This window comes from Panthera uncia, chromosome B4 (assembly GCF_023721935.1).
Source record: "Panthera uncia isolate 11264 chromosome B4, Puncia_PCG_1.0, whole genome shotgun sequence".
NCBI lineage: Eukaryota > Metazoa > Chordata > Mammalia > Carnivora > Felidae > Panthera > Panthera uncia.
This window is the reverse complement of record NC_064809.1, coordinates 64,405,242-64,477,330: the sequence shown is the minus strand read 5'-3', so window position 1 is coordinate 64,477,330 and position 72,089 is coordinate 64,405,242.

Below are 72,089 nucleotides of genomic sequence, written 5' to 3'. Positions count from 1 at the left end.
GATGAGTGGACAGGTTCTAGGTGTATGTCGAAGACAGAGCCAATAGTATTTCTTTATGGATATGGATTTGGAAAGAAACACAACAATCAAAAATTAATCTAAGTTTTTGACCTAAGCAACTGGAGGAATAAAGTTGTTGTGTATACATGTGTGTGCACACATGCACATATCTACTCAAATATATGTTACATATGTATATACATTATATAATCTTTCTAGATATACGTACATATTTATATATGTGTGATCTACTCCCTACTCATAAGGTTATTGCAACAGCAATATTGGTACAGGTAAAATACTTAAAATAGTGCTTGACATATAGCAAGTATCCAATAAATATTAGCCATTTCTATTCATGTGTGCCTAACTATACATGTCTCTTTAGGGCCAAGTTAGTTATTTTCTTGTGGGACTTTGACTCATGAATAGCTTCTAGGTCAGACCAAAGTTACCATGTGACCTACAAATCCAACCTCATGAGTGGAAAAGAAAAAACTTTTCTTTAAGCTTTATTTCATAGCAAATATCCTGGAAAGAGCAAAAATCCACTTTCCGAGAGAAAATACAGGTGCCTTCCAGATAATAGCTCATAGGCTGCTTCATCTGCAGAACCAGAGTTTCACTGTCAACATCACAAAGGATTAGGAGAGAATATGGGGTTATTCCATTCAGAAAGGAGACCCTGACATGAACCACAAGATTAAACTGGAGCTGGAAGAAGTCTTGCAGCCTTTCACTTGAACAGCAGATTGAGAGAGTGACATGACATTAAGTCAAAACTCAAAATTTGAGGATCCAAATAAGGTGATAAAAATGTCAAATCCTAATCACAGACAGCTAACACGGTCATTTGGGGTCTCACCTGTATCTTTCAAATATGCATATTTGTGTTTAATGTATAATTCTATTATTTATTTCAAATGAAACCATATTTTTCCCATACCTAGATATAGGCAGCTGTTTTAAAATCACACGGGAATACTGTGAAATAACTTGACAAAGTGACATAATGCTTGGAAACTCCACACCATGGTGTTGGCTAGATAAACACTAACTCGAAGTTAGCAGAAAGGATAGGGACAGACTAGAACGCTTTTACAAGGAATAGCCAGAAACTGGTGTGTACTTTCTTTAAATTATTATTAAATCAGAAGTAAGAAATTGACCCCAATTTGAGCAATATGGAAAAAGAGTTTCAAATCAATAGCCAGCTAAAATTCATCCACAATAGAAATGGAACATTATTAAGTTGCAGGAGAAACCCCAAGCACTCTCTAGTTTTCCAGTGATAGATTTAGCCTACCTCCCGCCTAGGCAGCTTCTCCAGACTGTATATTATACCCTGAATAACATATTTTTCTCTTGACATTTTAGTATCATGACAGGGGGTAAATTAAAACTTGAACTACCTGCATAGTAGATTTTTGTTCAGGTAATTAAAGATAACAGCTGGAGTTTTGACTTCTATTGACATGCGTAGGAAGAGAAAGAAAAATGATCCTTGACCAACGTGCTGGAATCCCAGTGGAGGTAAAGTGGTTTCCACAGGTGTAATGATTAATCTGAGCTCAGAAGAGCTCTTGATTCTCTTACTTCTCTGCGGATTTGATAATTTCATGTTTCAAAGTATTTGACTATGACTGAGTTTACAAATACATGGTCTTGTAACAAGTTTGAACATCACAGTTTATTTTTCAAATTTTCTATGTGCAAAGGATTCAGAATATTGGCTTAAATAACCAACCTGGATGACCCTAAGCACAAATCAACACTACCCATCAATATCATAAATAGAACTAGGAATGTGTCTTTCTCTGCAGTCATAGAAAAGAAGAGAAATGCAAAGTCAACACAGGAATTTACTGTTCTTTTCCCTTCTTCCTCCCACCCTTTTTGACATCTAACATTTCAGTTTTATTTGTATAACCAATCAGGTGGGAAGAAAGAACACCAATCTAACCCAAATAGATGGTGAAATAGTGACACCAATGTGAGCGCTGCCTTTTGTGTTATCGCCTTGCTGTCATCAAAAGCAACCTATCAACCACTTCATTTTAATTACAGGTCTCTGGGTCTGTTTTGGTGCCAGGGAAGATACTGCACTTGCTTTATGAGAAGCATGATTAAAGTTGTCAGTCCTCAAACGTCCAAGTGCATGAGAGAAGAAAAGAATTGGTTGCATTAAGTTCCTATTTAATTGAAGCAAAAAAAAAAAAAAAAAAAAAGATTAAACATAAATGAGGTATATACAAATGTTTGATTTGCAAAATGCTAGGGATTCTTTCAGATGAAAAGGGTCGTATAAATGTTAAGTTATTATCATTGGTTCTCTGAACAAATGGAGAAAAATGGGGGAAAAATAGAAACGATGTAAAGGAGTGCATTTCGTTGTGCTTTTGGATTAATGCTCCCTTGACTCTCATGCTCCTCACACTTCAGCACTCCCACACAAAAGCCAGCTCATTGTCAGGCTAACATGTGTATCATTGATGGAAATTATTTATGCTACTTTTTGCAGCCATTATAATTCTTCTGCTCCAAGATCAGCTGTAATGATGGGAGTGTTGCATGCTTTTGTGGGGGGCTGTGAAAGTGAAAGCTTCTGGATTCCACAGTAGAGAGATATTTTGAAATACTTGTTTTATTGTGCTTATTTCAAAAAGCATCACAAAATTTAAATATCTCCAAATAAGAGAAAGATCATGGAAAATTTTAAATCGTATTTCCTAAGGATATCAATATTCAAACAAAATGACAAGCACAAGAAAATGGTAAAGTATCTTCATCCATTATATTTAAATTAAGCACTGACAAAATGTTATTTAATTTTTAGATGCAGCAAACACACTTGAGTTAGACCAGGTCCTGGCCCTTAAGAATATACTCTTTTGAAAGAAATGCATTTATGTTTTATAAAAAGAGAAAAAATTAAAATCTGAGTAGCTTGTGTATAAGGTTATTTGTTGTTTTGACTAAGGCAAAGCCCGTCACTCCAACTTTCCAATTATTGCTTTCCCACCAGGAGAGAAAAAGGCATGAAGAATGCATTTAAGAAAAATGACTCAGGAGATGAAAGAGCCAAAATAAGAAAACCCAGTCAAAAATTCCTTTTAATCATGGGATTTGGTATTTAATGGTAAATATGTCAAGGACTCTCAACAAACATTTTTTTTTTTTACAATAAACAATTTTAGAGTCAACAAAACACTTCTAGACCGTAGACTTTACTTATATTGATTCCTTATTATTGCTTTGTCAAAAAAAAAAAAGTGATACTACTTTCTGATTGAATAAAGGTATATACATAAGTTACTATTTCTCTTGGTACCAGCAGAAATGACATTGATAAATAGGGTAGGACCAATAAACACACTGCAGGGCAGAAAACATTTTGGAGGTGGTGCAGTTAAAGAAAGCTGATCTTTTTTTTTTTTTTAAATTATTAATCTTTATTTTTAATAGACTGTGCTTTGGTATCATGTCTAAGAATTCTTAGCTTAATCATAGGTCACAAGAATTTTCTCCGGTTTTCTTTTGAAAGTTTTATAGTTTTACTTTTTACACTGAGATATATGATCCATTTTTGAGTTAATCTTTTTAAATATAATTTATCGTCAAATTGGTTAACACAGAGTGTGTAAAGTGTCCTCTTAGTTTTTGGGGTAGATTCTCATAGTTCATCACTTACATACAACACCCAGTGCTCATTCCAACAAGTACCCTCCTCAAAAAATTAAAAATAGAACTACCCTATGAGCCACTAGGTAAGGGATACAGGAGTGCTGATTCATAGGGGCACATGTACCCCAATGTTTACAACAGAGCTTTCAACAATAGCCAAATTATGTAAAGAGACTAAATGTCCGTCAACTGCTGAATGGATAAAGATGTGGTTTGTATATACAATGGAATACTACTTAGCAATGAGAAAGAATGAAATCAGGCCATTTGCAGCAACACGGATGGAACTGGAAGGTATTATGCTTAGTGAAATAAGTCAGAGAAAGAAAGCTGATCTTAACAAAGTCCAGGTTGTTAGTCATTACTGTACCCTTGTGAGAGGTGTAGCCTGAAGTATCATGCTCCCTATCTTTCTAAGTTTTTCACTAAATCCAAGAGGAAGTCAAATTTGAACTTATAATGTCTATTTTTCATACTGTTGCAGCTGCTAAGGAATTCAGCTATGAATTTAGCAGTCCACATATTCGTGTAAGTCGAGATTTGAACACGTTGTGTATTTACCTGCTTAGTTATTTTCAAAAGCCCAGATTAAAAAGATTGTCAAATTCAGTTTCCTACTCACTTCCAACTGGCATTAAATGTAAGTCATTGAGTTCTCCATGTTCTCCATGCTTACTACCTACATATATAGTCAGTTGGCTTAAACAAATAAACTCCTTACTTATACATATAAATACATTTTAGTTATCTCCATGTACCCAGGTAATGCAAGATCTCTCCACTGGCCAGTTTGACAGATCCAATAGTTAGATGTGAGATCAGAATGCCTGCGTTGTCTGCCTAGTGTACCTAAAAGGCTATTGTCACATGATAAATGTTTTCTTATTGGTTGTGATGAAATGAAAGTTTCATCATTTAACTAAGTCTTTTGGAGATAGATCAGCATTTATGGCAAGTTTTTGAGGAGAAAGGCAGTTGAAAAGAAGGCCATGAATGAAAATTACTATTCTTACTACTACCACTATAACTACTACTAACTAAGAGTAATTGTTTCCTACCTTCTAAGTGTTATGCAAATATTATCCTATTTAATTCTTAAAATAACCTTAATGGTAGGTATTATCATTCACTTAACAAATGAGGTAACTAAGGCAGAGAGAAGCTAATCACCTTGTCCTAGATTATAACAGAGCCACTGAATGATGGAGCCAAGTTTTCACACATAGAAAGTCTGGCTCCACTCTTAACCTTGTTTTGCTTAAATCTTTTGCAGTCTCTTTTATTTTGGCACCAAATATTAATAAGTAGCCATAGACAATTGGCTTATGAAGAATAGAAAAAAATGGAAACCAAGTTTTTCTTCACGGTTTTTTCCCGTGACTAACCTGCATCCCATAGGGAAGGACATGTGTCGGGTGAGCACTGCAGATTGCTTATCTCTAGGCTTCTAGGATATTGCTCAGAACAAAACCAAGTCAATATTTGGGTTCCTTTTCTGGCGCCAGAATCAAGGCAGGGAAGCTACACTCTTTTCATCATTTCCCTATAAACACTACAAGCAGCTCCTTCCAAAGCACATAACATTGGGTAACTGATCATTAAGTAATTGTTGTAACCTCCTTCAGTATTAGGGTAGGGAGGCAAGACTCCATATGGTGAATCTGTGAGAATAAAATACTTTAAAAGAAGGAACTACTACATCTGAAGTTTTATTCTCCAATTTCCAAAGTCAGTGAAACCAGTGAAATGGCTTCTACATTTGTCAGATACTGAAAATGAGGTCTTGATGGACTGACTTGCCCAAATTCACCCAGCCAATCAGTGTTAAACCTATAATTAGGCCAATGTCACATTGGGCCAATGTCAAGTTGGGCTCTTTCATAAGATTGGGCCAATGTCAAATCAGTGCTCTTTCATAAAACAATTTAAAACATATATCTACTGATACCCTACTGGGCACTTGGGATTAAATATTGAACACACATAAGAAAGGGAAATACTCAAAGAGGAAATTATTGTGTAAGAAACCCTTTGTGGAGGAAGCAGCTTTTGAAGTGAGCATTGAAATGTAGAATAGTTATGAGTGAGCGGAAGGAACTGGAAGAACAACATAGGTGGTGAGGACCTACAAGTACTATTTACAAAGCATTATGACAATACAGCTGCAGCTGTCAATCAGGAGCTACAGCCAGCTGTAGTGTCATGCTGGGGAAATGAGAGGGAAGGTAAGATGCACACAACAGGTTCATGGGAAATTTTTTTGAAGAATGCTTACTCTGCGCCAGGATCCACCGAGTTTTTTTTTTATTTTGTTTTGTTTGTTTGTTTATTAGAGAAAGTGGGGAGGGGCAGAAACAGAGAGAGAATCTCAAGCAGTCTCCACATTCAGCATGGAACTGGATGCAGGGCTTGATCCCACAACTCTGGGATCATGACCTTAACTGATCAAGAGTCAAATGCTCAACCGACTGAGCCACACAGGTACCCCTTGTTTTTGTTTTTAAGATATGCATTATTGCATTTAATATTCCCAATTATCCAATGAAGTAGCTATGATTCTTGTATCCATTTCATAAAGAAGGAAACTAAAATACGTAGGTAGTTTATCCAAAATTGAAACCAAGATTAATTTCTTTTAACTGTCATAGTATGAAGACTTCTACACCAGGGTCTTGATAGGAAGAAGATCACTCTAACAGAATATTTGAAGGTTTCACTCTAAATATATGAACTACCTACAACTGGTTTACTCCTAACTAGTGGGTCAGAACATCTAATTACCACTGAAGAGGTTCTCTGTAAGAAATCTCTGAAGTTGAGCACTTTACCTTTACAGGTCACTTTACAAAGATTTTGCTTACTTAGCTGCAAGGGAATCACATCATAAGTTGATAAGAACTAATTCCAAGGAAACAAGATCATAAATGTGTAGAGAATGCTAAACCATGTATTAATAGTTGGGCTTTCCAAACTTACCTATTTGAGCAATGTCAACTAATCAGCACCTAGAAATGTGGCTGGAATCGGTCATATTAAATCCTGAGACATTAGTCCCAAAGACGTTTTTTGCAGCATGAGCTTATGGGAGAACTGCAATGTTTTTACAAAAGGAATATAGCCAAAGAATTAAGAGTGCCTGCTTCAGAGCCAAAGTGAGTTTGAATTTTGACTTTAACACTAGTAGCTATATAATATTGGACAGTTTTGTTCTCTGATATCAATGAGTTGATCAGTATATACATCATTTTGTAGGCACAAATTAAATGAAATAACATGCATGATTATGTATAACAGTTGGCAAATAGTAAGCCATGAATTATAACTATTATCATTAGACAAATCAAGTTAAAGCATAAAAGAAATTAGCACCGGGAATCTTCTTGAACATAGGCCCGTCTCTGGGTATATGTGCTACAGAAGCGTTTTTAGAAAGTTCCATCTCACTAGCCTAGGATATGAAACTCTTCATGAAAGTGTCAGTATAATGCAGGATAAAGAGCATGAGTTCTGGAGTCCTGCTTGGCTCAAATCCTGTCTGTATGGTCTTTGGCTAGGGGATTTACCATATGTGAGCCTCAGTTTTCTCATATGCAAAATGGAAGAGCAAGAATCTCTTTGTTGTTTGACAGTCATAAGGATTAAATGAAGTAATCAGTGCAAAGCCCTTGCCTCCATGCCTGGAATTCAGGAAGCACTGAATACCTTTATCTATACTGAAGCTAGCTACTCCTGTCTCCTTTTCATTTCGTCTCCTGCCACACCCTGAAGATGGCATTGGCCTGCCCAAACCAACCACTGAAGTTCCCCACATGTTCCTGTTCTTCTGGGCTTCCTTTCCTCCATTTATTTTGTTATCACTGTCTAGGATTCCCTCCGCTCTCCCTTTCCCTAACTCACTCTTATTGTCCTTCAAACCTTAGCTCAAATGTCCCTCCACTAGGCAGTCCCCCCCGAGGGATTTAGCTCTAGCTGTTCCTTCTTTGTTTCTCAGCATTTGCTGTATTTGTACAACCTGCCTGTAGCACTATAATCCTGGCTTGGCTTCTCAGCCTTTCTCACTAGAACCTGAACACCTTGAGAAAGGTCTCTGTGTTTACCCAGGGATGAGTGTGGTTCTGGCTCTCCAGACACTCCTAATAAATGATATGGAACACATGAATGAATAAATATGGCTGCCTTGCTAAAAAGTTACACTGGAAAACTACATCCAATATGAGTCTCCAGCATTTAGAAACTATAGCAGAGAAGTGAGGAATGTGAGTTTTAGGGGCTTGAGGGCCTGGATTCAAATCCCGACTTGCCATTCTGAGCTGTGTGGCTTTGGGGGAGTTATTTAAAGCCTCTGTGGCAATTTCCTCACCTGTAGAATGAAGATGCTAATGGTATGTATTTCGTGGGGTGGTTATAGGAGTTAGGGAAATAATCCCTGTAAAGTACTTGGAATGATGCCTGGTACATAAAAACTACTCTATAAATGTTACCTATTCAGTAGGGACTGCAAGCCCCAAATTGTGAAGCAAAATGTTGACTCTGCTGTCTCATAGGGATTGAGAGCAGTTTGGTGTTCAGTGTGAAAGTGACATCTGGCAGTTGCATGGGAATTAAATATAGTTCTCAATTTCCTGGCCGAGGGACTAAGGGATAATCTAGAGACAACTAAAATCACATTCAGATAAAGGATGGCATGAGCCTTCATATATGATATGAAACTGGTTTGAGAGATTTTCATTTAAACTAATTCTTTTTTACTAAATAATCAGTAATTGTTAGTGTCTTACTTTTTGCTCTCTTCATTTAACATCCTGATTACTTTTCATTGTTTCAGAAATCATACAGTTAATTCATTCACTTGTCTTGTCAAATGGAATAAGGGGAACTTCTAAGTACTGTGCTAACGTTTTAAAAAGTCCTTTGAGGGGCAACTGGATGGCTCAGTAACTTGAGCATCTGATTCTTGATTTTGGCTCAGGTCATGATCCCAGGGTTGTAGGATCAAGCCCTGCATCAGGATCTGTGCTGAGCAGAGCCTGCTTGAGATTCTCTCTCTCTCCCTCTGCTCCTCTGCCCTGCTCATGAATGTGCTCTCTCTAAAATACAAAAAAAAAAAAAATAAAATAAATAAAGCCTTTTGAAATAGATAAAACATTTAGTCTGTAGACTAGGGAGGGCAAATATTATAAACTGATTGAATTAAATGCTAGATTATTGCTTTGTATTCACCAGAAAGATTCCTCACTTGTCTAAGAGGTTAGGAAAGATGACCCCTATGATTCATTTCAAATTTAGAGAAGAAAAGCAACTATGATATCATCTTATGAATCTCAACATGTCTTCTCTTCTAGGAGAAAAAAAAACAATAAGAATAGAAAGTTCTCATGAAAATTTCACCCCAGATTATTTTAAAAGAGAGGATGGTAAACTTTATTACTATTATCTATTTTTCAAATTAAAAAATTTGTATCAATAAGACAGACAATATAAATTCATATAAACACCAGAAATCTTGACAAATGAACAAACAAATATAAAATTTAAACTAAGCAGAAAATTCATAGTAGGCAATATAGGCAATTATAGAAATAATTTCCTAGGGTATCATCTCAGACAATGAACCTCACTCACCTTCTCTGGACAGCAATTTCCCCATTAAAAGATGATAAAAATATCAGCCCTACTCAGCTTACAGAGTTGTCAGAGAAAAAAATATAATAGTTGCAAAGGTCTTTGTAATGTTACCCATGTGCAATCTGGTTTAGTGTGTCCAGCTTCGCAAACCAATGAAGAAAAAATTGTGTCAGATTTTATAGAACACAGCATATTTTGACTCCAAATTTCACTGCTCTGTGCACCTATTCCCTTTGATAAGTAGGAATGTATTATATACATATATAATAAAAATATATAGAATATATACAAATAAAAAATATATATAATAAAATAAAAATATAAATAAAAATTTAAAAATATATAAATATATATACATATATACATACATATATATATACATATATAATAAAAATAAAAATTTCTGGGGCACCTGGGTGGCTAAGTCACTTAAGCATCCAACTTTGATTTTGTCCCAGGTCATGATCTCATGGTTCCTGAGTTCGAGCTCCATGTCAGGCTTGGTGCTTACAGTAAGGAACCTGCTTGGGATTCTCTGTCTCCTTCTCTCTCCCCCCCCCCCCCGCTGATTTTCTCTCTCTCTCTCTCAAAAGTAAATAAATAAACTTTAATCCTGCTTTCCACGTTGAAAAACACATGTTCTCTATTCTCCATGTGCTCAGGAGTCTCAGGTAAGGACACAAGCACATGAGAAATCACTCATGTATGGCAAGGAGGTGCAAGGTGAGTGGGAGGCTGCTCTCACACATGATCAGAGCTGCAGCTCTTGTGTTGTCATCATCCTTCTCTTCTGTTGTCCTCAGGGGCTTGCTGCCTACCACTGCCCACTTCCTTTTATTAGCCCAGGATTGTGCCCTTTATCGCTCTCATTCTGTTCATTTTCTCGGGATCTTTGGATTCTTCTCCAGTCTAGGATTCCCTTCTGGTGAGTAGTTTTGATGGAGTTTCCCCAGGAGATTTCTTCGCTTCAGCCCATGGTGACCCCAACCTTTCTTCAATGTCAGCACCCTTCCCCATTCCTGAATCACTGAAGGCCCTCTGAGCAGGTTGTCTGTGGAATGGCAAGGAGCCGAGCTGACCTTCTAATCAAGAACAACCTTGCGGCATACTTAGAGATCATGATTTCTCTACATCTGGGTTGTGCTGCTCACTCTGGCCCGCTGCATCAGACTCTTGTTGATTCAGAGTAATTATTTTTTGTCTCATGGATCCAAATGCCCACATTCTGTACAACCCCAAGTCTCACAGGCCTGAATGAGATGTAAGCTCTTTCTTCCTTGGGCCTCTACATATCACAAGAGTTGTTCTCTGCATCCAAGCACATACTCTGGTACTGAAGACAAAATGTGTGACATGTTCTAAGAGAGAAGGATATTCTGCCCAGGGCATACAGAAGGCACCAGGGGAGGGTGGGGCCTATCAGAGTCTTATCCAGCCCAAAGGCCTTGTTTCTTGTTTTCTTTTTTCTTTCTTTCTTTCTTTCTTTCTTTCTTTCTTTCTTTCCTTCCTTCCTTCCTTCCTTCCATCATCATCTATCTACCCATCAATTATCTATCTATCTATCTATCTATCTATCTATCTATCTATCTATCTATTATCTATCATCTTTCTAGCTTTCTATCATCTAGCTTTCTATCTAACTATTGGTACCTGGGTGGCTTAGTCAGCTGAGCATCCAACTCTTGATTTCAGCTCAGTACATGATCCCGGGGTCATTGGATTGAGCCACATGTTGAGCTCTGTGCTGAGTTTGGAACCCACTTGGGACTCTCTCTCTCTCTCCCTCTGCCCCTCTCCCCCACTCACATGGTCCCTCTCTCTCTCAAACAAAATTTATTTTTTAAATGTTTCTTTATTATTCTTGAGAAAGAGAGAGTCAGAGAGCATGAGTGGGTGAGGGACAGAGAGAGAGGGAGACAGAGGATCTGAAGCGGGTTCTGTGCTAATAGGACAGAGACCAATGTAGGGCTCAAACTCATGAACCATGAGATCATGTCCTGAGCCCAAGTCAGATGCTTAACCAACTCAGCCACCCAGGCCCCTCTCTCTCAAATAAAAAAACAAAAAAGTTATCTATCTATCTATCTATCTATCTATCCATGATTAATAAGAGGTTAGGAGTGACTTTAAGGCCTTTAGTGGCACTGTGACACTTATGTCAGCGGTACAAACTCTCTCCTCTTACTCTCATACTGTGAAATTATTTGCTTTTGTTATGCAGCTCCTACCTATTGCCAAACACCAGAGTAACACACTGTCACACCCCAAAACCTTCCAGCCAGAAAACTGGAGCCCAAGTAAGCAAAACAAAAACAAAAACAAAAACAAAACAACAAACCATTCTCAGTTTTCAGTTACAAATAGAAGTTAGATTGTTGACTTAAAATTAAAAAGAAAAAGACATATCATAACAACTTGATTTCCACAGTGGCCTTAAGAATAAATGTTAGTACTACATTGAAGGATGCAAAGTGAAAGCTGGTCTCAGGGAGCTAAAAACCTAAAGCAATTTAGTTTTACAGTAATGATACCATCAAGATGGGAAATGAAATTACTTTGATTTGAAAAGTATGATGGGGATAGGCACTTATTACAAGTCATAAAAGACTGGAATATCTAATTCCAGTTCTGACAGTAAGATCCACTTAGATATGGCACTCCTTAACAATCTCATCACTTAAATGTGAAGAAGAGTTACTGCTTCTTCTGTACTTCAAACAATTTTAGATTCCTACAAGCATGGTGGTTTAATAATGGCAAGACACATTCAAAGAATAAGTCACTCTCTACCCAACTCATCTATATCTGGTGGCTCCGAAGAAACAGCTTCTAATAAAATGTAGAAGAGACAGTAGAACAATTTTCCTCTTAGTCACCATTGGTACTGGGGGAATTCTGGCTTCTTATTTTTAAAATATTTTGCCAAGGAATGAGAGTCATCAACATTGATTCACTTCTGAACTCTCAATAAATAGTTCTACTTGGGCTATTCATGACCTTCTATTCTTCCACACAGGAAAAGGGAACAAAAAAAAACACAGGTAATGTATACAGTTTTTAAATGGCGAAGATAGATGCGGGAGGTAGGAGATTGCTCTTCGAAGCATCAACAACTTGATTTTCTCCTTATCAATACTTCATTTAAAAGTTTATCTCTCTCATGCTCTCATTCTGAATCACAAGTCTGTAATTTACTGTCTTCAAAACTATCCGAAATTATAATGATTTGTTTATATGTTACCTTTTCTCTCTGCTCACTTGAAAATGTGATCCTTGAGAGTCATGAGTTTTTCATTTTTTTCACCATTGTTTTTTAATAATACCCAGAATGGAAGCTCAAAAAATGTATTGAGTGAAAAAAAAAAAACCACACATGAATATTTAATGCATCCAAGAGAAAAATTATGTCACAAATGAGGCTAATAGTTGCAAATAATCTCAGTCCTCAATTTTAAAGAAAAATGATGTTTTAGGATCATGTCGGGTTCTTACAAACTAATGCATTGATTTATCATGCATTGGCCAACTGTATATTTCAAATACAGTTAATTAAATTTATAGTATCAACTTGATTGAATGTTTTGATGCTTTTGAGGTGTTAAGATAAAGCCTTATATGGCTAAATGGAGATGTGTACATACTGTATTGTAAACAGAAACGACTATAATGAAAAATTTTCACCTAGCCTATAAAATCATAGGAATGGAAAGGAAGAATATTAAAATAAATGGTTATCTTTGTTTTAGATGGTGCTGCTCAGGATGATTTTCAATTTGTTTTTTGTTTTTTTTTAATTTGGTATTTTTGCGATAATGCTTATTTATGCTTTAAAATATTGGCATTCGGTAATTTTGGGACTGATTCAGCATTTCAGCTAGCCATATATCTAGGATTTTTTTTAATCTCCAAAATTGGCTACTTTCCTATATATTTCTCTAAGCAAGATAACTGTTGCCTACCATTTTGGTTGACTAACAACTGGCATTTACTTACTGCTCTCAGTGTATTTTTCACACAGTGATTAACTCCATTACTGCTTCTTTCCACTGATAACTCCCTCCCCATTCTTTCTTTCTTTCTTTTTTTTTTTTTATTCCAAGAATAGCTACCACAAACATTATCTCCTTAAGTCAGCATGGAAATTGTGTATGTGTGGGATTATGTGTGCGAATGTTGAATAACAAGGGAAAATGTGAAGAAACACCTGCCCACAGAAATAGAGCAACCCATATAATTCTTTCTCTGAGAACTGTTATCAACTTCAAAAAATATGCATTATTAAAAAAATCAAAGATTCACAAAAATGAAGACTTTTTTTCTAGTAATAATAAAAGTGTTACAAATACTGCACGTTTGGCATTATCATACCAAAAACAAATCTTTTTTCTCATGTTATCTCCTTTTACGTAATAGCCCCAGGAGAGAAGTAAAGTGAGCGTTAGTTTTTTAAAAATGATTTTAACAAATATATGCACATGTATATTTTTCCTGTTCTCTCTACGCTTTGCCACTGAATTTCTTTTTACTTGTAGCTATTGTATAATATTGTACTATAGTTATTGTACTGACCAATTATTTATTCTTTGAAAGATTAGTTATAGCATGCTGCATTTCCATGACATTTTGCACTGAGATTTTGAAATAAGTAGAGCTGAATGATTTTATGAAGCACTCAATTTATACTCTCAAGAAACCTTACTATAATTAATATCACTACAGATAATTTATCTTCAAGATGGTTTAGGTTGAAATATTAATGTTGTTGACTACAAAATCAAAGATTAACCACTTTGAGTGCAATTATTTCTCTGGGACCTCTGAAAAGACTCTCCGACCACTGATGTACTTCTGTAAAGGAGATCTTCAAATGAAGATGGGATGAATTTGAGCTCATAAGGCTGCCCACTATTTTAATTAATGTTTATAGTTTTCTGAGAGGGAAATACTTGACGTTCATACTTGCCAAAAGGAAAACCAAAACACAAAAGAATAAACTTGGAAGAAAGTCATTCTTTGAGTAAACTATGGCATTCTGAGCTTCTGTCCCTTAAGCTGTCAGCTTCTTGAGGGCAAGAATTATACTGACCTATGAAATGGCACCTAATATATGACCATGTAGGAGCACCTGGGTAGCTCAGTTGGTTAAGCATCCAACTTGATTTTGACTCGAGGCATGATCTCACAGTTAATGAGTTCGAGCCCCGCATTGGGTTCTGCACTGACAGCATGGAACCTGCTTGGAATTAAAGCTCCCTCTCTCTGCCCCTATCCTACTCTTCATTCTCTCTCTGTCTCTCTCAAAATAAATAAACTTAAAAAAATATGACTGTGTATATCCTAGATTCCCAATGACTTCCACTTGTGATCAGGATGATGCTTCCTTAGTGGAACTATGCTGCTTAATCAGTTTTGTCATGTTCTCCTTAAATTTCCTCAGCTTCCTTTTCTTTCCTCTGTACTTCTGTAGGTACTATTAAATATCTCCAGTCATTATACTATGTAGTGTGTTGAGTGGTGTCCCCCAAAAACGTATGTCCATGTCCTAATACCCAAACCTTGTGAATGTCACTTATTTGGAAAAAGAGTCATTGAAGATGTAAAATTAAGGATCTTTGGAAGAGATCATCCTTGATTATACAAGTTGGGCCCTGATCCTATGGTGAGTGTTTTAAGAGACAGAAGAGAAGACAGACACAGAAGAGAAGGCCATATGAAGATGAAGGCAGAGATTGGAGTTATGTAGGCATAAATAAAGGAATCCTGGAGCTATCACAAGGTAGAAGAAGCAAGGAAGGACACTTCTAGAGTCTTTGGAAGGAGCACGGCTCTACTGGTACCTTGGTTTCAGATTTCCAACCTCTAGAACTGTGACAGAATACATTTCTGTTATTGTAAATCACCTAGTTTGTGGTAATTTGTTGCAATAGCCCTAGGAAACTAATACAAGTCACAGTGATAAGTGGTGGAAAAAAGGCTTTAGGTAACTAAAACAAGAAATATTTTTTTAAGTTTATTTATTTTGAGAGAGAGAGAAAGAGAGCGTGTGGACAATCAGGGGAGGGGCAGAGAGGGAAGGAGCGAGAGAAAATCAAAAAGAAGAAATATTTTCAATTCTAAGCTGCATGAATTTAATTTAGGCAATATTCCAAGAAAAGAATAAAGGGGTATATGTAACAATGTTAAAAAAAAGAGAGTTACATTTTGATAAATTGATCTGTAAACAGTAGTGGATGACCTCTTATTCAGTTGGTTAGTTTGTCTTTTCAACAGCTACTAAAATACCAAAAGGATACTTACTATATTCAAACACTGTTTTTCAAATATGTTTTTATTCAAATGCCTCAAGTTTCTCTGGTTCTACATGTACAGGGATAGGTATGACTATGGTGAGTAGAAGTCCTCTTTTTGAACTGTAAGGGAGAAATATTTTTCTCTTATACTTTTCTAGATTCTGTGACTGCTCTAAGAATTCAAGTGGCATAAAACACATTAACAGGAGAAAAAAAAACCTTAAATTACGTACATATGCATGGTACTTCTTAAAGGTATGAGTCTCAGAGATGGCCAGATAACTGAGACTTACATACCATCCTAAGATAGGAAAAAAAAGGGGGGGGGATAGGAATTTGGGGCTTCTGAGGGGTGGGAAAGAAGAGCAATTTAAGGAAAGGTAAGAGGAGAAAATATTTGTTAAGTAAAAGTTTCCCTGCCATGCAGATGAGTGTCTTGGGTGAGAAAGTTACCTCTGGTAATCTCTACTGGTCTTGTTTGCCTTCTGCTGAAAATAATTTTCATGCCTCAATGGCATATTTTGTGGTGGCATATTCTGAACCCCTTCACTACTGAAGAAATAAACACTCAAATTTGCTTTGATGTGGGAGGGTTCAAGATTAGTCTTGGGCAGAAAAGCTGGAGAAGTAGATTCTTTACTATGTAAAATGTGTATGGCTTAAGTTTGTGGTCACTTGATGTTATGCCTAGAAAAAGGCATAGAGATATATATCTATACATTTTAGGATATAAAAAAAGTGATACTTCTGAAAATAAAGTGATTTCTCATTTATAGGAAGTTTTCTCATCTCTAGGATGCATTTTTTTTAGTATAATAATGACTTTTATTTATTTACAAAATAATAAACTGTTAACCAGCCACTCTAATGGAGGGAGTAGTATACAAATAGTCCAAGCCAATGGTTGATCAAAGAAAACACTGACAATTTCTCTTGGCAAGAATAATAGGCATAATGGTTGTCTCTCCGAGAGGCAAGAGAGCCCAGCTGTATCTGTTTAAACTTGATTAAAATCTCCTCATCAAGCATTAACTATTCAAGTAGAGTCCAGAGGCTTTTCCCCAAAGGGTTCTTTGGCTATGATTTTCTTGCTGTGGTCATTTGATCAGGAAATTCAATTTCTAACCTTTTAGGTCTCTCCTGCTCTGAATCCCAGTGCTGAGAGTGCAGCTGTGCCGGTCACCTGCTGATCATCTGCTGTTACATCTGGTTGTTCACCAATTACCACCATGTCACAGTGGACTTTGCCACTGGATTTTGAACTCATTTCTTACTCCTTATTTTACTACATTTTTGTGGCTTACATTTGAAAAAAAATGAAGATATCATGTGTTTTACTTTTTACTTTAAAATGGCAAAAACTAAACTCAGAAGAAAGATATGTGTCAAGACAACCTATCCCTTAAGCCCTGGGAGTGCATACATTGTCCTCTAAACCTTACTGCTCCCAACCCCCAGGACCCTATGCAAAATTTTCCTATTCTATTCCTAGCAAAGTCCTTGATACATAAACTATCCCTTAAGGAAAAGCTGACAACATTACTGAAAAAACAAATAAACCAAATAATTCAGAGGACCCAGAGGCCACATTTCCCCTCAGGATAACAAGCTCAGTTGAATTACTGAAGGATATTATTTCCTTAGAGCTCAAATAGTGTGGTCTCTTAAAAATAAAGTAAATGATTTAAAATCTGTACAACTCTTCAGACCCTACTAGGTGTGACAGAAACACAGAGAATCCTCAGGGACTGGTGTAGTGCCTAATTACAAATATTTAACAACTCCAAAAAGACTCCAAGGTGCAACAGAGCCTAAGTCACCAACTTATTGAAATTCCTCTTGGAGTTGGCAATACTCACATTCTGCCCAAAGAGAATCAGAAGGCTGACCCAGAGGTCTACAATGTTTCTATCTATTTTTCTTTTTTCTTAAAAAAAGCAAAGGTTTGCAGACTTGGATTATGATCCACATGGGTTTTAGACCAAATGAGTAGAAATAGTCCAGTGTTGATGAGTTACTGCAACATACAAAAAGAGGAAGGACATTAGTCAAGACTTGTCAAGACAAGTCAACCGAGACTTGATTGGATCTTACTTCCTTTCAATAAAAGAGTAATGTCCTCATTTTCAGATAATAAGCTTCAGTGTCTCAAAAGAAAATGATCTGACTATATGCATCCAATCTTAGGAAGACTTTTTCTCTATCTTTTCTCAACTCAAAGGTAATGAGAATACTTCTATGAGTATGTTGAGTCCCCGTAAAACATACTAAACCAACCTACAGGATTTGGCTATTAGGTTAAACAGCTAACAATTACATATAATTACCTCATTGGGGTCAAAACTAGTATAATATTGGCAATTTCACATGATTATTTCTTATGCAAATAACATGCAGTTCTCCTTCTTCATATAAGGGCCTAAATATTGTGCTTTCTGCCAATTTATGGAATATAGATAAGTCCCAATTCTTTTAATGATTATTCTCTGCTGATCTCTCCTCTACAAAGATCCTTCAGTTTTGCAGTTTCCAACCACAAAATATTACAAAACTCCAAAAGGATATTACCATATTATCTGATATCTATGTAGTTGACTTAACAACTAGTCAAAGAAACCCTAGGCTACAATTATCACTCAAATGCTCTATATTGAAGATTACTCAGATAAATCCAACACTTGATCAGAAACTTCAGTTGCTTCCTTTTAGTTTAATATTTGTTCTGCCGTTGCTGGATATTTTTGTGTTTTCTGGTATGATCTCTGTGGAGTAGACGTTTTTACATCAAATGCAATTATTTTTTAACTTTAAGTACTATATGCATACTGAAAAATTCATATAATTGTGCTATTCAATACATTTTCAGGAACTTAACATATACCTTTAGCAGAAGGGGAGGAATAATTTTCTTTTCCTTCCTTTTAGGCTCATTGGCTGCTCTAATAATTAAATTGGCATAATAGAATAAAAGAGAAAAATAAATTTAATTTTGTTCATACAGGAGCCCCACAAAAATATATTCAAAGACAGACAATTGATGCTTATATAGGGGAAGAGATAGGAGCCTGGTGCTTCAAAGGGGAGGAAGACCATTTACAGGAAGATGAAAAGAGCAGATGTTTGGTAATCAGATGTTGGCCATGCCATGCAGGTAAGTCTTTCATATACAAAAAGTTATCTCTGGGAACAGCTCACTTTCTGGTACAGTTTCCCTCTCTAAATTCTTTGAGGCAATTAAGCGGGAGGTAAAAAAGCTCTTCCTGAGCCTGCTGGGCCTTGATTGCCTTCAGTTCAAAATAATCCACATGCCAAGGTGGCATATTCTGGGATGGCCTTCTTTAACCTTCCCCATAGTCAGCACCCAGATCAAGAAACAGAATATTACCAGCATTTCCTAAAGACCCTTATAGTCACCCACCCTCAGGTAAAACCTGTGTCCTGACTTCAAATTGCATAGATTGGTTTTACAGATGTATGTGCATTGTACAAATGAAATCACACAGTAGGTATTCTTGTGTCTGGCTACTTTTGTTCAACATTGTATTTGAGATTCATTCATACTTTAATGTGTAGCTGTACTTTGCTGGTTAATGTTGCTAAATAGTGTTCCTTTATGCAAATGTATCTAATTTGTTCTTTCTTTCTACTATTTATGAACAGTTAGGTGTTTTCAGTACAGGTATAGAGTACTGCCATGATAAATTCTACTCATATACACCTAGAAGTAGAATTGACAGTTCACAGTATGCGAATTTATAGTTTTAATAGGTACTTCCAAAGTTGTTTCCAAAATTTTTGGCCAGTTTATATACTCATCAAAAGTGTATTTGAATTCCAGGTTCTCTGTATCCTTGTAACATACAGAATTTTCTATGGCTTTTATTTAATCCATTTCAGTGAGTATGTAGTGACATGTCATTGAAGACTGAAAACTAATGATAAATCTTCTTCTGGTTATTGCCCATTTGGATATTCTCGTTTTGTTTTTCTTTTGTCTGAAAATCTTTTTATTTTATTTTCATTTTTAAGAACACTTTTACAATGTATAGAATTCTGAATTGTTATTTATTTTCTTTCAGCCTCTTAAATAAGTCATTTCACTTTCTTCCATTCTGAGAAATCAAGTGCCAGTGATAACATTATTTTGTAAAGGTAATTTTTTTCTCTACTTTTAAGATGTCCTATTTATCTTTGGTTTTCAATACTGACAATGATGAATCTAGGTACGATTTTCTTCATCTTTATTATATTAGAGATTATGTATGTTTCATAAATCTTTAAGGTTAAGTCTGTAAATTACATAAAAGTTGAAAATTTTCAGCCATTATTTGTTGTAATAAAACTTTTGTCATTTTCTTCCTCTTTCCTCCCCTCTGTAATCTGGTTGCATGTAACTAAGGATTTGGAGGGTTTTTCACATGTCACCTATGCCTTTATATGTCTTTCCATTTAGTTTACATGATGTATTTTGTTCTTAATTTTAGACATTATATTTTTCCTTTCTAGAGTATCGATTTGATTATTTCTATAGATTCTAATTTACAGGTAAATATTCTATTATTTCAAAGTCTTTTTCTCTGTTTCATACACACACACATATATATACATATATATATAATTTGTAAATAGATATATTTTTTTTCACCATATGAAATTTATTGTCAAATTGGTTTCCATACAACACCCAGTGCTCATCCCAAAAGGTGCCCTCCTCAATACCCATCACCCACCCTCCCCTCCCTCCCACCCCCCATCAACCCTCAGTTTGTTCTCAGTTTTTGAGTCTCTTATGCTTTGGCTCTCTCCCACTCTAACCTCTTTTTTTTTTCTTCCCCTCCCCCATGGGTTTCTGTTAAGTTTCTCAGGATCCACATAAGAGTGAAAACATACGGTATCTGTCTTTCTCTGTATGGCTTATTTCACTTAGCATCACACTCTCCAGTTCCATCCATGTTGCTACCAAGGGCCATATTTCATTCTTTCTCATTGCCACGTAGTACTCCATTGTGTATATAAACCACAATTTCTTTATCCATTCATCAGTTGATGGACATTTAGGCTCTTTCCATAATTTGGCTATTGTTGAGAGCGCTGCTATAAACATTGGGGTACAAGTGCCCCTATGCATCAGGACTCCTGTATCCCTTGGGTAAATTCCTAGCAGTGCTATTGCTGGGTCATAAGGTAGGTCTAGTTTTAATTTTCTGAGGAACCTCCACACTGTTTTCCAGAGTGGCTGCACCAGTTTGCATTCCCACCAACAGTGCAAGAGGGTTCCCGTTTCTCCACATCCTCTCCAGCATCTATAGTCTCCTGATTTCTTCATTTTGGCGACTCTGACTGGCGTGAGGTGATATCTGAGTGTGGCTTTGATTTGTATTTCCCTGATGAGCGACATTGAGCATCTTTTCATGTGCCTGTTGGCCATCCGGATGTCTTCTTTAGAGAAGTGTCTATTCATGTTTTCTGTCCATTTCTTCATTGGATTATTTGTTTTTTGGGTGTGAAGTTTGGTGAGCTCTTAATAGATTTTGGATACTAGCCCTTTGTCCGATATGTCATTTGCAAATATCTTTTCCCATTCCGTTGGTTGCCTTTTAGTTTTGTTAGTTGTTTCCTTTGCTGTGCAGAAGCTTTTATCTTCATAAGGTCCCAGTAGTTCATCTTTGCTTTTAATTCCCTTGCCTTTGGGGATGTGTTGAGTAAGAGATTGCTACGGCTGAGGTCAGAGAGGTCTTTTCCTGCTTTCTCCTCTAGGGTTTTGATGGTTTCCTGTCTCACGTTCAGGTCCTTTATCCATTTTGAGTTTATTTTTGTGAATGGTGTGAGAAAGTGGTCTAGTTTCAACCTTCTGCATGTTGCTGTCCAGTTCTCCCAGCACCATTTGTTAAAGAGACTGTCTTTTTTCCATTGTATATTCTTTCCTGCTTTGTCAAAGATCAGTTGGCCATACGTTTGTGGGTCTAGTTCTGGGGTTTCTATTCTATTCCATTGGTCTATGTGTCTGTTTTTGTGCCAATACCATGCTGTCTTGATGATGACAGCTTTGTAGTAGAGGCTAAAGTCTGGGATTGTGATGCCTCCTGCTTTGGTCTTCTTCAAAATTACTTTGGCTATTCAGGGCCTTTTGTGGTTCCATATGAATTTTAGGATTGCTTGTTCTACTTTCGAGAAGAATGCTGGTGCAATTTTGATTGGGATTGCATTGAATGTGTAGATAGCTTAGGGTAGTATTGACATTTTGACAATATTTATTCTTCCAATCTATGAGCAGGAAATGTTTTTCCATTTCTTTATATCTTCTTCAATTTCCTTCATAAGCTTTCTATAGTTTTCAGCATACAGATCTTTTACATCTTTGGTTAGATTTATTCCTAGGTATTTTATGCTTCTTGGTGCAATTGTGAATGGGATCAGTTTCTTTATTTGTCTTTCTGTTGCTTCATTGTTAGTGGATAAGAATGCAACTGATTTCTGTACATTGATTTTGTATCCTGCAACTTTGCTGAATTCATGTATCAGTTCTAGCAGACTTTTGGTGGAATCTGTCAGATTTTCCATGTATAATACCATGTCATCTGCAAAAGGTGAAAGCTTGACTTCATCTTTGCCAATTTTGATGCCTTTGATTTCCTTTTGTTGTCTGATTGCTGATGCTAGAACTTCCAACACTGTGTTAAACAACAGCGGTGAGAGTGGGCATCCCTGTCGTGTTCCTGATCTCAGGGAAAAAGCTCTCAATTTTTCCCCATTGAGGATGATGTTAGCTGTGGGCTTTTCATAAATGGCTTTGATGATGTTTAAGTATGTTCCTTCTATCCCGACTTTCTCAAGGGTTTTTATTAAGAAAGGGTGCTGGATTTTGTCAAAGGCCTTTTCTGCATCGATTGACAGGATCATATGGTTCTTCTCTTTTCTTTTATTAATGTGATGTATCACGTTGATTGATTTGCGAATGTTGAACCAGCCCTGCATCCCAGGAATGAATCCCACTTGATCATGGTGAATGATTCTTTTTATATGCTGTTGAATTTGATTTGCTAGTATGTTATTGAGAACTTTTGCATCCATATTCATCAGGGATATTGGCCTGTAGTTCTCTCTTTTTACTGGGTCTCTGTCTGGTTTAGGAATCAAAGTAATACTGGCTTCATAGAATGAGTCTGGAAGTTTTCCTTCCCTTTCTATTTCTTGGAATAGCTTGAGAGGGATAGGTATTATCTCTGCTTTAAATGTCTGGTAGAACTCCCCTGGGAGGCCATCTCGTCCTGGACTCTTATTTGTTGGGAGATTTTTGATAACTGATTCAATTTCTTCGCTGGTTATGGGTCTGTTCAAGCTTTCTATTTCCTCCTGATTGAGTTTTGGAAGAGTGTGGGTGTTTAGGAATTTGTCCATTTCTTCCAGGTTGTCCAATTTGTTGGCATATAATTTTTCATAGTATTCCCTGATAATTGTTTGTATCTCTGAGGGATTGGTTGTAATAATTCCATTTTCATTCATGATTTTATCTATTTGGGTCATCTCCCTTCTCTTTTTGAGAAGCCTGGCTAGAGGTTTGTCAATTTTGTTTATTTTTTCAAAAAACCAACTCTTGGTTTCGTTGATCTGCTCTACTGTTTTTTTAGATTCTAAATTGTTTATTTCTGCTCTGATCTTTATTATTTCTCTTCTTCTGCTGGGTTTAGGCTGCCTTTGCTGTTCTGCTTCTATTTCCTTTAGGTGTGCTGTTAGATTTTGTATTTGGGATTTTTCTTGTTTCTGGAGATAGGCCTGGATTGCGATGTATTTTCCTCTCAGGACTGCCTTCGCTGCGTCCCAAAGCGTTTGGATTGTTGTATTTTCATTTTTGTTTGTTTCCATCTATTTTTTAATTTCTTCTCTAATTGCCTGGTTGACCCACTCATTCGTTAGTAGGGTGCTCTTTAACCTCCATGCTTTTGGAGGTTTTCCAGACTTTTTCCTGTGGTTGATTTCAAGCTTCATAGCATTGTGGTCTGAAAGTATGCATGGTATAATTTCAATTCTTGTATACTTACGAAGGGCTGTTTTGTGACCCAGTATATGATCTTGGAGAATGTTCCATGTGCACTCAAGAAGAAAGTATATTCTGTTGCTTTGGGATGCAGAGTTCTAAATATATCTGTCAAGTCCATCTGATCCAATGTATCATTCAGGGCCCTTGTTTCTTTATTGACCGTGTGTCTAGATGATCTATCCATTTCTGTAAGTGGAGTGCTAAAGTCCCCTGCAATTACCACATTCTTATCAATAAGGTTGCTTATGTTTATGAGTAATTGTTTTATATATTTGGGGGCTCCGGTATTCAGCACCTAGACATTTATAATTGTTAGCTCTTCCTGGTGGATAGACCCTGTAATTATTATATAATGCCCTTCTTCATCTCTTGTTACTGTAAATAGATATATTTAAATTCAACTTTTAAAAAATATTTATTTGTTTTTAAGGGGGAAGGGCAGAGAGACATGGAGAGAGAGAATCCCAAGCAGGCTCCACGTTTTCAGTGCAGAGTTTGACATGGGGCTCCATCTCATGAATGGTGAGATCATGACCTGAGCCGAAATCAAGAGTCAGGCACTTAACCAACTGAGCCACACAGGTGTCCCAAAGTGAACTTTTATTTAAAGTATAACATACATACAAAACTCATAAGTGTACATCTTAATGAATGTTTACAAAGAAATCAGCACCCACTCAAATCAAGAAATAGAACAGTATCAGAAGCCCAGGAATTCTTTTTTGTCTATTGTCAGTCATTATCTCCCAAAACTGACCTCTAACACTGCAGGATTTTGTTTGTTCGTTTGTTTGTTTTGCATACTTTTGAGCTTATGCAAATGCAATACTATAGCATATATTCTTTTGTCTTTGTCTTCTTTGCCTCCACTATGAGGTTCATACTGTTGTGAATTTGTAGTTTCTTTGTTGTCTTTACTGTATAGTATTCCATATTTATCCATTCTACCAATGGACTCTTGAGTCATTTCTAGTTTGGGGCTCATCTAGATAGTATTTCTATAGATATTTCTTGTACATATTTTAGGTACATATAGGTAGGTGTAGAATTGCTGGATCACACAGTGCATATTTTCAGCTTTAATAAATAATAGTTTTCCAAAGTGGTTTTGCTAATTTACATTCTCATGAGTAACGTGTGAGAGTTCTTTTTGTTCCCCATTTTCATCAAAAGTAAGTATTTTCTATATTTTTCATTTTAGCTCTTTTAGTGGCTATTTTGTGGTATCATATTCTAGTTGAATTTGTATTTTCCTGATGACTAATGATATTGAGAATGCTTTATACTTGGATATTATTTTTTCATATATTTCATTTATTCAAACATATTTCATTTATTCATATATTTTGCCCATTTAATCTATTATTTATTTGCCTTTTTCATATAAGACTTCATTTTATTCTGGATAGGAACCGTGGTCAAGTATTGCAAATATCTTCTCCCACACTGTGTCTTGCCTTTTTGCTATCTTAATTTTTTGGATGAGCAATAGTTCTTAATTTAACTATGGTGTAATAGATTTTTTTGGTTGGTATTGTTTATGCTCTATTTAAAAATCATTTTATCTTCCTCAATCCCTTGAAAATTAGGGTATGTTTTTTATTAATTGAAAATCTTATTGAGATAATTATAGATTCACATATAGTTATGAAAAAAAATAGAGCCATCTCTTGTACATCTTAAGTTATCCCCAATGATAACATATTGTATAATGTCACAAATAGTATATCACAAGTAGCATATTGATTAACATGATGCACTAGTTGTAGCAATCCACCGATCTTATTAAAATTTCTCATTTTACTTATACTTGTTGGCATGTGCATGTTAAGTTCTATACAATTTTAGCACATGAGCAAGTTCATGTATTCACCACTGAATAATTCTATAACCACAAGGATTCCTTGTGTCACCTCATTATAACCATACCTACCTGCCTTTTGCCCCTCCCTTTATAAAATTTATTATAATTATTTCATGGGGTGCCTGGGTGGCTCAGTAGGTTAAGCATCCGATTTCGGCTGAGGTCATGATCTCAAGATTCATGGGTTCGAGCACCAAGTCAGGCTCTGTGCTGACAGCTCAGAGCCTGTGGTCTGCTTTGGGTTCTGTGTCTCCCTCTCTCTCTGCCCCTCCCCTGTTCGCACTCTATCTCTCTCTCCCTCAAAAACAAGTAAACATTTAAAAGAAATTGTTTGAATTAATTATAATTATAATTATTTCATATGAGTGAGTTTGCATCTATTATTTGTTTTCTTTTGGATATTTCCCCAAGGACATGTTACTTGTCCTCAGGTCTTCTAATTCTTTATTATGTGCCAGCCATTGTGTATAAAACAAGTGTAAAGGCTCTAGATGATACATTGCATCTGAGAAGGTATCTCCATTTTTTTTTTTTTTTTTTTTGACAGGCAGGCGGAGAGAACTGAAGTGGTCAGTCTTATCAAGAGTTGACGTTGAGTTGAAATTTTGGCAAGACTACTAAAATTACCTCAAGATTACCCCTGTTCCTAGGCCATAGTGCTTCGTATTTCTATCTGGGAGCGTAACAGATATGCAGCTCTGCTTTTCGGACATTTGTAGCTGAACTCTGTAACTCCATTCCTTAAGCAGCTTCAACATTTGGCAAAAGTGTTAGGGAAAAGATCAACCATATTTTTTGAGATCTTATGAGTTTCTAATATTCTCATCCTAGCCCTGCACTAATAACAAAGTCTCTTCTGGTTTTTATACTCCATGGCAGAGCCTTCTGCTATGTACTTGGCCTGAGCTGTTAGCCCTCAGCAGTGCTGATAATTAGTAAGTGCCCATAGATGAATGATGATGTCACTCCCCATCATAATTCACCATCCCTTGTAGGTCAATGGTTCTCAAAGTGGGATGACCAGACCAGCAACAAAACTATCACCTGGGAACTTGCCAGAAATGCAAATTCCCAGGTGACATCTCAAACTTACCAAATCACAAACTCTGGGCTTGGGGTTCAGCAATCTGTGTTTTAAAAAGCCTTCCAGGTGTCTCTGATGTATTACACAGGGTTTCAAAGTTTCTGACTAAGTACATCTAGGTGGGGCCCCAGAATTCAAGCCTTTAGCAAGCATTTGGATGATGCTGATACTGCTGGTCTATAAATCAAACTTTGAGAAACACTGCAATAGAATTTCAAAGCTTGTCTGATTTATTTTCAGACTCTTTCCCAAAGCTGGTCTTTGTTGGTTAGATGGAATGAGATTTTATTCTGCCTTTCAGATTTTGGTCTAGTCTTTATGCTTTTGTACAGCCTTAAAATTCAGCAATGGCATTAGAAAGAAACCAAAGTATTTTTTTTTAATTTTTATTTATTTTTGAGAGAGAGAGAGAGAGACAGAGAGACAGAGGGTGAGCAGGGGAGGGGCAGAGAGAGAGAGGGAGACACAGAATCTGAAGCAGGTTCCAGGCTCTGAGCTGTCAGCACAGAGCCCAAAGCGGGGCTCGAACTTAAGAACCACGAGATCATGACCTGAGCTGAAGTCAGACACCCAACCGACTGACTGATCCACTCAGGCTACCCGAAACCAATGTGCTTTTGAAACTCTTCCTCTCCAATGTTGTCATTCTAGTTCTGTTGAATTGCTTAAAGTTTTGCTCCTTTTTCCTTTCCTGAAAAGCTTCATTCTGCCATGGTCACATCTAGCCCACTTTCATAATTGGCAAAAGTCCTTAAGGAGTAAAAGAGCTTTCCTGAATCATTAAGTCATCCTTAATGTTTATTCCCTCTGGGATTTTAGTCCACTGGTCTTTGCTGTTGTCACAGCTCTCTGACACTTTTTAAAAATAAGCTTTTTATAACTTATTCCATTTTTCTAGCTGTTTTCAACAGGAGTATTGCTCTGCCATGACCTACTATCCAGAAAAAGAGTCAGTTTTTAAAGTTTATTGAGTAATGTGTTAAATCAATGTGATATAAAAATTTTAAAAAACTACAGAAGGATATACATTGGAAATAAAATCTTTCAAAACCCACAAGTCCATTCCTTTTCCATGAAACAATACTACTATTGATTTCTTAAGCATTCTTCTTAAGATACCTTAATTATATACATTATGCATGCATGCACACATATACATGCATTTGTGTACATACCCATTTTCCTACATTGTTCATTGCATATCCTGTATTTTGCTTTCCTTAGTGAACCAGACATGTTGCAGAACTCTCCATCCCAACACCTCATTTTCAAGTCTTAGAATTTTCTATGACCTCAAAAATTCCTTTGAGCCATTTGCAGTCAATGTCCACTTCTATCCCAGTGGCCATAGGTAACTTCTGATCTGCTTGGGGTCTCTATAAATGTTCCTTCTCTGGATATTTTATATAAGTGGAATAATATACTCCAAAGTCTTTTTTGTCTGGCTTCTTTCACTTAGCAAGAAGTCTTTCAGGTTTATCCTTGTTGTTTCATGTATCAGTGGCTGGTTATTTTTTCCATCATATTCCACTTGGTGATCATACTGCATTTTGTTTGTCCATTCACCAGTTGATGAACCTAAATAGGTTGTTAGTATGAATCTTTTCATACAAGTCTCTGGGTGGGCACAGATTTTCCTTTCTCAGGTAATCTCGGTTTTATTGTCACTTTCCTGTTCTCCAGGCCTCTATTCAAGGACTAAGTGTTACAATGTTGGTTCAGATTCACTGCTCGTGAGGACCTGGGGAGATGACAGATCCATGATACTGATGTGGGTAATTTGCACAGACTTGGGATTATTGTGAAGATTAAATTAAACGTGTAAGTAAGGTAAATTCAAACATTTATAGTAGTGAAGGAAGAATTTGTAGGTGAGAGGGATGAAAAGATGACTGATGGCAGCAAGTATTCTTACTGTTTATGCTTTAGATTCAAGATTTTACAACTGTCACAGCAATCTCATGACACGGGTTAACTACCACTTTGAAAAGTTACAAAACTAAGGATCATAACTGTTAATAATTTGCTAAAGATCCCATAGCTGAGGCATGAGAAAGTCATGTCTAGTTAGATCTACTACTAATTCTATCATGCCAAAGTTTACAAAGTCTTCTCAAGATTTGAATTCATTAATGAAAGAATCAGATTTAATTAATAAAGTGTGTATTTAGTTGCATTATCTCCGTTGTTTAGAAAAATAATTGTTAAATTGAAGAATGTTCAATTGACTGAACAATAGAAAAAAAAATTAGGTAAACTCTGGGTCAAAATTATTACACAGAATTTGTGTTAAATATTATACCTTAACAACTACAGAACTCTAGAGGTATATGGAATTTTTTCATTGGCAAGTGAGAAAACTGACATTCTTGAATAATAAGATCCGTACAAGATTACACATAACCTACAGTAGAGCTGATGTTAGAACCTAAAGTTCTAGAAACTCAGTCAAGTGTTGCCAGCAATGTCCTGTCTTTGGTAACAAATTCTTTTTATGAGGATCTCCGTGAGCTCCAATTATGTGAAAGATAATTTGACATGAGAAAATTCTAGTTCATTTAACAAAGATCTTGAGAAATATTTTAATACTTAAAATATTTGGCCAAAAATCCTAGATATCTTAAGTATTTTATTTCTCTAACAATTTGTTTTACAAACCAGGAAACCCATTTCCTGTAAACTGAGGTGAGGAAGTTCTGCCTTCACAAAGGCTAGACACAAAATCACCTGGGTTCTTATTAAGAAAGTCCTTGGAAGAGTTAAGGTTCAGACTGTATCCTGAGGACTCAACGCAGAGTATCAGGTTATCTCATTACAGTGTTTGAACCACTGAGAAATGTTAGTCCTCATTAGTCCTTAAGCAGTGATCATCCTTTATCATGTTTTTATTTATTTATTTTTTCACCAGGACTATCAAGAGATTCATTTGTGAAGACATTGAAACAATCATCTGAAACTGAAAACATTGGTGTTTTTCTTTTACAAATGAGCAACTGCGGGACATTTTCTTTGCTCTCCTCTTGAAATGAGCAGTGATTTAGGGACAGCTGAGGAGTCCAGAATCCAGGAGTCTGCCTAATGGGTCATTTGTTTCCAGTTTTTGGAGCACCGAGACAATAACAGTGATTGTAGCTCTCCCAGTGCAGACATTTTTGTTCTAGTGCAGTAATAATGTGGGCATGCATTAGTCATCTTCCCCAGCTGATATCTTATTTGGCATTCCTGCCTTGCATCATTTTAACTAACAGAACAGCCATTACCAGCTCCCCTTCCTCCTGACCTGTCCAGGGAAAAGAGGGCAATGCAAACTAAAACTCCTACAATATCACTTCCACCACCAACAAAAATGGATGAAATAGGAATGGGGACAAGCATTAATCTAAAATAAAGCAAAAAGCTAAAAGACATGTCATATTTGACATCTTTAAGCAATAGGCATTTATAAGGATAAGAGAGAAAGTTAATTTCAATAAGATTTTTCCTAGGGGAAACAAAGTTGTTTAAGATTTGATTTCCTCTGTATGGGGAGATGGGTACTTCAGCAATTTCAACTCAAGTGGGCCATGAGAAGCACCCTTTGAGAAAGCATTCTCTCTTTTATCAATAAAGAGTCTCGAGTATAAAGCTCAAGTGAGAGGGATGGGCACCCAGTTTAAAGTAATTAAGACATCTAAAGAGAAAATCTTTCAATTTTCACAATTTAAGAATATGTTAATCTTGAAATTTTATCTTTGGAATTTTGAGCTAAAGCCAAGCATTCCTCCATCCAGTGAAATTCCTCTTTTCCCCTTCCCCTCAATAGTGTTGGTAGGTTTTCTACTAATTTACCCACTTTCTTTTTCTTTTGTTTTGTATTTTTCATTGTTCCTAGTGACATACATTGGAAATCAATAAATGAATCAATCATTGTCAAATATTTATTGATAGGCACTGATGATAGGGGAGAAAATATGGTCTTTGGAAGTGGAAGTGGAATAAAATCCCACCTTACCATTATCTGCTTGTATAATTTCAGGCTCTTAGTCTCTCTCTCTCTCTCTCTCTCTCTCTCTCTTTTAAGTTTATTTATTTATTTTGAGAGAGAGAGAAGGGCAGAGAGGGGGAAAGAGAGAGAATTCCAAGCAAGCTCTGCAATGCCAGCACAGAGCCCAACATGCAACTCAAACTCACAAACAGTGAGATCATGACCTGAGTTGAAATCAAGAGTTGAAGGCTTAACCAGCTGAGCCACCCAGGTGTCCCTTAGGCACTTAGTTTCTTTTTAAATTTCTCATCTGTATAACAGTGAAGATAAGAAATTCTGCTTCTTATGGTTAATGTGAAATTTTTAAAGAGCATAAGAATACATTTAAAATATTAAACTAAGTAATTAAGATCTATGATGCATTTTATAAATTATAATTTTATGTTTCCATTTGGCTAGGCTATGGTGCCTAATTGGTCAGACCCTAGCCTACACATTGCTACATAGGTATTTTGTGGATGTGATTAACATTTATAGTCAGCAAACTTTACAGTAAAGTAGATTAGTCTCTTTAATGTGAGTCTCATCTAATCTCTTTGAAGGTCTTAAGAACAAAAGCTGAAGTTTCTTAGGGAAATCTATAACATAAAAATCCTGCCTGAGTTTTCAGCCTGCTGGCCAGCCATACAGATATTATATCCAAGAGTACAATATCACCTCTTACTTGAGTTTCTAGCCTGCCTTCCCACCTGTCCTACAGGTTTTAGACTTACCAAACCCTGTCTGTGCAAATTCTTTAAAACCAATCTCTCTTCCTCTTTCTCTCTCTCTCTCTCTCTCTCTCTCTCTCTCTCTCTCCATACACCTTTCCTTAGGATACATTGAAAAGTAACAGAACCAATCCTATGACCATCAACACTATCTACAGGCCATGTAAAGAGAGCTGGGGACTTCAAAAAGTTAATTGAAGAAATTGGAGGTACACGCAAGAAGGAAATACCCAAGGCTTTTGGCAGCCTTGGTACTTATCACTTTCTTTTTTTTTTTTTTAAGTTTATTTATTTATTTTTGAGAGAGAGAGAAGCAGAGAGAGAGAGAGAGAGGAGAGAGAGAATCCCAAGCAGGCTCCACCCTTCCAGGGCAGAGCCTGACATGGTTCTTGAACTCACGAACCATGAGATAATGACCTGAGCCAAGATCAAAGACCGGATGCTTAACGGACTGAGCCACCCAGGCACCCCAGTACTTATTGTCTTCTATATGAGGATGGTGTGGGAGAGCTTAACAAGTGTTTGCAAACACTAGGTGGTTTTACCTACACATAGAGATTGATATTTGCTTCTCATCTTGAGATTACTAAGGTAAACAACTTTTCAGAATGGCCCACACAATGAAGATGACAAAGGGCTGTAGTGTAGACTACCTGAAGGCCATACATGGATGGTTAGAGAAGGATAGGGTAGTCCCTGTGGCTCTCGGAGAGGGTGCAAAAACAATTCTTGTGGTTTTACATACAGGAGGAAGGGGATTAGAAAAAGGAATGAAACCATAGTGCTGCCAAGATGGGTGACAGATTATATTAGAGTTCTCCAGAGAAACAGAAAGAGTAGGATATTATATATCATCTAGATCTAGATATATATTATATATTATATTAATTATATTATATTATATTATATGCTTGGGATATATAATAGATATAGATATGTATATCTATAATCTATGTATCTAGAGAAAGAAACAGAACAATTGATTTTGAGGAACTGGCCCACGTGGTTGTGAAAGTCGAGAAGTCTCAGGATCTGTTGTCTGCAAGCTGGAGACCCATGAAAGCTGGTGGTATAATTCAGCCAAAGTCTGAAGTGCAGAGAATCAGAGAAACCCAGCCTGAAAGCTGGAGAAGATGAGGGAGATGTCCCAGCTCAACAGTAAGTCAGGAAAAAAAGACAAGGTTCTCCTTCTTCCACTTTTTCTTCTATCCAGGCCCTCAACAGATTGATTGATGCCTACCCATATCAAGAAGGCCATCTACTTCAGTGATCTACTGATTGAATCTACTGATTCAAGTGTTAGTCTCATTCTGAAACACCCATCCACAGACGTGATATTGAATGTGGGTGCCCTGTGTTATAATCAAGTTGACAGATGAAGTAACTATTACACAAGTCACCTGAGAAGATATCCAGGAGAAGGTCTCCCCAGTAAGGGGGAGTGGAGAGGATTTGGTCAAGACTGAAGGCTAACATATATTTCTGAAATCTTCTTCCTTCATCAAGAGTTCCAGGTCAACGTAAGCACAGCCCTAACAAAACACACACATAGCACAAAGGTCACCAGCACCACACAGAGACAATGAGCTAGGGAATAGCAGAGCCATCTCCTAGCAGTAATCTAAGACTGGCTCACATCAGAGATGACTGTTATGCTCAGTTTTATCCTGGCTTCATCCACTAAGGAGTTAAGCCTTGAAAAGGGAGTAGGGAAGATATAACTTCTTGTTCTTCATTTTCTCCATGTAAGCAGCCAGTATCATAGCTCCAACCAAGGATTTGGGAAGAATTATTATCAGTTTTAAAGAAGACTGGTATATTTCAATAATGAAAAGAAAACTGGAAAGTTTAGACTCTATCCATGATGTCTATACTTTCAACAAAGCAGAGTTGAAATCAAGTTTTAGAGAACACTAAACCAATGTAATGTTTATATTCTGAGTTGGGAATTCTTAATAAGCTAATTACACAAGGTAAAAGATAATATATGCTAGACTAAATAGCACCTTACCTATATAGGCTCCTTTCCAGTATACATAGTATCTTCAATTATATCTCACAAGAATCCCATAAAATGTTATTTATACCTCCCCCCTCTTTTAAAACAGGCAAATTGTCTCAATGATTAAATGATTTGCCTAAGGTCCTAAAGTTACATATCCAGGACTAAATCTTCTCCAATCACAAGCTTTTTTTCTGCTGCACCAGGTTTAATGGGTTAATTATCCCACAGCACTTCCCTGAAATAGTAGAGTCTATTGCTGAAAAAGGCTAGTGCTACTTTGCTCTTCACTACATTTGCCAAAATTCCAGAGTAACTGTGACATTATGTGTTACCTACCACAAGTCACATTAAGAATGATCAGCATTTCTAATAAAGCAGCTTTTCATTAAACCTTTGCATTGAATGCTTTGTATGCATTATCTCATCTAACCACATTAACATACTTAATGCCAAATTGTTGGATATGTGAGTTTTTCCTTGACCTCACCTTTCTGCCTTGTCCCTGTCATCCACAATCAAACACCTCAGCTACATAATAAAAGATGAATATATGTGTTTTGAATATATTCATGAAGGATTAATGAAATAATAGCTATAAACTTGACAAGCAGACTATGTTGACTTTCACCCTACCATTTAATACATCAAGCGAGCCTCTACTTTCAAGTACTGGATGAATATTTGTTGAAAGAATTTATAAATGAACATGAATTACAAAAATATTTTAAGTATTGCCCATAAGAAATCGACATCATTTTTATTTTAATTATCAGAAGATCATATTTTTTTAAGTTGGTTTTATTCCCCTCTACTAACCTAGGTAACTATGATTTTAAATAACACTATTATTATCAAAGGCACCATAACTCATTCTATGACCCCATAGTCATTCTTGGGGCAAGTGAATGTATATTTTATTGAATATATGAAAAATATTATTCACGGAATAAATTCAGCACACCTTACAGTAGCTTTTGCTAATCAGAGTGCTTTTCCTTATATATAACATAGCTTTTCTTCAAGTGATTTAAGCCATTTGATTTTGTTGTTCTTTGTTAAAATGAAGATTTCCTGGTAAAAATCATTTTTACTTCTCTAAATAAGACTAAATTATTTTTGTAGTTAGGCTAGGTTCAACTTCAAGAAATAGGAATTAAACTCTGGCTTAAACAATGAGGAAATTCATTATTTCATGGGAGAGGGAACCAGAGGGAAGGTAGGCTTGCAGGTTGGTTGATTCAGCAGGTCAGTATTTCATCAAAAACCCAGGTTTGTTTTGTTTCTTGTTTTTGGGACATGTTTGTTCATTTGTTTTTGTCTGTCTGCTATGTTGGCCTCAGCCCAGACTCAATTCTAGATCAAGAGCTCCTCTGATAATCGAAATTAAAGCTACAGACTTTACAACATATGCAATGATTTTAAAAGGCTCTGCCAGGGCCTTGCCTCCCTGACCTTGTCTCCCTTTATCTTCCTCCTCCTCCACTACTCTGTTCCTGTTCCAGTCACACTGATCTTTATGCCTTACCTGTGCCTCAGGCCTTCACTCTGGCAGTTTTCCTCAGCCCAGAATGCTCTTTCCTCACATAACATATCCACTTGGCTAATTCCATCAATATCCTTAAAGTCTTTGCACAAGTCTTAAGACTTATTTTGACCACTTTATTTAATTAGAGCAACCTACCTCTGATCACTCTCAGGCCCCACTCTCTTTTACTTTTATTTTGCATGGTCACATCACTTTCTAATTTATTGTATAGTTTACCTATTTATTATATCAATTGAGTATTGTCTGTCTCTTCTGAGTGAATATAAGCTCCAGAAGGGCAATACATTTTGGCTTATTCATTAGTATATTGCAAGCACCTAGAGCAGTCCTTAGGAAACAGTAGGTACTCAATTAAATATTAGTTGAATATTGTTGAGTGAATGTTTATAAAATGGCTATCCGTAGTAATGAGGTCTATGAAACTTTTTGTTTATTTATAGGATGAAAATAAAGTGGCTTCTCTTGCTCTGAAGAGGACAAGGGAGCTTTTCATTTTTTAATTAAATGTTTATTTTTGAGAGAGAGTGCAAGCAGGGGAGGGGCAGAGAGAAAGGGAGACAGGATCCAAGGCAGGCTCTGTGGGCTCTGTGCTATAGCACAGATGTGGGGCTCGAACCCACAAACCCAAGGGAGCTTTTTATTTTTTTTTTATTTTTTTAAATTTTTTTTTTTAACATTTATTTTTGAGACAGAGAGAGACAGAGCATGAATGGGGGAGGGTCAGAGAGAGGGAGACACAGAATCTGAAACGGGCTCCAGGCTCTGAGCTGTCAGCACAGAGCCCAACGCGGGGCTCGAACTCACGGACCAGGAGATCATGACCTGTGAGATCATGACCTGAGCCCAAATCGGCCGCCCAACCGACTGAGCCACCCAGGTGCCCCAAGGGAGCTTTTTAAAACAAGTGTCTTTAGAATAAGAAAGGTTCTATCTCAGAAAAAACAAGACTCAAGCTAAACTTCATTGGCTAAAAATTAGATCACATACCCTTTCCAGAACTACTCCCATTCAAGGAAAATGAGATTATTGAGATTGGTTTAAATTAATCTGCAGTTTGGTGATGGGTTAAACGCATCTAAACTAAGCCACATGAGCTTTGTGAGAAAGAGATGAATACCTGTACAAAATTTAGAATTTTTTTAGGAAGAAGAATTGATACCAGTGAGGTAACCAACTTTGCCTAGTATGCCTCTGATAGGGATACTTAATAGTTCCTCCTCTCATGTTTCTGATTTTTGGTATAGTCCTTCAAACAAATAACCTTGGGATTATTTGTGATTTCAGTGCTTCTCAACCTTGGCTACATGTTACAGTCATCTGCCAAGTTTTCAAAACTGCCTCAGCTATACCTCAGACCAATTAAATTAGGATCTGGAGTGATGAGACAGAGACATTTTTAAAGCTCCCCAGATAATTCTGAAAAATTGAATGGGATGAGTTAAACAGACAAGGAAGACTTTATTCAACTCATTTATAATAGGTGAGAGATACTGAACTCAACTCTACTAAAGCAAAAACTAGGGAATTTCAAAGCACTAAAATGAGCTAATGAAAGACTACTGGAGGGTATCCAGTGGGGCAGTTGGACAATAGATTAGGTCATCTGTGCTTGCTAATTGTTGCTTATTGAAATTAGGTTCCTACTCTCCCAGAGACCAGGAGATGGGGTGCTGGCTTCATGATGACATTTCAAAGGGATAGATCCCAGGACCTTGAAAAAGATATTACTAGATTGTAGAAGATTTACATCTCAAAGTGACGGAAAGAATTTACAGTTGCAAGATTTCTGAAGTAACTGCTCTCAAAAATTGAAGGTCAGGGGCCTGCCATCAGGACGAAACCTGTCTAAAACTTAATCAAGCTGAGGGGAACATTAAGTTACTTTGTCAATTCTAATGTGCAGCTGTTTGAGAACCACTGCTTTATTTTCTCTTTCTCAATAACCACATGGATTCAGTTGTTGAGTCCTCTTAGTATGACCCTCTGCAGGTAAAATTAGTAGATCCTTATTTCTTCTTGCCATACACTATGCCTGGGCTCCTGAAAAAGACCCCAAACTAATCTTTGTAGCTTAATTATTTGCCCCCTCCAATTAAACTACAACTTACTGAAAGAATTACTTTACTACAGTACTAAATCTCTTTATATATTTTTTAGTTAAAATACCTTAATACTCCCCATTATCCTCAGGATATCTTCAGATCCCCCCAACATGGTTCATGAGGATTTTATAAATCAAACTATGCCTTCCATTTTATGTTCTCCAAATTCTCAAAGAGTCAATATTCCCTTTAGGTTTATATCCCATTTCAACTTCTTCAAGAAGTGTCGTAGACTCTAAGTCTAAAGTTCTCCTTTGGCCAGCAAAAGAGCGGGATGCAGGATGAAAAGTGAGAGATGGCTAATGTCCAGGAAAAGACAAGAGCCCTGAATAAGGGTCCTCGCTCTATATTTATTAAGATCAGAAGGCTTATGAATATGATGGGTGTGCACACCCATGGGACAAAGAATCTGTGAACGGTAACTCATGGGCATGAGGGAAAGGGGGTTTTTAAGATACACGGTGTTTGGGGTTTGGGTCAATATAAAGCAAAATTCTGACAGGGCAGATGGGCAGATGGTTGTTAACAGCAGACAGGAGGCACCATGTCTGTTTATCTTAGCTAGCCTAGGGTATAAGACAGATAGGGGAAATAACCTCAGGGTTAACAAGGCACATTTTCTTTTGCTAATCTGCTCCCCTCTGGGCAGCATCACCTGCAGCACAGTGGTCTCTAGTCCTATTTACCTGTTTACCCAACTTGGTCCTTTCCTCCTGTGAAAGCAGATTTCTGCTATGGTACTAAATCAGGGGTCATTTTTGCCCTGGATGCCTAATCTTGCTTACCTCATATACCTTTGTATTGGGGGCCTTTGCCCCCCTCTCTATTCTGGGGTCTTTGCCCCTCCCTCTCTATTCTGGAGGCTCTGGCCCCTCCCTATTTTATTCTGGGGGTCTTATCTTGTTTATCCAAACTTGGGTGAGAGCACCCTATGGCTTTGTAATTCTTTATGCCTTTAACCATTGGTGGAAGCCCAGGGAATTTCTAAGCTTATTCCCCACAAAGTCTTTATAGATCCTTTCCACACTCCCATAATATGTGTCATTATTAACGACAATGATCATTGTCTATCTTGCATCATGTTTTCTATAATTGTTTGACTTTTTCCTGGGCTGTGAGTGCCTGTAAGGTAAGTACTCCTCACTCCTACCTGGCACCTGGTTTTTAATTTCCACACTCCCTTGTCTCTAAGGCTACTACATGTTTGTTAAAAATGAATAAGAGGTAACTTGCCATTGTACCATGTCACCTACAACTATATATAGCTAGTAAGTGGTAGATCTGGAATTTGCACCTAACAAGACTGCCTCCAGAAAATGTATTTAAAAGTGAAATCTGTACAATGCAGGAGAAAATAAGCCATGAAACAATGCCTCGGCTGACATATAATATGAACGAGTAATCAATCTTTGTTGTTTGGTCCATTTGTCACTGAAGGATTACTTAACCTAAACTCGTTGATATAACTCCCTTTATTTTTTTTTTTAATTTTTAAACATTTATTTATTTACTTTCGTTGTGGTTTTGGCTTTTGGGTAAGTGGTAAATTCTTAGTGAATTTTTATAAAATCAAACTTACAATTCATCTCATTAATGTATTTATTGTATAAATAATAAAAGATAATGTTCCTATAAACTAGTTTTTATTTCTTTTATATAGAATTTAAAAAAATTAAAGCCACAAATCTTAGTAGTGACTACCTTGTTTAAAGGGTATTTCCACTTTAAGAAATTTTCAGGGTAGTTTACTTACCAAGTGTCTGACTCTACCATTTTATAACTAGCTAATGGACTCACAACTATAAATGGTTCACTAGGGGAAAAGCAGTTTTATATATGAGAGTTTTAAAGTTATGTCAGAAAGTTCACACCTTTACTCTTGGATTGGCATTGAACTTGAAATTTTGCCTTCTCTAAACTCAAAGAAAAGCTGACCTGAGTCACAAAGGTAATTGCCATAGAATGTGCTAAAGGAGAATAGCCTCTTCAGCTTTTATCTGTGAGCTCACTGGTGCTGACTAATTCTATTCTGCTAATTGCTGTCAAAAATAAATGCCCCTGTTCTTCTGCCAACCTGGGCAAGACTGACATATTTCTTGGCTCAGGCTCACAAAAGACTTTGTAACAAAACTTATTGATCTCTCTTGAAATGAAGCTGACATAGAAATATATGGTTTGTAGTTAGATGCTTTATACTGCTGTAGATACAGATAGTTCTCAAATACCACTAGCTGTATTGTAGCTAGTCTGTAGCAAAAGTTGTTGTTCTTGTTTGTGGTTTTTTTTTTTTTGTTTATTTGTTTTTGTTTTTGTTTTTTTTATCACTTATGGACATGTGAAAGTACCTATGATATTTTGTTTACCTACTTTTTTGACTTCTTTCATTTTGACAATGAACAATTTCTTGGCTTAATTATTCCTGTTGTGAAAATCTGGCTCTCTTTTCTGCAGCATTCTAAACCCTCTTTATTTCTAGCAGACAAATGCTTTGAAATCAAAATCTTTAAATACTATCCATGCTCTAGAAAGTATTTTTTCATAAATTGATTTGCTTGGTTTAGTCTGAGTTATACCAGTCTCTGCCCTGGTATAATTCAGCAGCTAAGAGAATAAAATAATAGTTGGGTGTTCACTTTTGTTAAAAGTTTTTACTGTGATAGTTTACTCTGATTTTATTGGACTTAAAAATGATATATTCTCACTCAGGATTAAGCATAAAACACACCTGAAGTAAAATACTGTTTAATTTGGAATGGCCATTACTGTGTGTTATCCATATGTCAGCTCCCTATTCGTTCAAGTAATCAAGAAGTGACTATGCATAGTATTTTCCCCAGAATTCCATCTTCTTTAAGTAGTGATTCCCTCTCCTTGTTTCCATCTCCTCCATCTGGATTCTTCCTGTAACCTGTAAGATGAACCTTGTAATTTTCATATCTGTTTTCCATAGATCTTATCTTTTTTAAAAAATACATATTTTATTTCAGCTCAATAACATGCTATTCAACTGTGTCCATTTTGCTAGTCAGCCATGAAAATTTATAGATTTAACTCCCAATCTCTAATGAGTCCATTTTATGCACAACAGCCTTTTTGTCATGAATGGCACATTCTTCCTGTTCCTAAAAAATTATAATGGGTATAAACTCTGCACTTATTGTTTAATTAACTCTCTCCCTTCAGGTGTAAGTTCTTATAGTAGTTAAGTTTGAAGTCTCTTTCATTCCTTATCTTAGTATTCTTCATATATTTGGTGATATGCTCATCATTTTTTTAAATGTTTATTTATTTTTGAGAGAGAGAGACCCAGTGCTAGTGGGGAAGGGACAGAGAGAGACTAAGACACAGAATCTGAAGCAGACTCCAGGCTCTGAGCTGTCAGCACAGACCCCAACACAGGGCTTGAACTCACGAACTGTGAGATCATGATGTGAGCTGAAGTCGGATGCTTAACCAACTGAGCCACCCAGATACCCCGTTATGCTAATCATTTTAATTGATGTTGTGAGTCTGTTTGTTGCTGTGTTTATGCAACTTACTTACATAGTAAGGAGAGGGGCTCCAGCCTCACATCGACCCCATACTACTTCAGGATAGTGACTAATGAACATGAAAGGCTTCTGGGTGGCTTACTTCCATGGCTTGTCTTCTGATTTTTGGTTCTTTATATTCTTCCCAGATATCATCAACCATCTGGATCTCTGCCCTGTCTTTTATCCCTAAGCTCCCACATTTCTCATTCCTGTGTGTAGACAGCTAACCTCTTACTGCCTGGTCCACTTGGAGGTAGGGATGTGTCAAGACAGAGACACACAGCACTTGGAAGCCTTGTGTATCTTCATGGCAGAATACCAATAAATCCCCTTTGATTTCCCCAGGGTTTTCTCCTGCACCTTGTACCCACCATCTCTGTGACAATGCTTTTCTTGCACATTCTGGCATTTTCCTCTTTCATGTAATAATGTCTGTTTCCAGTATTTTAAGAACTCTACAGGTTCAAGTTCCTGCAAATCCTCCTTCCTCTTGTTTTTGAGCCACTCTGATCTTTTGTAGAGAAAGGGGGAGATTACATCATGTGACCATTTCACCATCCTACTTATTTTTCAGACTGCCATCAAAATGAAAAAAAAAAACCAAAACTCTCATATACAACATTCAGACCCCTGAGGTCATGTCCCCAGATCTAGATTTTTTACAACACTGCCCTTTACCACATGATTTGAGTTGAAATTGCACATCGCTGCTCTCCTGACATTGGGTTCATTTTGGTACTGTTTTGACAAATGTCTCAAAGCAAACGGAAAATACTCTTATTGCTCTTGATAAATCTGCCTTGCCTGCACATCAGCTTCTGAATCAAAGCAGGTGTGAAAAGCACAAAGCAGGCCAATTTGCACAGATGGTATGGAGGTCAAGTGAAAAAAATATTACATTCCCCTGAGTTGACAGTTGTGGGTAGTGTGAAAACACCAGTTATAATACTTGGCTAATAATCAGTTCTGTATCATTTATGTATAGTCAGTAGCTCTCCAGTAAAGTAAAGTACATTGTCCTTTAGAAATCTAATAACGGGAAACAATGCATTATGCAATATTAGAGCCTTTTATAATAACAGCCAGAGATAGTTGGCTAAAGAGAGTATTTAAAAGGGCAGAAATAGTAGATCTGATTCAATGAGTTATGTGAAGGCATATTGTACATTTTTCATTACCAGACAAAGAGCATTGCATTAATTATTGAGCCAGGATTCTAAAGGCAACTGCCAAACTGATGCATTGAGTTGCCAATACAAAAATGAGACATTTATAATTAATTGTCCCTAAAGCAATCCTTTAAAAAATCAACACATTTTCTTGGATTTATTAACTGAGTTTACGTAAAGCCTATCAATATTTTCATTTGCTAATAAACTATAAGAACTGGACACAAAACATGTTTTACTAGAAACATGATGCAAACAGTACATAATATCAGATTATTGAAATTTTAAAAATTTAATTCTCATTTAAGAAATTTCATCAGAGGGGCGCCTGGGTGGCTTGGTTGGTTGAGCCTCTGACTTTGGCTCAGGTCATGATCTCGTGGGTTTGTGAGTTAGAGCCCCGCGTGGGGCTCTGTGCTGACAGCTCATAGCCTGGAGCCTGCTTCGGATTCTGAGTCTCCCTCTCTCTCCGCCCATCCCCTGCTCGCAGTGTCTCTCTCTCTCTCTCTCTCTCCCTCTCTCTCTGTCTCTCTCAAATAATAAATAAACATTAAAAATTTTTTAAAAAGACATTTCATCAGAGTTTACCAGGGTCATCTACAATTCACACATTTACATTGGCTTTTTCCTACTTCATATACTTTCAGGCCATGTGCTCTGAGTAGCACTGCTCTTACCGGTCAACATCACATGGGTATAGTTAAGCATCACAAGATTCCTTCAGTTTCAGAGCTATATTAAGCCCCAAAACCTACTTTTGGGAGGCATCTATGTATATTCTTGTTGCAATAAGCATTTTCCCTTCACCAGGAATTATTCATCATGGAGGATAGAGGGAAATATATCTCATCAAATTTAAGTGGAACATAAATTAGTATAAAGTCATTTGGGACATAAAAGTAACCTTAAATTTCCATATGGGATTCTAAGGGACAATCATAACACACAATTCAGAAACTAGAATTCAGCAAGGAAACCCAAAATACAAAATATTTTTACCACCAAATATGGATATACCCGCCATTTGAAACTGGTGCTTATACTGGCTAGTCTATTCATCAGCCTATACCCTTAAAGAAAATCTGTCTTTACCACATCATTGTCACTATTCATCCAACTGCATGTAGACCTAGAGATTTTGTAACATACTCACAAAACCTGATTTTAAAAAAATGCAATAGGGGCGCCTGGGTGGCTCAGTCGGTTGAGCGTCCGACTTCAGCTCAGCTCAGGATCTCGCGGTCCGTGAGTTCGAGCCCTGCGTCGGGCTCTGGGCTGATGGCTCAGAGCCTGGAGCCTGCTTCCGATTCTGTGTCTCCCTCTCTCTCTGCCCCTCCCCCGTTCATGCTCTGTCTCTCTCTGTCTCAAAAATAAATAAACGTTAAAAAAATAATAATAATAAAAAAATGCAATAGATACTTAACTTTTATATAGTGGCATTCCTGGTATCTATTTCTACTTATTCAACCTTTCTCATGGAGGTCTGTTAAAGGTTCAAGACTACAATGAAAGACAAGTACTTTGTCTTTTGTTAAGAGATGCTTACTAAATTGTTCATCTGCTCCGTTTTAAACCAGTCTTTAGTTCAGTGAGCACATATTCTGTTCACTCAAAAGTGCTTCTTTAATACCAGCCTCTTGAGAGAGAAACATTGCTGATACCTCCAGGCATTTCTTCTCAGAAGACTTGGGAAAATTCTGTAAGCCTACATGGTGTCAGATCCAAACTAACATTCTTTTTTTAATTTTTTTTTAATGTTCATTTGTTTTTGAGAGACACAGCACGAGTGGGAGAGGGGCAGAGAGAGAGAGACAGAGACAGAGACAGAGAAAGAGTCAGAGTCAGAAGCAGACTCCAGGCTCCGAACTGTCAGCACAGAGCCGGATGCAGGCCCTAACTCACAAACCGCGAGATCATGACCTGAGCTGAAGTCAGACACTTAACCGACTGAGCCACCCACGTGCCCCTGAAATAATATTCTTAAAGACAAGATAAATAGCAAATTTTTCAAAGGGTCCCAAACACCTGCCATTCTTCTGCATTTGGACAGTCTCTGAGAGTCCAACAAAATGGACTGAAAAAGGTAGTGCAACTGGACAGAGGTAAATTCTATCTTATTCCCACATCTGACTAGCTGTGTAATTTTGGATAACCTTCTTGGTCTTTCTGGGCCACTTTCTAATTCTGAAAAAAATTATGTCAATACATACTTTTCATTGTGTCTGTATGTATGTGTGGAGGGGGGCATGGTAATAGTTACAAAAATTGTGTAGCTATTTGTGAGCATGTCCATAAAATCTTCTTTAAACATTTTTAACATTCAGTTATTTTTGAGAGAGTGAGACAGGGCACGAGTGGGGGAGGGGCAGAGAGAGGAGGGGACGCAGAATACAAAGCAGGCTCCAGGCTCTGAGCCATCAACACAGAGCCAGACGCGGGGCTTGAACCCACAAACCGTAAGATCACCTGAGCCAAAACCGGATGCTTAACCGACTGAGCAACCCAGGTGCCTCTGTCCATAAAATCTTATTTAATACCCATGACACTCATAATACTCCATTTTACAAAGAAGAAAACCAAATGCAGAGGATAAGGAACTTGCCATAAATCAGTAAACAAGAAGTCATTGAAGTTGGGATCTGTATACAATGCCCTATGTTTGGGCTGTAATTCCCAGTGGAAAGAAGTTGAAATGGCCTGTGCTTTGAACTACATAAGGAGATTAAGACCACTGGATCTCAATTCCAAGGGCATTAATAATATGTCCAAACTGACAGTGTTTAGAGGCAGGTAATAGGACTGTGTTTCCACCGAATAAAACTTTGTAGCAACAAAAGAGGATCTATGGGACCTAGAGTTTCTCATGTCAGGGTATACAAATTATGCAGGATTGTAATTTAAACAAAGGCAAAAAGATATTAAATGGGGCTTCACACACAGATGCAGTGGTTGCTAGTAAAGAACTTGTGCCACCATTGTCTCTGCCCTTCCTCATGCTGGTTCTTTGCACAAAATCTTATTTTACCTTTAAGACAACCTAGGATTTAAATAAAATCATCCCATTTTAGAGGTAAGAAAACCTAGAGTCAAAGGTAACTTTCCCAAGGTCAGAGAGTGGTCAGAAAGTGGACCAGGTTCTTGGCATTAAGCCATTAGGTACTGGATAAGAATTATGGTTTATTTCAGCCCAGGACTAGCTAGAGTCTTTGTCACTAGCACCAGGGGCTAGCTTTTGGAGGAGCCTAGCAATTGTCTGGCATTTTCTGAAGCCACTTCAATTATATAGCAAGAAAATCTCTACTTACTTTGAACTCATCTTCAATCACCTTTATGCTTCTGACCAGAGGTTGATCTAACTATTCTTGAATTTAGTTTTACCTGCATATTTTCTGAATAGTAGCACATTCCAGAATTTTTTTTCTTTTCAAATTTTCACTTAAATTCTAATTAGCTAACAGTGCAATATTGGTTTCACAAGTAGAATTCAGTGATTCATGACTTACATACAACACCTAATGCTCATTATAATAAGTGCCCTCCTTAGGACCCATCACCCATCTACCCCATCTCCCAACCACCTCCCTCCATCAACCCTCAGTTTGCTTTCTATTGTAAAAAATCTCTTATGGTTTGTTTCCCAATCTCTCTTCCTCCCCCCGCCCCAACCATATGTTCATTTATTTTGTTTCTTACATTCCATATATGAGTGAAATCATATGGTATTTGTCTTTCTCTGACTTATTTCAATTAGCATAATACATTCTAACTCCATCCATGTCATTGCAAATGGCAGGATTTCATTTTTTGATGGCTGAGTAATATTCCATTGTATACATATACCACATCTTCTTTATCCATTTATTAGTTGATACATTCCAGAATCTTTAATGCTTTAATGTCACTATGAAAACAAATGTTTTATTTTTGGTTCTAAAAATTATTTTAAGGTGCTGGTATGAAAGTAGGGTGGCAAGTAGGACAAGAAAAGAATAATGAGATTCAGGTGATAAGGGTTCTCTCCAGGATTTAGTCCTATTATGCATATAAGAAAATAGTGTACAACTAAACTATTCCCAAGTTGGAGTCCATGGAGATTTATTTATTCAGTAGGAGGTTTGCAATCCTCATGACATAGGAAAGATTATGTGTGCAGTTACACATATGCAGTTTCTTTTTAGGGTGATGTTTTGGGCCAGTCTCAGACTATCAATAATCAATGTTGTATCTGGACTCACCTGGTTCTTATTATGATTGAAAGATGCCTTTCAGCAATAACCGTGAGGAAACTTGGGAGAAAAAAATATTTATTACTTACAGGACGAAGAAATTACATAGCACACCTGGGACCACATAGCAAGGCCATGGGTGAAAAAAGAGAGCACTCAGGTGCAGGGTTCTGCTTTTATTGCAGTGGAGAATAGGGGTCCAGGGTTTCCCAGGCTCATTCTTCGTTGGTCGATTTAAAGCATATGAGTGGGAATTTAAAGCACCAGGAGAGAAAAGACAAGTGGCTCACATGCTTAGTTATAAAAATCAACCCAAATCTCTGAAACAAAGAGCCTCCAAATGGGAGTCTGCCTGGCCTTTTATCTAGTTGTGTGGTTGGCAATGTGTTTATTCTAGATGGTCATCTTTGAAGTGAATGCTTCAGCAATCACAGGTTAAGTCAAGTACTTCCATTACAAGAAAAATAAAATAAAATAAAATAAGTAAAAACCCAAAACAAAATATCAACTGTCAGAGGTTACACTGCAGGTGAGGAGCCAAATATAATGAGATTCTCAAAAGGACACAATTCTTAATTCACTGAATTGACACATTTTATGAATAGACACTTAATATGAGCTAAGCACTGTACTAGTTCCAGATTTTTAATGCTGACCTTTTCTTTAAAGTTTATTTATTCATTTTGAGAGAGAGAGAGAGCAGAGGAGGGGTAGAGATAGAGGGAGAGAAAGAATTGCAAGCAGGCTCCATGCTGTCAGCACACAGTCCAACATGGGGCTTGAACCCACAGAACAGGAGACCATGACCTGAGCTGAAACCAAGAGTCAGACATTTAATGGACTGAGCCATCCAGGTGCCCCTATAGCATTGACTTTTAAGAACAACATAGGGTCTGAGATTGTACTCTACTTGCTAGCTCACAAGTTAGCCTGCCACAGATTCAATGATGCTTACAGAAGGTATGAAAATCTTTAGTCAGAGAAAAAAAGGCGATTGATTACCCACAACAATAACATTAGCCAACATATAAGCATGTGTGTTGGTTTCACAAGCCCACCTTCCCCCCGGGTGCTACAGAGTGTACCAGATGGCAGCTACAGACACAGCGAAGTGTGTCACAGGAGAGGAACCCTGAGACTTGGGAACCCCAATCTTTAATTGCTCAGTATGCATGTATAACCTCCGCTCTGAATCTGTAACATAGTGGACAGTAAGAAGGTCAGAATTCCTGCTTGGGGGAGACTATATCTATCTCCTGAGGCTGGCAGGAGCAAAGGCAGTCAGTGTTTCTGCCATCAAGATGTTCAGAAACTTGAGACACTCATGCAAACTTATATTCCAAGAGTGACCAAAAAGACATGCTCCCCACCCTCCGGGAGTTTTTGCTGTCTGGCTCTGTAAACGAATACAAAATCAAATATACAATTATAAATCCTGATAAGAATTGAGCGGTGGGGGAGAACAGTGTGATATTAGACATAGAGGAGTGCATGATGATTGAGAGGGTTCAGACAGGCCTATCTGAGCAAGGAAATTTTCACCTGAGATATGAAAGTGAGGCAAGCAGAGCTGAGGGGATAGTATTTTAAAATAGCACCTTTGAAAGTGTAGACTTCAGAGAATTCAGAGATTAAAACAGCCAGTCTGGTTAGAATGTATGAGAGACGGGATAAAAGTGGGAGATGTGGCTGAATGATAGATACTTGGAGAGCAAGAGGAAAGCCACTGAAGGGTTTAACTGAGGAGTCTAGTCATCTGATTTACATATTAAAAGAAGTTTATGCTCCCTGTGGGATGCACAGGAGTGGAAAATACTGGGAGAAACCACATAGGAGCTGCTAGGTGAGCTGTTTGCCAAGGATGATGGCAGTGGAGATGGAGAAAAGTGATGCTCAGAGCTGTCTTCCAGCTTTAACCTCCTACTTTCAGGCTTAAAAAAAAAAGTTGGGTCTATTTTCACTTTTCCATTTCCTTCCCAATTTTGCAGTTTACTACTGAACAGAAGCAGTAAACAGTGAGGGAGGCTAAGTCACACTAACACATGGGATCTGCAATGGTGTGATTGTAAAAATGTTATTACAGACCCCATTATGGAGAACTATTCCAAGTTCGAACGAATTTGTATAGATTTTTGGCTTCCTGGTGGCCAAAACGAAGTATTTTACATCTTTATGTCCCATCTAGTAAATGAATTAATACATGAATGGTTGAAGACATGAAACATCCATAGTCAGTGGATTTTATTTTCTTGTGAAAACTCCAAAGAAGCAGGATGATGGATCCCCACCTCCAGATTTGGTGCAGACATCGAGACTGATAATATGACACTCACATCATGAGGGTTTGAAAGGTTTATTATTCACATAATGAACTTTTCTGGACAGAGCAGAGCAAGCCTCCCAAGCTGGTCCAAAAATGTCTTGAGAGAATAGGGAGGAGAGACTGACTTGGGGTTTTTACATGATTAGGGGTGGGACTGGAGTGAATGTTCCTGGGCATGGTTTGAACTTTCTGGGGGCACCAAAGGAAGAAACACTGGAACTTTATTATCAGCTTGTCAGATGTGGAGCAGGAAAAGAAGAGGAGCATGAGACTTAAAATCTGTCAGCATTCAAACCTCAAAAACTGGAGTCAGACTCTTTAGTACACTTGTTTATTAAAATAATACTTGAAAGAAAGAAAGCAGGTAAGTTATGGGTATTTAATGGGGGGATAGGAGTGTTCACTAAATATAAATATAATGTAGATATTTTTGCTCTTAAATTTATGGTTAAAGTTTATGTTGAGATCAAATATCATTCATTATACCTTTACGATGAATAATCATATTGCCTACTAAAGTTAATCTTTCTAGCTGGACATAGTTTATTAATAACAAAATTATGGTCATTAATTTCGACAACAAAATTATATTCGCATTTCAGTAAGAAGGCTTTATTACATGTTGTTATCTTATTGTGGGCACTAAGGAGGATTGGCAGGAGTTTCAACCTAAATACCAGCACAATATACTCAGGACATTTGGACAGGGTTTAAAAAAAAAAAAAAAAAAAAGCTCTAGTGACATCTCTTCCCCAAAGCTTAATAATCAAAGCAGGCACATTTTAATAGTTCACCTTTTTCTGGGTAGAAAACAGATTTGGCAGGACTGGAACAAATTGGATGTGTCCATCATAATCAACTGAATAAAAGGCAAAAATTGGGGGGAAATACTGAAAAAGAAGACAGTGTATAACATCTTGGAGGAAAAATAAAAAGTATTTAGAAATGGAACATATGTTCAATTACAGCCTAAAAATGGACAGGGAATAATTGGGTGAAACATTTCTTTCAGCACATTTACATATTTGAAAAACTAAAACCTGCATTTCTTTCCAGTATGAGGATGATGGTCATTTATATTCCTTTAGCAATGAGACCATCACAACCTGTGATTATTCGGGAACTGATTCTCTAGTTTGGGAGCTATCCACACCCATTGCTTCTCTCTCTTCTTTTGCTTTCTGTCATTTGGCTGCTTCCTTGCTCTTTAACATTTATTTAGTAGCAACTGTCTGGAATTTGAATATTAAAGGAAATGAAATTCAAATGAGTCTGTTGGCTACCTACTAAACACGTCAGCTAATAGGATGAACTAGGGTAAAGGTGGTTATACCCATCTGCTAAAATGATTTCGCTTTTTTATGCTATCATCCCTCAGTCACCATAGATAACCAAGAACTAACTGAACAAAGACTGTTGTCTCTGTGTGGTTATCAGGCATTCTATGGAATTATAAACACTGGTTTCAATACAAGCATATGTCATTCTGGAAAAGACAAAACTATGGAAATAGTAAAAAAGATCAGTGGTTGCCAGGGTTGAGAGAAGAAGGGGAGACAAAAATAAGCAGAGCGCATGGGATTTGGAGGGCAATAGAAATAGACTGTATGATACTATAATAATGAATACATCTCATTACATATTTGCCCAAACCAGAGAAAGTACAACACAAAGTTTAAGTTAACTATGGATGTTGGATGATTATGATGTGTCAATGTAGGTCTGTTAGTTGTAACAAATGTACCGCTCTTGTGGGGGATGTTGCTAATGGGAGAGGATATTTCATGTGCTAGGGAAGGAAATATATTGGAAATCTCTATACATTCTTCTCAAACTGGCTGAGACCCTAATACTACTCTAAAAAAAATAGTCTTTTGTTTGTTTGTTTGTTTGTTTATTTAAAGCCTTTCTAGAAAAGATTGTTATAAATTGTTGCCACTTGTTAAGCTTTTATATTTTAAATTTGATATTGTTTAATATTTTGACTTTATAAAAATATGTGTAAAAGACTAGTAGAAATTACAAACATAGTAAAATTTTTTTCTTTTTACGATAATCTCCATCCTTGTCAACTTTATCTACCTATTTGAGAGATGTCATTCTTCCACCTTTTTCTAAGCCTTCAGCATATGGCTCACCTATTTCTCTATTTATATGAAGAAACTAAATCTCATCTCTTTTCACTCCTCCAATATTTCCAGTGGCAAAATCATTTTTTACTAGTTTTTAGACACATCCTTTTTGAATTTGGCTTGTATAGATTTTGCAATTAATTTATATAAAATATCCCGATTGATAATCTTATTTTTTTTAACTCTTTTGAGGGTTAACTAAACACTGTTTGGTTTCCTTTGCCTCTCTAATCTATTTGAACAATGTAGCTTGTCATTAATGCCATAGACCAGCAGCATAAGAAAACATAGGAGTTATTAGAAATGAAGAACTTTGGGTACTGTAACAGATGTACTGGATAAGATTACGTATTTTTATAGATCCCCAGGGGATTTATTTTCATTTCAAAATTTGATAAGCATTAATTTGTGCTATACATCTACTATGCTCCCAAAAACTATACTATGGTAATAATAAGCACAAGATGTCAATCTAAATCAACAAACCAAATTCTGGTTTCACTACATACTTATTCCATGATCCTGAGAAAGTATTTTAATCCTTTAGTTTTGCCTTATTGTATTCATTTGTAAGATGAATTAATAATTATGGCTGGTGTAAAGACTGAATAAGATAATGCAGATAGTATACTAAACAGTGCTTGGTACATAATAAATAAATAAGAAATATTATAATAATGCTTATATTTTACTTCTGAATGATTCTGTTTTCTCTTTCCCAAAATGCCCATAAGTCTCTTTTATCTAAAAATAAGTTCCAACAATGGATAGGTCATCCAGACAGAAAAGCAATAGGGAAACATTGAACTTAAACTACACATTAGATCAGATGGACTTAACAGACATTTATAGAACATTCTATCCAGCAACAGCAGAATACGCATTCCTCTGAAATGCACATGGGACATTCTCAGGAATAGATCATATATTGGGCCACAGAACAAATCTTAATAAATTTGGCAAGTTTGAAATCATGACATATATCTTTTCCAACCACAATGATACGAAAAAAAATCAATTACAAAATGAAAATTGGAAAATTCACACATATGTGGAGGTTAAACAACATGCTCCTGAACAACCAGAGTCAAAGAAAAAATAAAAAGGAAATAAAAGCATATCTTGACACAAAGGAAAATAGAAATACAACATGCCAAAATTAATGAGATACAGCAAAAGCAATTATAAGAGGGAATTTCATAGTGATAAATGCCTACATGAAGAAAAAAGGTTTTCAAATAAACAATCTAACTCTGCACCTCAAGGAACTAAAGAAAGAAGAAGAAACTAAGCTCAAATTTTGTAGAAGGAAGAAAAAAAAGATCTGAGCCAAAATAAATGAAATGGGGACAAAAAAGATAATAGAAACTATCAATGAAACTTAAAATTGGCTTTTTAAAAAGATAAGCAAAATTGACAAACATTTAGCTAGATGTACCAAGAAAAAGAAAGGACTAAAATAAATAAAATTATAAATGAAAAAGAAGATATTACAACTGACATTATAGCAATACAAAGGATCATAAGAGACTACTGTGAATAATTATATGCCAACAAATTGGACAACCTAGAAGAAATGGATATGTCCCTAGAAACATAAAAGCCTGCCAAAACCAAATCATAAAGTACAAAATCTGAACAGACCAAGTACCAGTAAGGAGATTAAATTAGTAATCAAAAACCTCCCAAAAAGAAAAGCTCAGGACCAGACAGTTTCACTGGTGAATTCTAAAAAACATTTAAAGGAGAATTAATACTAATCCTTTTCAAATTCTTCCAAAATATAGAAGAGGAATAAATACTTCCACAATTATTTTATGAGACCATCACAACCCTGATACCAAAACCAGTTAAGGACACTATAGGAAAAGAAAATTGCAGAACCAATATCCTGAGGAACATTGATGCAAAAATCCTCAACAAAATATTAGTAAATGGAATTTAATAATACATTAAAAGGATCATACAGCATGATCCAGTGGGATTAATTCCAGTGACAAAAGGATGATTCAACATCTGCAAATCAATAAAGGTGATACACCACCTTAACAAAAGTGTAAAAATCTATCATTATCTCAAAAGATGCAGAAAAGCATTTGACAAAATTCAACATCCATTCATGATAAAAACTCTCAACAAAGTGGTTATAGAGGGAATGTACCTCAAAAGAACAAAGACCATGTATGACAAGCCTACAGCTAACATCATACTCCATGGGGAAATTCTGAAAGCTTTTCTCATAAGATTAGGAATAAGACAGGAATGCCCATTCTCTCACTTAATCAGCATACTACTGGTAGACCTAGCCAGAGCAATTAGGTATAGAAAAAGAAATAAAGGGATTCAACTCAGAAAGGAAGAAGTAAGACTGTATTTGTAGATGACATGATATTCTATATAGAAAAGTCTTAAGAATCTACCAAAAACCAGAATAAACTAATTCAGTAAAGTTGTAAAATACAAAATTAACCAATTGTTTTTCTATACACTGATAACTATTAGTAGAGAAATTAGGAAAACAATCCCATTTATAATTACAACAAAAAGAATAAAATATCTACAAATACATTTAACCAAGGAGGTGAAAGATCTGTACATTGAAACCTCTAAGACATTGATGGAAGAAATTGAGAAAGACACAAATAAATGGAAATATATTTTGTGCTCATGGGGAATGGACAGCACAGAAGTGGAGATAGCTGGTAAAAATTATTATTTTAAGACATTATTGACTATAGGGAAGAAACCATTGGAGAGAGATCTTAAAAATACAGGCAAAAAAACAAACAACAACAAAAAAAATATAGATGAAGAAAGAGCCTAAATTAGCAAAGAAGAAATTGGCATAATTTTTAGTGAACAAGAAAGTGGTCAGATTTTCTTCTGATACAGATTCTTTTTTAAGTGTAGGGCCTGGAATTTGAATAAATCCACACCTGCTAGCATTGTTTATCTTGAAGGACCATGAGTCTAAGTCATTTGCCAAATAAAAGAGGGATAGAGGTAGGATAAGAAGCTTTAAAGTTGTGTTAAGATTTTGGAATAGCTGTTGTTGAGAATTCAGGGAAGAGGGTACCAGGATCTATCCAAAAATTGAAAAAAGGACTGTCACCCAGATGATTTTGGGAAACATATGACAGTGATCGTACCCCTCCATATGTTTAAAGAAATGGGCTTGCACAAAAGATAATTCATAGAAGGCATTTAGAATTTGCAAAGGAATGAAACCTATGATACATTATTGTATCTACAGTGTGGCTATTCTGATCTGGAGGTTTTCTAAATTTTAACAAATCTATTAACTTTGCATGCAATTCATGAGGAACCAGAGATGTTCTAGGAGCTATGACCATTCTGTCACCTTACATTCTTATTTCATGAATAGTCTGTTGTTTATTAATTGATTTTGTATTAAGCTGAATTGAATATGATTTCAAACCAAATCTGAGTTGTCATTTTTGCCAATATTCAAACCCAGAGGAGCACCCTGTGACTTGGCTTAGTTTTAGTAGATAGGAATGGAAATCAAGACATGTGGAAAATGTGGGCTAAGAAGATGTAGGCAACTAGGAGCTGGAAAATTCCATGAGGTAGAAGACTAGGTATGGCCAGAATGAAGAAGGGAGAGGTCCAGAAAAAAAAAGTTGGTGGCCAGAATGTGAATTATAGTTTAATATTTTTAAGGTGACACTACTTAACATATAGATAGAATTGGGCATTTAAAATGGAAAAACTATGAAAAAGCTACTGGAATTTAGAGGCTAAAAAGCATAGAAACCAGAGTACTTAGGATACGTTCACCACATGGATATTGACTCAGGATGATGGACTTCCTTTGGTATTTAAAAACTTTTTTTTCCACTGTAGGCCAGATTTATTTTAAAACCTAAATAAATGAATAGCCAAATACTGAATTTTCTTCTTTATCTAATTTCCTCTATTTTCTTTTCAGAAACAGAAGTGTAGAAAGTGCTGTTTTCCAAGTCAAACATAGAAATCCCTTATTCTTCGCTGATGGAAACAATACAGCACACATCTGGAAATTCTAATCTTTATTCATCTGTAAGAAGCTACTTTCCACTTATCATAACTTCTCTGTATCATTAGGTATTCCTTACATGGTACTACAGCTTTTAGTCCCCCCAGTCATTAGTGTAAATCTCAAGGGACATTTTCTAGACCAGCTCTATGACTGTGATGCCTACAGAGTCATTATTTGTACTTTATTAGCTTTTTTACTTGCTATTAAGGAGAATGCCATTTTTATTTACGCAAAATAATGCTCATTGATTCACTTTTCATCTGAAAATTGCATCCAACTCTTTAAAATGTATAACATCATATTATTCTCTCATGCCATGGATCTATTTAGGCACATTTTTTCTGACATTCTCTGTAGAGAAGCTGAAAGCAAGTTTGTCACTGATATTTTCTGTCCTTTTCATTGTGTTTGTCATCTCCCTCACTGCCATTTCAGCATTATTAATAGTGAACTATAGCACTGAAAGAGGTCAGGTCTAACACTCACACATGTATTGTTTGCATTTCATTTTCCTATGTATCTCTATCTATCAAACCCCCCATCCTTTTTCCAAGAGTTATATCAAATTCTCCCAACTAATTTAAGACTTTGCTTTTCACATTGTCTCACATATTCTCCCTTTTCTTTGAGCTACTCTGTTTGCTTGGGTCTCTATTAATCATTGAATCATGTATTAAATAAACATTCACCACCTCTTACTGGCCAAACACTTATTAAGGACTAGGGGTTTAGACAGGAAGATAACACAGATCCTCCCTCAAGGAGGTCTTAGTCTGTTAGGGAAGGTCAATAAGCAAACAACTACTTGAAGCATATTTTAAATGTAGTTATTAAATACATCCCTATATTATAATTATTTATATAACCATATTATTTCTCCCAAGAGATTATAAGCTCCTGAGGGCAGGGATTCTGCCTGTTCAATTGGTACCTGAGAGTGGTTAGTGTAGTCTCTGACAAATGGTAGATATTCAGTAGGCATTGAAGATCTAATTCTATCCTTAAACTGAATTCATTGATATTTTTCAACATGAAACATCTTTTCTAATATGCTGAACTACATAAAAAGCATATTTTAAAAATATCATTATGATTCTGTGACTATACTCCTAGTAGGAATAACTACTATATGGGGGACTCTGCCCTTATTTCTTCAGCACACTTGGTCTGTATCTCACTACTTTCTGTGCTCTGACCCAGATTACATGTTATACTTACAAGCTTCACTTTAATCCAGTCCTCAAAGTGGAGATAATTTTCAGTTCTAATATCCTAGTCTACCAAAATCCTCTACCAATGGGTCAAAAGACCTCTAGTTCTATGACAGCTGCAATGACAGGAGACACAGTTGTGGCCTCTTTGCTTCCATTCTCCCCCCACAGCCTAATCCATTCAAAGTTTTCAGAGAGCCCTGTATCTCCAGTAATGAGAGCAATTTCTGGCATATAGCCATTAAATGAAAGAATGAATTATAAGGCAGTATTTTTCATTTCTAGAGTGTTCTCATTGTTATTCAAGGTTATAAAATTACAGAGTAAGAATATACTTTAAATAATATTCAACCAGCTCTATTATAAAAGTATAATCTGCACATGGTAAAAAATTAAAATGTTACAGGAAGGTATCAAACAACTGTTAGATACCATGGCCTTCTCCTCACTCTTGGCGTATATGAGATTTTGTCTATGAGCAAATTATGATTCTATTTTCTTCTTTACTCACTCTACTCCCAAAAAAATACAATACTGGTAAATGTGGTAATATTGGCAAATCATCATGTTGGTAAATTTGACAGGAATGAATAGGCATGTATGGGTTACTTACACTCTCCTTTCTTTGTGGATCTCTCCATCCTCAAGGAACAAGCGGTCCACTGGTTATCCAAAGTTGGCACTTCTGCAGGTGGTAAAAGATTGGGATGGGAAGATATGGGTATACTGGTATCTTTCTAAGATTCAGTTAGCAGATCTATTTGAGTTTCACACTGAGACTTACTCCATTCTGACCCAAATATCTATGAGAGTGAGTTTTCCCCTCCATTATTTTGTTTCTCAAATTACTAATGGCTTCGGTGGGGAAGAAATCTACTATACATTAGAAATCTCTTTGGAGACTCAACAATGATCATAACCTACCCAGTCCCAAACATGAGTCTTATTTCTGAGTTAAAGGTAAACATGTACTTGTATTGATTTCCAAAAAAAATCCATATATGTATATACACACATTTATATGTATATCACTTATTTTATACAAGTAGGATCACTAGGGTCACATTATTTATTTTGTTCATCCTTATGATTTTACACGAATACTGTACCTTGGAGAGCTTTCCATAGCAGTCCGTACAAATCTACCTTAGTAATTTTCTATAGTCACATAATATCATAGTGTATCATTAATATATGATGGGCTCCAGTTAATTGACCTACAGGATAAAACATCCATTCCCTCACTCTCATAAAACATTTTGAGTGTTCACAATCTAAATCATCACTGATATATTAAACCTCAGCAAGGCCCGATCTGGTTTTGTAAATGTATCCTTTCCAGCAATTATAGGCAGGCCATGATCCTTCCCTACACAACTTCCTTTTTCTTACCGTATTGTATGTATTAATTTATCTTCTCCAATTATCTTTTCCAAATACCTCCTTTAATCTCTCAAACCTTCTCTGAAGCTGTAAAAAATATTAGAACTAGAAAGATCCCATCATCACACTATTTCAATCCCAGCCTTCCCAGTATTGGAATAAACAAAGATCTTTTTTTAAGGGTAAGATCCAGATCCTATGCATTTTTGTATTTCTTATCATACAGAGAACGTAATAGGTACTCATTTTCTTCAGGAAGAATATCTAAATTCCTTAATATAGTGTTTCCCCACCTTTTCTTGTATTTTTAAAATTTTTTTTTAAATGTTTATTTATTTTTGAGAGAGACAGAGACAGAATGCGAGTGGGTTAGGAGCAGAGAGAGAGGGAGACACAGAATCCGAAGCAGGCTCCAGGCTCTAGCTGTCAGCACAGAGCCTGAAGCAGGGCTCAAACTCAAGAGCCGTGAGATCATGACCTGAGCAGAAGTTGGACACTCATCTGACTGAGCCACCCAGGTGCCACTCTTTTTATTTTAAAGACAACTATTAATATAGAAAATGTTAAAATTGTTAAGGTATCAATGAACCTAATACAATTGCATTTTATTAATCATAAGATCTATATACATTTGAAACAAATTGTGCATACATATGGGACGTGTATACAGCCTGTCCATCCCATGCTTTATATCCACAGAGCTATTATTTTAGATCCATATTAATCCCAGGAAATTCCTCCAACTAGAATTGGGACTAAGGATTTAACAACTTCATTCTTTAGTCTGTATAACTTTAAGGGAATTTAGTAAGGGAATTTCAGTAAGGAGTTTTTGAGACTATAAAAAAGGGTGTGTACAAATAATAGCAACAGTAAAGGAGGCATTCTTGAATGTCATTTTATAATTTTATTTAATCCTCACGTTCACCCTAAGTGTTTTATATTAATACCCACTCTATGAGACGGGCTTTACTGTTCTCAGCTCTGTTTTACTGAAGAAGTAAATAACATCTTAGAGATGTTATTGATGCATTAGTAAGTGGTAAAATCAAGTTTGCACTTTGGTTCATTTGGCTCTTAAAACCCATACTTATTTGGATGGGAGAAGATAAAAATGAGCTCCATGTTAGAAAAAAGTTTTCAAATATATAAGATGTGCTCAAAGAACTCCATATCTTAAAACAAAACAAAATAAAACAAAAAACATAAGAAGAAAAAGAACTAGATAAAATAAAAGCTTCCAGAATTTACGTGAAATTCCATTTGTTTGGGGACTAGCAAAGCACATCATACAACTAGGCACTTAAATAGAAGTTTGAAGCTTTTCTATTCATGCTGAAATCATTTTTAGCAGTAAAAATTTAAATATTATCAGTGTTTTTCCAAAAGGAGGTTACCAATCAACAAATTTTAAAAACATAATGTATAAGGCACTTCGAATAATATTCTGCATATGGGAAGAGTCCCTTTAATCAAAGAATTTCAAAATTGATTGAAAGGGTAAGCTACACCTTTAGAAACATTTCTGTTTTGCAACTGAGGTGGGATAGAAGCTCAGAAGAGTCTATGGCCATGAGAGAGTCTTTCATGGAAGAAATGGGTTTTGAATTGAACCTTAGAAGAAGGATGTGCATAAGCAAAATCATGCAGTAAGATTAGAAGAAGCAAGACGTGTTTGAAGGACACTTTGAATAGAGCAGCAAGAACATTCTTGAGAGCAACAGAAGAAAATAGAAAGAGGTTGGTGTGCACTTTTATCCCAATTGGGATTAAGTCTGCTGTCCGGCAGACATATTCAGCTTTTTTCCTCTCAATTGTCCTTGGTCTAGGACCAAGAAATTTAAGGTAATTTTTGTATTAGGATAAACAAAACACCAGAAAGTTAGCTAAACTATAAAAAGGACAATGGAATATTACTCAGCCATAAAAAAGAATGAAATCTTGCCATTTGCAACAATATGTATGGAGTTAGAGAGTATTATGCTAAGTGAAATAAGTGAGTCAGAGAAAGAGAAATATCATATGATCTCACTCATATATGGAATTTAAGAAACAAAACAAATGATCAAAGGGGGAAAAGAGAGAGAGAAAGAGGCAAGCCAAGAAACAGACTCTTAACTATAGAGAACAAAGTGATGGTTACTATAGGTGAGGTGGGTGAGAGTCGGGTGAGATATGTGATGGGGATTAAGGAGTGCACATGTGATGAGCACAAGATGTTGTATGGAAGTGTTGAATCACTATATTGTACACTTAAAATGTACACTTAAAACTTATATTACACTGTATCTTAACTAATTGGAATTTAAGTTTTTAAAAAAAGATTAAAAAAAAAAAGAATTACACTGCTAGCACAGGCATTTAAAATTCTTTTCAGGAAAAAAGAGGTATGTTCACCCATGTCACCTAGATACACAGATACTCTAATCAGATCCCTTGGATGATTACTGTAATTTCTACATCTTTGAATTTACGTAGTGGACATTGTATAATAAAAGTGTATTTGGAGAATAATAATAAAAAAAGTACCTAACCCTTTCCAAAACTGACCACAAGTGACTTTTGAATTTTATACTATACTACATTATCCATTCATCTTCTCGTGTCTATAATTAGATTTTGGAGATCTGCCTGCATATTAAAAATGAAAGTTTCCAAAAAAGAAAAACAAATAACTTTTTCCTAGTGGCACCATTGTATTTTGGTATCAGTAGCATGCAACTCTTTTTTTTAGCTTATGGTTTTGTGAAACAGTTGCTTGCAGAATACTTTCTTTTTGCTTCTCATGTTGCAATACTTAGAAATGGGGGTCAGTTCAGGAGGGCTTGAGGTAATCATGGCTTTCTGGAAGCAAACTGAGAGGTACTATTGCACCCAGCAGATGTCAAAACATGAGAGTGGAAGTCAGGAGCCACAGAAGCACAACTCTTGCTTGTTTTCTCTGTTAATGGGATTACCTGGGTGTGCATTGGGTGGTGTGGACCAGAGCGGAGGAGGTGAACTGCGCTTACAAGAACAAAACAACCACAAAACTATTTTTCTTTGTGGAGGGTAAGTTTTACTTTAGATTTCTGCTTATCTTGGCACAGGAAGCTAGGCCAGGTTTACCAGGGAGTCATTCACAACACTGGCATTATGTCCTCACCTGATCTTACAAAGCACATTTCAGAATCCTAGATGGGCACTCTTAATCACCAGTGTGTGTAATCAGCAGGATATTCAGGGGACATATGACCCCATGCCTCACATTCCTTTCTTCTATTGACATTTATTGACTTAGGCCTTTGAAATATCCTAGTCTCCAGCCCAAAGATCAGACTCCTATTTGTGACCATGTCGAAGTACGTTTTTGAATTGGAGAATCATGCACTTCTGCCCTTTCTTGCTTTTTTTCCTCAGCATAAAAAATTTAAAAGTGTCACCCTGTGAGGCATTCAACATTGTTGCTGTCAAAATAAATGTGGTAAAAGTCCTTTTTAGGATTATTTATTGAACTGACATTTCACTCTTTTCCTTCCTTTTACAGAAATGATAAAAGAGTATGACATGGAGACTCAGATAATATATGATACCATGAAATATACATTTATTGATCTATCCTATTAACTGCTGACAGACTGAATACACAAATGGAATATGGCCAGGCTACGTGACAACAGAACTCTGACCCACCAGCTGTGCAGCAACCTATCCAGAACAGTTAGGACTTGGTCAGTAACTGCCAACTTTCTTCATTTTTGCTCCTACTTCTAACTCAGAACCAACCAGAGAAAGTCAAATATGCTTCCCTAATCAATCGGGTTGTACACCCTATTTCCAGTTAGTGGGTTAGTTAGCTTTCTCAGGACAACAACCTCCAATTAAGGCCTACTTGAAATCTTCCCCTTTTTCATTATAAAGCTTTCCTACTCCCTAGCCTGCCTTGGAGTCTACACCAAATTTAAATGATGGCATCTGACTCCCTTGCTATAGCAAACTCTGAGTAGATAGCCTCTATATTTTCTTATTTGAATTGTTTTGTTTATGTCCACAATATTTTCCTCTCGAGGCCCTGATCATCCCAACATATGATTGAACAACCTTACAGGTACCTTAAAACAGACATTAGGTTTTGAAAATAACTTTCAGACACCAAACACACACCATCCTTGCCCATCCTAGAGATAATCAGACCAAAGGTAGGGAGAGAAAGAGTAGCTGACATGTATTTTTATCACTCTGACTTACGTTGTTGGGTTCTACTTAAGTTTTAATGTCAGATGTTTATTTTAGATTATACCCAAAAAAAACCCACCAACACAAAACAAAACTACAGCAACAACAAAATAAAATTTAAAAATCTACCCTTTAGAAATCAAAGTCAGTATGTGTATCAGGAGCTGTGGTTCAATGGCAGTGAATGTCTTCTTCTTGAATATCTATAATTCTATATTTCCAGAATTTCAATTAGACTACAATAAAAGCATGCTTTGCTAAAAGTTTGTTTATTCTTTCCTTCATGTTATACTCTGATGTGGCATCTTTTTCCATTGGTCTTGCCGTATTTGTAAAATTCTAGTATCCACAATGCAACTCTCAAATGTTATTAACAAGTAATTTTCATTCTTCCCAGCAGGAATTGTACTCAATGAAATTTTGATATGGTTCAATTTTGTTTTCTGGCACTCGTGATCTCTTCTTGTGTCTTTTAACCTACCTTTGTCTTCATATTTTCTTCACTTTCTATTTGAAAACCTGCTCTTAAAAGACCTGATAACTAAGTGGTACTGAGGTTGATTATGGTAGACTTCAATATTTCAGGAAACAAAATATCTTTAAGGCTTTTGTCTTTGTGTTTAGTAAAAACTCAATAAATATATTTTGAGTGTGCATATGAATGAATATAACAACTTATACAAATATCTAATTATTGGACTTTCACATTTCCATTGAATAGAAAGAAAAGAGTTTCCGGCACCCCACATATAATGTTATGTAATCTTGAAATTTGTTCAGGAATAAAATAAGATAAATTCTTATCAAATGTCTCTTCTGTGACTCAGGGCATTTATTTATTAGTATTTATTTATTAGTAGTTTGTAAAAATTAGAAATACTTTTCAATTGTTAGATGATTATTTCTATAGTGGGTCTTGACTAATTATATTAATAAAAAAAGAACAAATGGTTAAGAATAAATAAGTGAAATGATTTTTAAGTATTTATCTTAGGCTTTCAGGTGTTTGCTAATATATTTTAATTTTTTTAATGTTGAAGTTTTTTTTTAAGTTGATTTCTTTTTGAGAGAGAGAGACAGAATGTGAGCAGGGAGGGACAGAGAGAGAGGGAGACACAGAATCCGAAACTCCAAGCTCTGAGCTATCAGTACAGAGCCCAATGTGGGCCTCAAACTCACAAGCCATGAAATCTTGACCTGAGCTGAAGTCGGACGCTTAACTGACTGAGCCACCCAGGTGACCTTAAATTTTTTTAAGTGTATTTATTTTGAGAGATAGAGAGAGTGACTGGGGGTGGGGGAGCAGAGAGAGAGGGAGAGAGAGAATTCCAAGCAGGCTCCATGCTGCCACCGCAGAGCTCAATGTCACGAACTGTGAGATCCTGACCTGAGCCAGATTGGGAATTGATGTTTAACCTACTGAGTCACCCAGGTGCCCCACTAGTATAGTTTTAAATGGAGTTTAAAATCTATCAAGCTTAGAACTCTAACTTTTGAAAAATATTAATTTTTCATTCTTTTAAGATTTGTACTGTCTAGGTGTATCACCCTGACCCTGCCTTAACTATCTATTATCTCCTTCAGAAATGCACTGCACCATCTCTGAGATGAGTGTAAAGAATCAATGTATAAGACAGACACAAGCTTTCTTTCTCCTTGCCAATTTGGTGAAGTGACTGTACTAGCTTGAGAGCAACTTGTATTTATTGAAGTACTACATGGAAGAGGCTAATTGACTCTTGGTAAGAAACTGAAAAAATATTTTTTTCAGTAGTAATACACTCAGGAAATATAAAAGTATAGAACTCCAAATTTGGAAACATTTGGAGATAATCTAATTGAGAGTTTTTATTTCATGGTAAAGGAATTAAAGGGTGATTGAGAATTGACTGGACATTAAAACCTATCTGAGAGATAAAACATGGAGGAAGCCATGGGTGAATATGTGTAATCAACACCTGCTTAACCTATTGGAAAATTTCCCAGTGGCCTGGAAGTTTCAGAAATTTGGGCTTTTTCTTTTAGTGATAAATAGATGAAAGGATTCTCATTAACCATTTCTTCTAACTGTGTCTACATTTGGCCCAATAATATAAAATATGTTCATTTTGCCTTTGTGTTGTGACACAAAGATTTTGATGGCCAATAAAATGTGGGGGGATTTGAAATTTTTTGCAACCAGGCATCAAGCATATAGAGGACTTGTTTAGAAATAATGCTAACAAAAATATATTAGTATTGACACATTTTATTTTTTTATTGAGATTTAATTGGCATATAACATTATATTAGCTTCAAGTGTATAACCTAATGATTCAATATGTATATATACTGTGAAATGATTACCTAAATAAGCCTAGTTAACATCCATCACCATACATAGTTACAAAAATATTTTTCTTATGATGAGAACTTTTAAGATCTACTGTCTTAGTAACTTTCAAATTTGCCCTACAGTATTAGTAGAGTCACTATACTGTATATTACATCCCCAGGATTATTTATTTGTTTTATAACCAATTTGTACCTTTTAACCTCATTTACCCATTTTTACCACCCAAAATCTCTGGCAACTACCAACCTGTTACCAGTATCCATGAGTTCAATTTGTTGTTCATTTGGTTTTTAGATTTTTTAGATTTCATATATAAGTGAGATCATACAGTATTTCTCTGTCTGACTGATCTCACTTAGCATGAGGCCCTCAGGGTCCATCCATGTTGCAAATGCCAAGATTTCTTTCATTTTTGTTGTAGCTAAATAATATTCCACTTTTAAATGTTCTTTGTCCATTCATCCAATGATTAAAACTTAGCTTGTTCCCATATCTTGACTGTTGTGAATACTGCTGCAATGGACATGGGAGGGCCAATATCTTGTCAGGCTCCTGTTCATTTCCTTTGGATACAGACCCATAAATGGGATTGCTGGATCATACGGTAGTTCTATTTTAAATTTTTTGAGAAATCTCACTACTATTTTCTGTAATAGCTGTACCAATTTACATTTTCACAGTAGTATACAGGGGTTCCTTTTTCTCTATATCCTCACCAGCATTTGTTATTATCTGTCTTTTTGATAATAGCTCTTAACAGGTGTGAGGTAATATCTCATAGGGGTTTTGATTTTCATTTCCCAGATGATTAGTGATGTTAAGCACTATCTGCTTTGCAAAAATATCTATCGAGGTCCTCTGCCCATGTTTCCTTCATCAGCTTTGTTTGTGTGTGACATTTTTTAATATACTGAGACAAAGCAGTACTCTCTCTTAACCTCCTTTTCAATGAAGAATGAAGAATGGATGTAGTGAAAACATCCTATCAACATCAGAGAGTTGACAGGAAGAAATGTGAGCTTCTGAGAATAATAACTAGGCCAATTTAGGTCCAATGCCTAGTGTTTACAAGACAGGGCATTCAAAGCTGTTTACTAAATGAAATCGGTGATGAAAAACTAGTATTGTCATAATAGAAACATTTTGAGCTCCTTCAAAATGCATACTATGGAAATTTTTAGAGTGATGTTAGCCTTTCCATAATGATTGAATTGTAACATTGTCTCTCCTGCTGCCATGTCTCCCTAAGAAGTCTAACATTATCCCAAAGAAATAATATCAAATAAAATTTGTTAAGGATATAAACAAAAAAGAGAAAAGGGGAACAGAGATCATTTAAAAATAAGTAAATACATTATTTAATCATTAACACGCTAGAATTAGACCTATTCCTAAAGGGAGGAGGAGAGTTACAGAGTAGGATGGTAGAGGTATGTTCCTTCTTGAGGAGACAAGACAGAACACATGTCGACAATCTGTTTCCCGAAAATTTATCTTGATTAATGTTCTATATATTTCTGTGCCATATTAATATGCTATATATTGTGGAAGTCTCCTAAATACCAAACTCAAATATACTAACTTGATGGGAGGAGAAGATAAATAAACTGAACTTGGAGTCAGGAATCATATTGAGAAAAGAAAAAAAAAAGAATTAATAGAAACTCATTGGCAATCACCAGAATATACTGCTCAAAACTTAGCTCTTTTCAGTCCAGATAAATGGAACACTTCACTGACAACCTAAAAGGAAAAAAAAAAATCAACTTCTATGGTTTCTTTTATACTTTTGTGCACAGAATGAACTTTTAAAAACATTCTTATTCATCTACGAAGTGGCTATTTTTCACCTCTCTTTTCTCACTGCAGTCTTAAAGCATCCACCTTGGAGGGAAAAAAAAATCAGTTTTGTATGCCAGTGTTCCAATGTGCTTGAATACATCTAAGAACTGTAAGTTTTTAGGGCTTACCTCCAGGACTGATGGCTATTGAGCAAAAGACTGAGATGGTATTGCCTGATTTACAGTTCTTTAGGTGCACAGAATGATCTGAAAGGACCAAAGGGCTCCTGTGGTAACCATGTTGGAGACAGATACGTTATGTGAAATCCATTGCTCATAAGCCAAGTGTCTGCTGTGAGCATGGCCTACTCTAGATGCCAAATGATCCAACCAGCCTTGGGAGGTGCTATCAGTTTTGATGGCAGATTGATTAAATAAATGTAGAAAATCCAGGTTAGCACGCAGGCTACACATTCTTCAGACTTTCACAAAGATTACCCTCACTTGAGAAAGTGTTTTCACCCTTCCGTAACAAAAGAATAATACTACAGAGGTATTTTGACCTATTGAATTGCACAATTATTAAGATCCTTACATCTGAAATTTCTCATCATTGTTAAAAAAAGTATTTGGAAAGAGAAATTCACACTCAAAAATACTTCAAATGACTTTACAGGTAGGAAAAAAAAGAAAGAACGCTTATCTAGATATGCATGACCTCATTATCACCCATAATTAAATGTATGAATACATAAAGCAGTTCAAGAAGAGATAATAGTAGATTATGGAAATATTTGATTCAAAACCTGTAATAGAAATATCGAATATGGGAGGGACAAGATGACGGAACAACATGGAAGTTTTTTGTGTGTCTCCATCCATGAAATACAGCCAGACCAACACTAAACCATCCTGCACACCTAGAAAACTTATGTGAGGATTAACACAACAATCCACACAATCTGGACCACACATATTCAGCAGGTATGCGGTGCAGAGAGGTGAACTGGGGGAGAAAGGAGCTGCAGAGAGTAGGGAGCTGCTTTTTCATGCAGAGAGAGGACAGAGACTGTGGGGGTGGGGGGGTATAGGAAAAGCACACACATCCCCAAAAGCAGCTAGAAAGAAAGTGGAAAATTGGAAACAGCCACAGGGACTGAACTAAAAAGGGAGAAAGGAGAAAGGAGAGGGTTTAAATTCCATTAAGGGTATAAACAGGGGGAGTGCAGAGTCTGAAACTCTGCAGCTCAATACCTGGTGGTGGTCTGGTGGGAAGGGCGAATCCCCAGGAACAGAGTGGGGTCCGGGGGGTTCTCAGGCCACACGGGTAAAAGTGGTTCCACTGCTGGAAGGACATTTGGTAGACAGACTGTTGAAGCCACCTGGTCCCAGCAGACCACAGAGAATGGCCACATTCGCTGGTGCTGGAACAAGGTCGTTAAGGGTGAAGCCTGGTGCCAGATGTGTGTTGTGATTTTCCATAATCCCTGAAATGCTGCTGCTACACTATCTCGCAAACTTTTTCTGGGGAGGGCTGTCACCTGGCAGCAGTCTCTGGGCATTGGTAGCAGCACGGTCTCGTGAAAGTTCCTGGGTGCAGCCGGCACCCAGTCATTGCTCAGTGAGACCCTCCTGCAGAGAGTCAGAATGGGTCAAAACCGCAGTCCCTCAGAAGTAAGGGGGCAGGAAAAACAGCCGCATCTGAGACAAAACTAAGGAGGGAGGCACTGCCTGGGACTTGGTCATGGACTCTGTAAAAGCAGGGAGTGGACGGAAGCCGAAGACAAAGGACGGGTGTGTGATTGCTGATCAGGAAGAGCAGAGTTCCGATACTAGAGACTGGGTAGCTGGGTGATGCCATTTTCACCACTCCCATGCATGCACAAATGCACCTACGAACACCACAACAATCCACCCCAGTAAGCTAAGCAGCGCCATCTAGTGGAGAATGGAGCCATTACACTAAGCCCCGCCCAACTGGGCCAACCTCTGTCTTCAGGAACACAAGTCTCTCTGCCTGCTTAGTTTATGGACTATAAAGTGCTTAATAGTTTGACTTCTAGGGGAAAACAAAGTAATTTCCATCATATTTCAATCTGTTCGCTGGTCCATCTATTCAATTTTCTTTCTTTTTTCTTTTTTTCTTTTTTCTCTTATTCATTTTTTTTCTTTTTCTTGAATACAGAAAGAAAAATTCATTTCTATTTCCAATTTTTATTAAATATATTTTTCTTTCATTTTTTTCTACTATATTTTTTACTTTTGTGTATTTTTTCAAATTCTATTTTACTTCCATCATTTCATTTTAGTCTACTTCAGTGTATTCATTTTTCAAATTTTCGAACCATTTCTTTTTTTCTTTCCCTTTTTTCTCTAATCTATCAAGCCCCTTTCAACACCCAGACCAAACACACCTAGGATCTAGCATAATTTATTTGATCTTGTGTGCATGTGTGTGTGTTTGTTTTTAATTTTTTTAACTTAATATTTTTTACTTTTAATTTTTTTTAATTTTAATTTTTTTACCTGATTAATTCCTTTTCTCCCTTCAAAATTACAAAATGAAGGAATTCACCCCAAAAGAAAGAGCAGGAAGAGGCGACAACCAGAGACTTAACCAACACAGATACAAGCAAGATATGTGAACCAGAATTTAGAATCACGATAATAAGAATACTAACTGGAGTCAAAAATAGATTAGGATCCCTTTCTGTGGAGATAAAAGAAGTAACAGCTACTCAGGATGAAATATAAAATGCTATAACTGAGCTGCAATCTTGAATGGATGCCACGGTGGCAAGGATGGATGAGGGAGAACAAAGAATCAGTGATATAGAGAACAAATTTATACAGAATAATGAAGCAGGAAAAAAGATGGAGATTAAAGCAAAAGAGCATGATTTAAGAATTAGAGAAATCAGTAACTCATTAAAAAGGAATAACATCAGAATCATAGGGGACCCAGAAGAGGAAGAGAGAGAAATAGGAGTAGAAGGGCTATGTGAGCAAATCATAGTGGAAAACTTTCCTAAGGGGAAAGACACAGACATCAAAATCAAGGAAGCACAGAGGACTCCCATTAGATTCAATAAAAACCAACCATCAACAAGGGATACCATAGTCAAATTCACAAAATACTCATGCAAGGAGAGAATCATGAAAGCAGCAAGGGGAAAAAAGTCCCTAACCTACAAGGGAAGACGGATCAGGTTAGCAGCAGACCTATCCACAGAAACTTGTCAGGCCAGAAAGGAGTGGCAGGATATATTCAATGTGCTGAACCATAAAAATATGCATCCAAGAATTCTTTATCCAGCAAGGCTGTCATTCAAAATAGAATGAGAGAGAAAAAGTTTCCCAGACAAAGAAAAATTAAGGAGTTTGTGGCCACTAAACTAGCCCTACAAGAAATTTTAAGGGGGACTCTCTGAGGGGAGAAGATTGATTGATTGATTGATTGATTGAATAAATAAATAGATCTATCCATCAATCAATGCCAAAAGCAACAAAGACTAGAAAAGACCAGAGGGACGAGAGAACATCACCAGAAACTCCAACTCTACAAGCAACAAAATGGAAATAAATTCATATCTTTCAGTACCCACTGTAAATGTCAATGGCATAAATGCTAAAATCAAAAGGCATAGGGTAACAGAATGGATAGGAAAACAATATCCATCTATATGCTGTTTACAAGGGACCCACTTTCGACCTAAAGACACCTTCAGATTGAAAGTAAGGGGATGGAGAACCATATATCATGCTAATAGTCAACAAAAGAAAGCCTGAGTAGCCATACTTATACCCAGCAATCTAGACTAAAGATTGTATCAAGAGATGAAGAAGGGCATTATATCATAATTAAGGGTCTATCCACCAAACACCTAACCATTATAAACATTTATGTGGCAAATGTGGGACACCCAAATATATAAACCAATTAATTAATCACAAACCTAAAGAAACTCATTGATAGTAATACCATAGTAGTAGGGGACTTCAACACCAACTCACAGCAATGGACAGATCATCTAATCAAAAAATCAACAAGGAAACAATGGCTTTGAATGACACACTGGATCAGTTGGACTTAACAGATATATTCAGAACATTTCATCCTAAAGCAGCAAAATATACATTTCTCTCCAGTGCACATGGAACATTCTCCTGAATAGACCACATACTGGAACACAAATCAGCCCTCAACAAGTACAAAAAGATAGAGATCATACTGTGCATATTCTCAGACTACAACACTATGAAACTCAAATCAACCACAAGAAAAAATTTGGAAAGGTAAATGCTTGGAGACTAAAGAATATCCTACTAAAGAATGAATGGGCTAACCAAGAAGTTAAAAAGTAAAAAGTTCACGGACGCCAGTGAAAATGATAACACCACAACCCAAAACCTCTGAGACGCAGGAAAAGCGACCATAAGAGGAAAGTATATACCAATCCAGACCTTCCTAAAGAAGCAAGAAAGATCTCAGATACACGACCTAACCTTACACCTTAAAGAACTGGAAAAAGAACAGCAAATAAAACCAGAAACCAGCAGAAGACAGGAAATAATAAAGATCAGAGCAGAAATCAATACTATCAAAACAAAACAAAAAAACAAAAAACAAAAAACAAAAAACAGTAGAACAGATCAATGAAACCAGAAGCTGGTTCTTTGAAAGAATTAACAAAATTGACAAATTGATAAACCACTAGCCAGTTTGATCAAAAAGAAAAAGGAAATGCCCCAAATAAATAAAATCAAGAATGAAAGAGGAGGAAGATGGCTGCATAGGAGGATGCTAGGCTCACCTCATCCTGCTGATCACTTAGATTCCACCCACATCTGCCTAAATAACCCAGAAAACCACCAGAAGACTACCAGAATGGACTCACTGGAGCCAAGCGTAGACAAGAGGCCCACGGAAGAGGATAGGAAGGGCAGAGAGGCAGTGCGTGCTACACAGACTGGCGGGAGGGATCCGGGGTGGTGGAGGGGCAGCCCACCTGGCAAGGCAGAGCCACTTGTAAAAGCAGAGAGGCCAGAATCTGTGAGTTCTGATAGCCGGCAGGACTTAACATATGGAATGTTAAAAGTCAACAACTCTGCTCTCAGAGAGTGGGGAGGGAGAGAGGACACCGGGAGGGAGAGTTGTTGAGCCCTGGAAGACAGAGCTCAGCTCGGTGGGGGAGCCAAGGCACTGGCAAGTGCCATCTCCCTCTCCCATCCCCCAGCTGAAATTCCAAAGGGAGCCAGTTCCCCTCACCGAATTTGCTTGCACCATGCGAACACCCAATGCTGTGCTTCCGTGGATCCATCCCTCCGACGGGCCTGCCTCCCTCCCTGTGCTGCAGGGCTCCTCCTACAGGGGACCACTGAAGGCAAAGCAAGCTAAGCCTACCCCTCCCACCCATGTGCACCTTGCAGACCCACCCCGGTTAATACACCATTGGCCAGATCACATTGAAGCAACACCACAAGCCTGGCAGTGTGCAAGTAGCCCAGACAGGGGCCACACCACTCCACAGAAGTCCTGCCCCTGGGAGAGGGGAAGATAAGGTACACACCAGGCTGACTGTGGCCCCAGCAGTGGGCTGGGGGCAGACATCAGGTCTGACTGAAGCCCGGCCCACCAACACAAGTTACTCCAGACCCCACAAGGGAAATGCCCTGCAGTTTGGAGCCACCACAGGACTACCCAAGATGATAAAACAGAAGAATTCTCCTCAAAAGAAACTCCAGGAAGTAGCGACAGCTAACAAATTGATCAAAAATAATTTAAGCAATATAACGGAAGAAGAATTTAGAATAATAGTCATAGAATTAATAGCTGGGCTTGAAAAAAGTATAGAGGACAGCAGAGAAATCTGTTGCTACAGAGATCAAGGGACTAAGAAATAGTCACAAGGAGCTAAAAATGCTATAAATGAGGTGCAAAATAAAATGGAGGCGACCATAGCATGGATTGAAGAGGCAGAGGAGAGAATAGGTGAAATAGAAAATAAAATTATGGAAAAAGAGGAAGCCGAGAAAAAGAGAGATAAAAAAAATCCAGGAGTACAAGGGGAGAATTAGGGAAATAAGTGATGCAATCAAACGGAATAATACCATATCATAGGAATTCCAGAAGAAGAAGAAGAGAGAGAGAGAATTGGGCTGACGGTGTACTTGAACAAATCACAGCTGAGAACTTCCTGATCTGGAGAAGGAAACAGACAGTGAAATCCAAGAGGCACAGAGAACTCCCTTCACATGTAACTTGAATCTATCTTCTGCACGACATATCATAGTGAAACTGGCAAAATACAAGGATAAAGAGAAAATTCTGAAAGCAGCTAGGGATAAACAGGCGATAACTTACAAAGGTAGACATATAAGTGTAGTGGCAGACCTATCTACTGAAACTTGACAGACCAAAAAGGACTGGCAGGAAATCTTCAATATGATGAACAGAAAAAATATGCAGCCGAGAATCCTTTACCCAGCAAGTCTGTCATTCAGAGTAGAATGAGAGATAAAGGTTTTCCCAAACAAACAAAAACTGAAGGAATTCATCACCACTAAACCAGCCCTACAAGAGATCCTAAGGGGGACTGTGTGAGTGAAATGTTCAAGGACCACAAAGTACCAGAGACATCACTACAAGCATGAAACCTACAGACATCACAGTGACTCTAAACCCACAACTTTCAATAAGAACACTAAATGTAAATGGACTAAATGCTCCAACCAAAAGACATAGGGTATCAGAATGGATAAAACAA